This window comes from Humulus lupulus, chromosome 4 (genome assembly GCF_963169125.1).
Source record: "Humulus lupulus chromosome 4, drHumLupu1.1, whole genome shotgun sequence".
Classification (NCBI taxonomy): domain Eukaryota; kingdom Viridiplantae; phylum Streptophyta; class Magnoliopsida; order Rosales; family Cannabaceae; genus Humulus; species Humulus lupulus.
In genome coordinates, this window is record NC_084796.1 from 128,453,573 (window position 1) to 128,525,661 (window position 72,089).

The 72,089-nt window shown below is 39.3% G+C and overlaps 1 long non-coding RNA gene across 1 annotated transcript; it reads left to right on the forward strand.

The window, feature by feature from the left end:
- The first annotated feature begins 12,289 nt into the window (after positions 1 to 12,289).
- Positions 12,290 to 42,365, forward strand: LOC133829167 (uncharacterized). Its single transcript, XR_009891591.1, has 3 exons — positions 12,290 to 12,420; positions 41,725 to 41,916; positions 42,101 to 42,365. It is a non-coding gene; the product is annotated as an uncharacterized LOC133829167 (long non-coding RNA).
- Positions 42,366 to 72,089: the final 29,724 nt, after the last annotated feature.

A 72,089-nucleotide genomic window follows, 5' to 3' on the forward strand; every position in this document is an offset into this window, starting at 1 on the left:
GGGGCAGTTGGTGGAGTATAGCATAGAGCAAATCCCGAGAGAGAGGAATACCCATGCTGATGCCCTCGCGAAGCGGGCTTCCATTAAAGATGGGGATACCCTTGAATCAGTGCCTGTGGAATACTTAGGCGTCCCTCTGGAAAACCGCCTCAGTCAGTTGAATTAAGAAGACATCCTTTGTCGCCTCGGCCACCGATAGGTTCCCAAATGCCTCCTCGAGCTCGCGTTGTAACTGTTGGGTCGATCAGGAGTTTGAGGCGATCAGCCGATGACTCAAGATAGAAGCCTAAGTAAGGGCAAGGACATAGAATAAAGCCTCGAGGGTCAGGTAATATCGAAACAAAAAAAAATATCTATCTGTCATAAATGAATAAACCGAGTATCTCGACAAATACCTACAAGGAGGCTCGCATATAGGCGTCTTATAGCTCAGCGTCAGGGATATTGTGCAAAGTTCCCCACTCGCCTTTGGGAAAGTTTCCCAGATGATGGCTCATGGCTTCCCCATACTAGCTTGCCAGAGGATGATCTTCGAAAGCAGAAACATAAGCTTGACCGGGGGAGATGCGTGTGCTTGTCGAGGCACTCTTTGTCAGGGTTGGGGACCGAGAAGGCCCTGATCCATCCACAGTGGTGCGGGGAGCAGAAGAGTGCAAAGCCATCTCCTTAGGTAAAGAGGCGCCAGAAGACGCCCGCCTAGGACGTCTCCCCGAGGGTAAAGGAGCCCCAGCAAAAGAAGGAATAACGAAATTCCTTTTAGGCACGGAGGGGCGGGGGACAGAGGCATCGAAGTCAAACTCACCGCCAAGCATCAACGGCGACATCCAAGAGGTAACAACGCCAGTATGATCGTCATCGGCCACGCCCCTAGCCCTGCCGGCAACAGAATGCAAGCACGAGTAGTTCTCAGACACCACTGTCTCCTCAACGTCCATATGATTGCCCGAAGGGTAGACATAGTCCCTATCGGCTACCTCGTCATAGTTACCTTCATCGTGGTCGTATAGTCATGAATCCGCAGGTTTAGATGAGGCGGGGCATTGGCCCGCAGATTCAGAGGAAACAGAGCATAGAGTGACGGTCTGGTCTGGGGTCAGCAGCCTGTATAAGTGAAGGTTGCTCTCTGTAAAAAGGGCACTGGCTTGTTCGCATTCACCCAGCAAGGCTAGGATTTTCATCACTCGGTCACGAGTCGACGGTTTCAAGGAGGAGCCAACAACCCCTATGTAACCACCCAAATTAGCTATTAAGGCTTAAGGGCCTTGATTAGCATGCCAGGAGGGCATGATGGGATTTATGTGTGATTTTTATGAATTAAATGCATGGTTATGATTTAAAGCATGTTATATGACTATTTGTTTATCTGAGATGCATGACTATGAATATTAGTATGCATGTAGGCCCGGATCGTGTTAGAAGGCCATAATTGTAATTTTGGCCATGTTGGGCATAACTGTATTGATATGTGATGATTGTTGAGACCATAGTGGTATGTGGGTGTATCAGTGATTTGTGACTCGAGGCGATCCCAGTGAGCAGGCTAGCGGAAAGTCATGACGGGAATTAATACCCGGCTCGGGGCGAGCCTTGGGGTATGAATAGGAATTCAGAGAATAGATTGAGGTTTATTTTGATATCGAGGATTATAATTTGGTGATTTATCAGGTGTTGGAAACCAACGGGAAAATACTAGAGACACTTGAGGATTAGCGGGAATTGGGTAAAATGACTAAAATGGCCCTACATGGATAAAAGGGTTTAGAATTAATAGGAAGGGCATTTTGGTCATTTGGCTTTTAGAGATTTATTTATGAGGCTTTACACTTAGGGGGATGTTTAGAGAGTGTTGGCTGTGGAGAGAAAGAAAGAAAAGAAAGAAAAAGGAAAGAAAGAAAAGAGGGAAAACAGAGGGGTTTTCACAAGGGTCGGTTTGTGCATTTTTGCACCATTCCGCTCCATTTTTCTTGGAGCAAAGCTTAGTGGAGAGCAATGGTAGGCTGAGCATCAAGGATCTTGGGTTAGACTTGAAGATTTGGCAAGAACACATCAACTTTTGAGGTAAGTTTTAGAGATTTCGGTTTTAAGGGTTTTGATGGTTTGAGCTGTGTTTTGAGCTGAGTTGATGGGAATTTTAGCGAATTTCTAAGCAAGCTTTGATGATGAACAAGCTAAGGAGGTCTAGGGTTGAATCAAGGTCGAAATTTGCATCAATGGTAAGAATTCTAAGCCTTTAACTTTGTTGTTGACTGAATTTCTGAGTTAGGGTTGATCATGGTAGATTTTGAGATTTGGGATAAGTGTTCTTGGGATTTGAGGATTTGGGATGCTTGGGATGAATGGAGAGTGTTCGGAAGCTTGATTTTGAGTTTGGTAAAGATTTGGGGAAGTTTGGGTTGAGATTGGTTGGAAGAAATCGCAGAAGTGCGATTTTGGGTTTTCTGGGCTGCAACTAGCGCTACAGCGCTAGTCAGTGGGCGCTGTAGCGCTAGCCCCTGTTCTGGGGGGGTGCATTCTGCTTGTAGCCCTACAGCGCCCTCTTTAGAGCGCTGCACTGTTCATAGAGGTGAATTTTTTGAGTTTTGATGAGGGATTTTGACCTAGGGTTCGGGGCTCGATTCCGCCACTTTGTTTTGGGATTTAGGACTTCCCGGGGGCTCGGGATTGGTCCCAAGGCTAGGTATTCGGACTTGGGGTTCAGTGTTGAATTTGACCTATGTTTGTGCCTAGGTGTGCGCTAAGGCTCGAGTGGGATCGTGCTCAAGGAGTCAGGTGATCTAAGCTATTGATTGGAAAGGTAAGAAAACTATAACACCCGTAGGATAGGGCATGGGCCCATAGTGTGATTGCGGGGAACGGCCCTATATTGCATGTTGCATGATGAGATGATTGCCGGGCATGACCCTATATTGCATGACATGTTAGGATGCAGACTTAAATGAATTATTATTCGTTCGAATGTTGTTGTGTTATACTATATGTGTGATTATAATAAAATGAACGGCAAGGGCCGAGAGCGGCGTAGGCCGGGTGCGGCAGCGGGGCCGGAAGTAACACTTATCACATGGGATGCTATAGTCAGGGCAGGGCCCGTTGGATACATGTGTTATCCTTATGGTGTGAACCGATACCCCAGGCTTCGGTAAGGCTTCTGGGGCGGCATGGCCATGTTTGCTTAGTCTAATGGTTGACTCGTTTATCTGTGGACTATCTAATATGATTAACTGTATATTTGCATATGTTATGTTCTGCATGAGTTTTCTTGCTGGGCTTCGGCTCACGGGTGCTCCGTGTTGCAGGTAAGGGCAAAGACTGAGTCAACCAACCATGAGTACGGAGAGCGTGAAGCGACGCGTACATGTTTGGCCTGCCCGACTGCTTTGGTTGGGGGTTTATTTGAAAATGGCTGTAATAATCTATGATTTTTATAACTGATCAATTGTAAACTTATTTTAAGATGTAAATAGTTTTCAAACCTTATTTTGGGATCCCAAATGTTTAATACTAGAAGTTTTATTGAAACAACGCATTTTTCTAAGATTACAGCCTTAACTTTTAATTAGTCACACTTTTGTTTCAAAACCTCGGTTAGCGAGTTCATTGCACACTGTTTTGTCTTAAAACTCACTTGGTAACGACCCTAAGGTAGTAGGGCGTTACACCCTAAGAGAGCTGCCATCAAAAAAAAAGAAATAACTACGGTTAGAAAAACCATAGAATAAAAGTCGAGTAAAAAGAGAAACCTCTCATGTATGAGATCAAAGTGAGAATAATCTTACTTGGGGTGTTGAAGCTAGTGTGTCGGGTGTCCCCACTCTAAGTGAAGAAGTAGTCTATCTTCCATGAGCCCCTATTTGAAATGGAGCCCTCCACGAGGGAATTCCCTTTATGGGCCACAACTTATTGGAGCTGGTAGAACCCGGGGGCAGATGTATTCGCCCTAAGAGTATTGAAGTAATGAACCTCGCTCATAGAAGGCCCTCTGGAATGCACCTGATGGTACAACACATATAGGCTGCTAAGCGTCACCCAGGAGTTGGGGGACAATTGTAGAGGCGCCGGTTCAAAGTAGTTAAGCACTTTGATGAAAAAAGGGTGAAGCGGTTGAGCCCCACCAGATCGGATTATGGAATCGCTGAAGGCCATGAACCCTTCAGGCTGTTCAGATGCGCGTTCATTACGCTTTGGGATGACGAACTTGAGATTTTATGCTAACTGATGAGCCTTTAGCATGTTAGTGAGTTTAGTCATGGTACGGCTGGACCTGCCCGTTTCTTTAGAAGTGTCAAAGGTTCTCTTCGGCATCTCAGGTACCTGGGCAGAGGTAGGAAGTTTATGAGCCATAGACTTTCTAAGGATCCTGGAAGACCCCCCACGTGTCCTATATCTACCAGCACTTTGCTTGACCCTAGGGCGTAAGACCGGGGCAGGGGTGGAAGCGTTGGTGGGATCATATAAAGGAACTCCGGTTCAACCGATTGACGTCTACCGCCTTCGAAGAAGGGACCCGTATGAGTGGGAGACTCGTCACCACAAAAGGAAAAAGGCTCAGGGGGCAAGTTTTCTTCTAGGCAAGCAAATTCAGAAAGGCAATCCTGAAGGATTGATTGTAGCTGGGAAAGGTATGTCACATGCTGGGGGGAGAAACCTAAACCCTCATCTCTGGTATTGGATTCTAGCTCATTTTCTAGGTCGGATGCTTTCTGTCTGAGGTAGGACAGTCTCCGGAGGTAGAGCATTCACACACACCCACGGTTAAAGGGTCTACGAACGTCAGCCTCTGAGTTGGAGGATGACAACTCAATGAATTCAACAATGGATGGATCTTCTGGACATCGCCTAGACGCCATGGACCAGCTAAGACTTGAGGGCGTATATGCGTAAGGGTAACCCTATATCTACAACATGAGTGTGAGGGGTATAAGAAAAGGGCCTATGCATATGTACTCGAAAGGTCATACGAAAAGAATGACAAACTCTGAAGAATGAGTGTCATACAACTAGTAATTCTACCCCTGCGTAATCAATATAAGACAAAAAAAGAAAAAAGAGGAAGGAGGCATACCTAGAGGTATATGTATGAAGCCGAAGGTGTGCAAGGATAGACTTGTGGAGGCATAGGGTCGGTCGAGCGATAAGCAAGGGAAAGACCGTAGGAGCAAAAGAATGCCTAGCGTCACCGCAATGCTAGCCCAAAAAAAAGAAGAAGCAAAAGAATCAGGAAAAATAATAATAAAAAAAAAGAAAAGAAAAGGAGGATGAATAAATGAAATTGAAGGAAAATTACCTCAAGAATGCTTTAGTGGTGGATGGAACCTTTGAACTCTTGAAAGTGGTTTGGAAGGAATACCACTAGACTAGGCAAGTTTTGGTGTGGAGAAATGACTTCAAGCCTTGGGGTATTTATAAGGAAAGTCAAGGCCCCCTAGCCATTGGATTCAAGGCCATATGAATGGTGGAGATCAAGAGTATGGGTAGCCTTGGGATCCACGATTGAGAATGATTGGCCCTTATGCAATCTTAGGGACATTCATGGATCCCCCAAAAGTTAGATGGTTTTTGAGTTTCTTTAGAAACAATAAAGAAACACAACTTCAAAACTCATTTTGTGTTTCTTCAAGCAACATTGGGTAGTGCTCCAAGGTTGAGTTCACCAAAATTGGCCGTACACATCAAACAAGAGAAGAAGAAAAAAAGTCTACAAGCACTCTTGAAAGTGTGCTTATAGACTTTGGGGCAAGTGTAAATGTTGAGTAATATCCTAAGAAATATTTGAAATGGTGTCCATTCTTGAAGGCTTTACAAGGTCCAATGTGCCCACGCTAGGGTGATAAGCTCAAGTGTCGAGATGCATAGATACATGCATCCAAGCATAAGTCTTCAAGGGCTGTCATGTGAGGGACTCGCCATGCAAGGATACCCTATGTCTCGCTATGCGAGGATGCCTTGTGCCACGACGTGCGAGGCTCCCGCGCGCACCCTAGTACCCGAACATGGGTACCCCGAGGCACCACCCTCGCTATGCGAGGGTCAAGGCCAGCCTCCCATGCGTACCCTAGTACCTAGACATGGGTACCCCAAGGCATCACCCTCGCTCTGCGAGGGTCAAGGTTAGCCTCCCACACGTAGCCTAGTACCCGGACATGGGTACCCCGAGGCACCACCCTCACTATTTGAGGTTGAAGGCGAGTCTCCCATGCGCCGCGTCTACGCGAAGCATCACACCCAGCTGCCGTGTGATCCTCCTAGGCTAGCCTCGCTGCTCCTCACAGGTCCCGCGCCCATAGGCGCACGCGTCCGCATCAATGGCCAGCCTCGCTACTTCTCATGTGCGCACCTTGTTCCGCCACAAACACCCCCCGCGCCTTGGTTTCTCATGACATGTATAGTTTGAAGCCTCCTTGATATATGCACGAGGACCACCTAGAAACACCAAACGGGTATGTCAAATAATCATTAGGCGCCAACACATGAATTGATGAGGACGACTGGGTACAAGATACGTACACTGATATAGGATGTACGATCATGAAGGGGTCAGAGGCGTGGCCCTGTCATCTGCATCTGACGAGTAGTGCTAGTAGGAACTTGTATGGAGAGTGGAGGCACTACCTGAGCACCCCCGACAATAACCCAGAGTCCACAGTTCGATGTCCCGCACCACTACTTGGGCATTGTCAGGGTAGACACCACTATGTACTTAGCCACTACCCTGACCCTGTACCTGCATACGTCCATGTCCCCTGGGACCTACTTGTATCAGGGGGCAAATAGAGCCCACCTATAAATAGGTTTCAACCCCTCAGGTTAAGGGGTTGGAAAGCATATTCTATGGGGAGGCGTTTAAGAAATATATGATCATTGTTCCATTGGAGTTCTAATTTCTCTATTGATTCAAGTTCTCTCCATCTGATTCTTATCCATCCTTAGTATAATAATCTGAGTTTTCTAACCTTAAATCGTTGACGAGTTCCTACCGTCAACAAGTATGATATAAAATGAACCCATAAAGTTTGGATATTACCGAGCTCAAAATAACTATCCCGATCTAAAAATCAATTCCTAAAATCTCGAATGTACAAGTCTACGAAGTCATAAACATGAGCGATAATCAAGGAAAGATGAATAAATTAAAAGTTAGATATATAAATTGAAATTAAATTTGTCCCGAGGAGAAAAACCTCGAATTGCGCCCATGGGAAATTGTTTACAAACAAATAAAGAAAAAACAAAAGACTGTCATTGAGCCCCTCCAGGATGCTCTGAGGACATGACCTCCTCGCCTTCCTGCTCGTTTATGAGGTTCTAGCATGATCCGAGCTTTGAATTTTTCAAGGTACAATAACCACAGCGCAGGAGCCATGAAAGAAAAGTTCCCATACTTGTTAAAAGCCCAGCAATGATACAACATATCTTCCATGGAGGATAGTGAAGTCGCCTTTTCTTCTTTGACTGCAGCCTCGACCTTGAGTAGCTTTGCCTTGGTTTCATCAACCTCGGCCTAGAGGTGGGCAGTTTGGGCTTGGAGAGCAACCAAGGAAATTTTTGCAGCCTGCTCGCTCTCATTGGATGACGCGAGGGTGAAATTTCCATCGTACTTGCTCTTTTGATCAGTCGCGAAAGCAGCTTTTGCGGCCTACTCACCTTCTTGGGCAGCGGTCAGGGCAGTCTTGGCAGCATTGATCTCAGCTTGGAGCTCGTCATTTCTAGCTCTAGCCCGGGCTATGCTGCGATGTTGAGCCAGGGCAGACTACAAAATAACAAGGCATATAGTTACATCCTTTGACATGATAAAAAGAAAGATATCACCAACGAAGGATAACTTATAGTGAGCGTCATCCCCAAGGCTGACTCCAAGACATTCTCCGGGCTCCGCTCCTCGAGCTGGCTCTATAAGTGCACCCCACCATGTGGCTCTCCGTCTCGTAGAGGATTCCCCAAAATGCTTCGGGGATCTTCTCCATCTCCTAAGGATCAACTGGTATGCAGACAGTAGCAGTTCGGGTAGGAGGAGCTGGGGGATCATACTTGAACCCGAGAAGGTGCAAACCGAGGTGGAAGAGGAGGAGGTGGAATCCTCTCAGTGACAGTAGATTTTGGAGCTGCCGAGCTCATGCCTTTCCCCATAGCAGGGGATTTTGAGGCATTTCCTGTTGCTGGAGGGGCTTTCTTTGTATATCGAGGCATCTTCATGACAGGACCCGAGCCGGTTTTCTCGGCCAGGAAAGTCGTACGGAGGTCAGGAGCTCAGGGTGGTTCCATCGCGTCGCCTGAAAAGAACAAAAAGGGAATTAGTTTGCAAGTAAAGTAAAAAACATACAAAAAGAGAATAAATAAATGTCCTACCCTCCGGGCTGGGGGAGGAGTCTATTATTACGACCTCCGGTCTTGGGACTATTGGAGGAGAATGAGAATCTAACTCTAATATTTCTTGGACCCTAGGAGGTTTGGGCTCAGGTTCTACCTCGGGGCTAGACTCGTCTACATACTGCCTAAATCCTAGGGCAAAGGCGCCCTGGAGTAGGGAAGGCCAGGTCCTATGGTTGGTCATGTAATGCTCAAAGATAACAGACTTAAAGTTTAAAGTATTGTCCATAACAACAGTACCCTTGGGGTAACTGTTGTCATGACGCAACACTAAGTGGTCCACACACTGGAGCAGGGTGACATTACGGTCTAGATTGTTAGGGTGATGGTAGACGAGCTGATTTATGTTAAATCTAACTAAACTAAAATCAGCAAAAACCATATCTAATGCCCTATAGGGGTATGGGTTACCTTGGCCGGAGGGGCCAGTTCCTGCCCCCGACGCAACTTGTTCTAAATTGGGTTCCAGACCAGCCTGGGGAACCCGCCTCTTCCGCACAAGAGACACCTCGTCCACTTTTATCTCCACACCTTTGGTGGATGGTGAGTCCTCTTCCTGAGAGGGCAAGACATCATTCAAGAGATGGAGAGTAGCCCGGGTCGTACTTAAGGCCAACGTCTGGCCTTGGCTAATCAAATTGCACGCCATCATCATGACATTATTCACAAGCTGGCGATAATCCTTCTTGCAGGGTGGTAGCCCAAAAATGTTTCATAACCCCCGAGGGTCACTGCCTTCCCTGTCCTCGCAAATATGACGGCACCAAAAAATAAACTCGGTTAGCACATGAGCAAGGAAAATGTCTTGAAAAGAGTAAAATTTTATGAGCTGAGATCATAGAATAAAAAAAAACTTACGAGGACGGTTGATGTATCAGTGCTCACAGTTTCAGAACCCGTTTGACATAGAGAACTGGTCTTTGTAGTCGTTGGGTGGCTTGGGAGCTCGATGACCGGAGCAGAGTTTGAGAATTTTGTTAGGTAGTGGAACCCATCACCTCAACCCTTTTGTTTTGGGCTAGCTTTGAGGAAGAAAAAATATAGTACATTTGCAAGAGTGGGGACCTCCCACTCGTGCTTCAAAAATAAGTATTTCAGTCCCGCCAAATGCCTGTATGAATTTTAGGGGAGCTGAATAGGTGCCAACTTCACATAATTTAGGAAGTCGGCAAAATATTGGTCCAGGGAAAGGAAGGCCCCCGCCTTCAAATGTTCATCACTCCAAGCCGCGAAGTCATCCTGAAGAGGGAAGCATCTCCGTTCCTCTTCGAATGGAGGTTGAGCAATAAGGACTCCAGTCCCGACCTTGATGTTGTGGCTCAGCATAATTTTGTTGACCCTTCCTTGGGTCGTAATCTTGGAAACAATTGTCAACCACAACTTCCTTCTCCACCACTGGGTCGAAGTGAGGAATGGGAGATTCTGGGGCGATCTTTTTCCCTTTGTTTGTTTGCTGGGCAGACGAGCTAAGTGCGTCCTTCTTAGGAGCCATCAGATCGCCTAACGAATAAGAATGACGAGTTACTTAGTAGGTGACCTAAGAGTTTTTATGGCACGGAAGTACGGAGGGGAATTTTGTCTCTGATATACTAGTTGAGTTAGTCTCAGCCTGTTGCATGGTGCCACGCTCAATCCTAGATTATGCACCTCGATTTCTAACAAACCCATGATATTTAGGGATTCGTGTGTCAAAGTGTCAGACCACTACTTCCCTTGGGGGGCGGTTTAGTGCAAAACCACCCAAGAAGCATTAGCCATAAGAAACCTTGTTTTGAACCCTAAACACTTTTCATCTTCTATGTCCTGAATGGGTATTTCCTAAAATTTTCCATAAATTACCCAGAAATTACCCAGTTTTATGAATATCATATTTCTAGAGGTATTTTAATACCTACTCAGTAAACCTAAGTCGAAGCCTATGTGCCAAAAACATTTGGAGAACAACCTAATAAGTACTATGGTGAAGTGCGGATGGGCGTAGAAAAAACAGAGAGACCAGTTAAAGAAAAGTTTCTTCGGAATCAATAGACAAGGTACTTACAATGTATTCTTCAATGGAAGGGAAGTAAGCTTTGCAAGGAAAATTCCCTGGAAGACCTCTGGATAACTGGGTAGACCTTTGGACAACTGAGCACAATGAACAGTTTCTGGGATTTCTGAGAAAGAAGAGGGATCGGAAGTGAAGAAGAAAATATAAGAAAATTTTCAAATGAAAAGTGGTAAAATCTAAAAAGTGTTTCCCCTATTTATACGTAAACAGTGCAAACTAATTTGAACCATCCGATTTAGTTACAACAAGATCCAAGACAATTATGATAGGCCTCGCAACTCGAACATACGCCAATTGTGGCATCCCACGTGTCCAGTACTTGAGTAGTGGGCAGGCATTGTTTAATGTAGCAGAAGTTTAAAAGTCCCTACTGTGTAGGTCAGAAGGTGACATCGTGAACCATGAGCAGGGACTTGGGGGGCAAATGTGTACCCTAGTTTCAGCACGAGTCCTTCACTCAGCTCAGGTACAAGGCGCAAATTTATATGCGAAAAAAATAACCAAGGAATCCGTTTATTATCCACATGGATAGCTCAGCTGTCACGGTGATTATGCGAGCTAGGGATGCATAGGTTGTGAGGTGCGAGCTTATGATATTCATACGACCTCCATAGTACGAGCTTGGAGATATATCTAGCTCGTAGTAACTCAAATATATTGTGTATCCGCGAATCCCGAAAGACTCGGGTACTTTTATACGATTATTTATGGCTAGCCTGTCATATTTAATGTCGCAGATATTAGGAGACCATTTATTTCATGATCAGATCATATCCTAGTATAAATGGGAATAGTTTATATTAAATGTAATAAATATGTAAATCTGTGATTGACTCACGCGGTTACCCAAACCTGTCCATGGAATTTCCATAAATACTGAGAATATCGGATAGGAAAAGGGGACGACGATTCTGTAATACTGAAACTTTGCCAAAATGGAGAGAGAAAAATAGTAATAATATAGACTCGTGGACTAGGTGGATTTTAACCAATGAACCACGTAAAAGATTTGTGTTTTTGAGAGTTCATTTCTTATTTTGGTTTATTATCAAGCACTAATCAACGTTGTTATTTTCTTAATTCGCTGTTGGCAAAAAACCGCGTCAACAATAATATATAATTTTTTTATTAATTAATTAAATTGTAAACGAAATTAATTTCATTTATGGGAATGGAGTATCTTCTATTTATGGAAAATAAATTAAATTATTTAGTTTTTTAAATTATAATCAATCCCTAAAATAGTTTGGATATTTTCATTTGTTGAAATAAAGAGACTATATTAATGTGGCGCAACAAATATTGTATTTTAGATTAATTAATTTTGTGCTTTATTTTATTAATAATTGTTAAGTGTTAGGAATTTTTTTTAATATTGTTGGAATTGTTGGTAGAAAATATGTGAATCTAATTGTTAGTTGTTATATTTGTTTATTAATTTAAATTGTAAACAAAATTAGTTTTGGTTCAATGCACTAATGTGCATGATAGGTAGTGATGCACATGGGCGATTGAGTGTGTGCATGTGCATGGTTGACTGGTGAGTATGCAATAGTTTTCCGTACACATTTTTTTTAATTAAGGAATTATAAGATTTTAAAAGAAAATTAATTAAAAATAAAATAGAAAGGGAAATGGGAAGGCGTCTGAAGCATAGTGGGAAAGTAGTGATTTCTTTTACTGTTTTATTTGGAAATTAAATTGATGACAATAGTTAAAATGGGTAGAAGGAGTTTGTCATCTTTTTATTATATTCATTATTTTTCCTTTATTGCCAATCAAATAAAAACAAATAGATAAAAGGATTTGATTTGGGAAACTTATCCATTCCCACTAGGCTAGATTAATCTCTCTAGGGTTAGATAAAAAGGAAAGGAAGAAAAGAAGAAAGTCATTGTGGCTCTTGGAAACGTCAGCTAGAGAGAAGGAGAGGGTGTGAGATAGAGAGAGAAGAGAAAGGAGGAGGAGAAGAAGAAGAAGAAGAGAAAAGGGATTCAAATCCTAGGGTATGTATTTTGTATTTGTGATTTTCTAGTTCATCTCCTCATTTTTTTCTTGTGATTTGCTATGTTTGCTCTTGGTTGTTGTTTGGTTGTTGTTGGCTTTTATTCTCTTCTTTGTGTGGGTTTCAAAACCCAAGTGTTGAACAAAGTGGTTACCATAGTTGGGTTCTTGAGTGCTATCAAGAGAGGTATTGGATTCCTCCCTCAATCTTTGAATTGTTTTTTATTTCTTGGTGAGATTATGATTTGAATGTGGGTTGTTGAATTGGGAAAATTATAATATTTTGACTTGCTTTGTCATTGATGGTTATTGCAAAAATCAAGTTTTGAATGAAAGCTGATGTGTTGATTATTTTGATCTTGTTGAATAATTTTTGTGTGTGTATGTTTTGCCCTATTGGTACAATGAATGCATGAGTTGTTGTGATGGCTTGTTGAGAAGTATGTTAGGTGGTTGTAATATTTGGATTCAAAAGTATAAACTTCTATGTAGGATTCAGCCAAGGAATGTTATTTGGAAAATAGGAACATGCTATGGTTCATGTGAATGTATATGAGGTTATTGGTATTTTATGTTTATATCATGTGGGTTTCGGCCTATAGGGGTTATTGATGCATGTTAGTCATTTTTATTTGATGTCACATTTACTCATTAGCAACATGATAGGTTATTGTGTTAGATTTGAGAATTTGTTTTAAGCTCCCTACAAATGATGATCTAAGTGGTATATGAAGTTTTGGTCTAAGTAATTCTTTAAACATGATTTAAAAGTCGGTTTTATGTTCATTATGCTTGCTGGTTTTTTTTAATAATTTGTGAGTATAATGGTGAAACAATATTTTAAAATACACATGCGAAGCCTTAAGTGGTATTTTATTTTTAAGTAAATAAAAGGGCACATTTTTTCACATGTTAATGGTGTTTTTGTCAACATAATACATGCATTTTTTTGTGAATTTTATGAAACAAAAAAAAAGTTTTAATTCAAGTTTGTAATTTAATTGAATCAATAGTTGCTGGGATTTTGGATTAAAAATAAGAAAGGTCTCTTAAATGAGATAAATAATGTTAGCGCATCAAGTAAATTAAACCCTAAGCTATGTAAATGATAAATGTGATATTTTTAAAATGTAGTATTTTTCACATTACTATTTAGGTGCAGTTTTTTTTTTATTTAAATGTGAAGAAGATTATGGTTTAAAATCACTTGTGATTTTTAAACAAAATATATGGTTGCTGAAAGTTTGAGTTATTAAGCTAAAATAATTATTTTATTTAAGATTAATGAGTACTTCACCTAAATAATTTATGTCTTAAATAATATGTATGAAAATATAATTTTCCACACTTTATTTATAAATTTTTACATTTGAAAACATGTAGTTTTCTTTTTTAGATTAGTAAAGTTATTTTATAAAAGAGGCAAGAAAATATGAGATTTCTATTTATTACTTTGTAAAACACCCTATTCTATTACTTTGTAAAATGTCTCTCCTCTCATAAATAATTAGAAAATACCATTTAACACATAAAATTCAGTGGGACCTTGATAAACATGCAAGTTAGGCCCAATAGTTTAAAATAAAAATAAAGTGTTCTTATGCAACGTTTAAAGAAAATAAAATTTTAAGTCCCATTTATAAGTTTGAAATTAAAGTCCATAACACGATTCTTTAAAACACGATGCTTATGTTGATTGTTTATTCGTTTATAGGATACCCCCACACCATACACACAAAGACATTTGGAACTCCCCACATCACAATGCGTACAAGAAAGAAACCTTATTTATTACCTGAAAGGGGAAAGTAAGGGGATGAGATAAAAACCCAATAAGGAAGTACAAACCAATACAACAATATTCAAGGAAACACAAGAAGAACATATTCGTATCTTTGAACTCATAGCATATCATACCATAGTCATATCATGTTCCTTTCATAATCATATCATATAACCTTCATAATCATAATCATAAATCATAATCACACATTATAATCACACATCATAATCATACTATTTGTGATCATGGCACCACTATTGTCCATGTCACATCTCCAGGTAACCAGCAAAATCATAAAATTAGAAAGACCTCCTCTTTGAAGTAAACTGGATCTCAGGTCCTTGAATAACCTCAGCGCGTTCGCTCTATGAGTTACGTCATATCCTTAGTAACTCATTTGTTGTGTCGCGTTCACCACGCTATCAACCCTTTATTTTTCATACATCATATAAACACATGTAATCCCTTCCAAATCAAAATAAAGGAAACACATGTTGCATCACACTCATCACAACATTTCAAGATATAACTCCATTTTACATTTTACATGGTCTATCATCATACATAGCACATCATTTTCCTCAATACAAAACAAATCTTACCATTTCATAGCATAAACATAGAAATTATATTTAACTTCCTTACCACAGGTCTGAGCAAAGAAAAAATGAGAAAAACTTCCAAATGAGCCTATAATCATAATCAAACATCGTCTCTTAGAATTACATAACAATACTTATGCCCAACACATATAACCCACGTGTACATGGGCCATGCACACGTGGTACAAGATGACCAATAATTCCAAACATATACATTTTCACATAAAATCATAAAAGAATAATGCTAATTCTACCTATTAACCCTCCATGGTTACAAAGTAAAAACCATATTTTTGAACAATAGGCATATATTTGAACGTTAAAATGCATTTGCATGCGACATGCATACATGGGAGCGTTCTTAACATTTAATGTTTTAAAACAATAATTCCTACATGCTTATTTCTTGTTCTTTCAAATAAAATTCAAAAACATAATTCCAATACTGTTATTTGTTTCTTTAAATCTCAATGTTTTATTAAACAATTCAATATATTATATTTACTTTTTAAAATAATTCATTTAGCCTTATCCTAATTTCTCATAAAATAATAATTCCATTTATTATTTTAACTAGCATAGAAAATAAAAAATTTTGTAGCCATTTGGAAATATTTAATAAATTTCTTGTTTCCTTTAGAAAATAGCCTTTCTAAATCAATAAAAAAATTATATGTTTAAACGTGAAAAAAAATATAATTTAAAGTGTGGAAAAAATATATTCTTACTATATTATTTAAGACATGAATTATTTACGTGTAAGAATCATTAATTTTAAAGAAAATAATTATTTTAGCTTATTAATTCAAAGTTTCAGCATATATTTATTTTGTTTTAAAAATCATAAGTGAATTAAACCATAATCTTTTCTTTTTCTTTTTTTTAAAAACCGCACCTAACTAAAAATGTGAAGAATTCTTATTTACATTTAAAAATATCACATTTGTTTATACATAACTTATGGTAGAATTTATTTAATGCACTGTTGACGCAGTTTTTCGCCAACAGTATATTAACAAATTAAACAGGTAAATTAGTGCTAAATTATAAACCGTAATGAAATAATAAACACCCTCTCGAACACACACAACTTTTATGTGGTTCAGTGGTTAAAATTCACCTAGTCCACGAGTCAATATTATTACTTTTCTCTCTTAATTTTTGCAGAGTTTTAGTACTACAAAAAATGGTTGTCCCCTTCCCTGTCCTTTATTCCTGTTATATATAGAGGAATTTTTTGGAGAGGTTTGGGTAACCGCGTGAATAAATAAGGTATACATTTGATATAGATTATTCCCATCACATTAGGATATGATTTGATAACAGAATAGAATATACTCTCACTATCTCAGATAATAAATGATAAATATACGATACAGCCTGGGCATTAATGAGCACATAAGGAGCCTCCGAATCTCTTGGGATCCTTCACTGTGTGCTTCATCCAAGTTTCCATGAGCTAAATATCTCACCCGAGCTCATGTTCAAAGGCTATCTAAACCCTACCTCGCAGTAAACTCTGAGCGCCCAAAGTTGGATTTGGTCATTATAAGTCTCGAACTCAATTGTCATCTTGACAGGTGGTCTCGAGCTTGCTCACATCATCGTTAACCAAATATCCTACTTGGCTATTTTTCCACATATCCATCTGCCAGCTGTACCCCGAACTGAGTAATTGAACTTGTGCTTATTTTAGGGTACAACATTTGCCCCCCAAGCTCTTGATCGTGCTTGATGTTGTCACTTTCTCACATGCACAGTAGAGGTTTTAGGCTTCTGCCATGTAAAATCATGCCTGCCCAATACTCAAGTACTAGACATGTGACTGCCTACAATTGGCGTCTGTTCGAGTTTCGAGGACTGTGACCACTGTCCTGTCAACTTTTTGTCATTGTATGGTTTATTTAGTCTTGGCCTTTGTATCTTGAGCTAACCAGATCGGATGGCCTGAATTTCCAATTGTTTATGTATAAATAAGGTGATCAAACCTGAAACCTCACAACCTTTGCTTTAAAAAAATTTCCTTTTCAAAAAACAAAGTTTTCCTTTTTCTTCCTTAACTTCTATTTCTTTAGTTTTTTTTTAAACTATTCTTCACTTAATTCTTCTACAGTCTGTCCCGGCCCAATTTTGGGGAATAGCTCGTGTTAAAGCTAGGGATGAGGAACTCCGAGCTGCCCTAGGCAGCGCTTAAGAGAGCGAACAGGCTGCCAAAGCTGCCCAGGTTTCTTCTCAGGAGGGCAAGCGGTCTGAAAAAGCCACCCTGTGCACCTCCCATGATCAGGTCGTGGAGGCAAGTGGTGGTGTGCATCAGCTTTAGGCCGAAAAATGAAGAACTTAAGAAGAAGCTGATCAAGGTCAAGGCTAATGCCAAGGATGAAAGTGTAGAGTCATCGACTCAAATTGAGGAGATGTTTTGCCATTGTTGGGCCTTCAACCAGGACGAGAACTTCTCTTTCATGCAGCCTGAGTTATGATGATCGATTCAAAATTCAGTTCTGAGAGGAACCATCGGAGACTGGCGAAGCTTCTGAAGCTGCTAAGGGGGATGGCGATGAGGTCACTTCTCTAGAGTGAGTTGACGAAGCTCAGTGAGTTTATGTTCACCATTTTTATTATTATTTTTTAAACTTTTGTAACAATCCCTGGGGACCAAAACAATTTCCTTCGAGCTTAGGTTGAGGTTTTTTTCTCCTTGAGATGACAATATACTTTGAATATACATCTAACTTGTGATCTATTTGTGTTTCACTTAGTCTATTATTTTCTCATGTTTATGAATCCTTAGATTCTTGTACATTCAAAATCTTAGGTGTTGGTTTTTAGATCGAGATAGATTTTATTGATATCTAAGTTGTATCCAAGATTTTGCTTGCTTATTTGCGTCATACCTGTTAAGAATCAGGCCTCGGACCTAGTTATGTCTAGGATTTTTAATAGGCTTAATAACTTTATACATGTTAGGAGTCAAGCCTCAAACCTGGTTATATCTAGGGTTTTTTTTTTTTGTAAGCTTAATAGCATTGTACTTGTTAGGAATTAGGCCTCAGACCTGGTTATATCCAGGGTTTTAGAGATTTCTCAAACTTAGTTCGCATTAGGTTTATTGAAAATTTGAGCATTTTTTTTTAAGCTGCTGAATAATCAATTTCTCCAAAATCTAAGTTTTTAATCCTTATCTGAGTAAGATGGACTTTCTAAAAAACTCTTCTCGGTTATGTGCCTGCCAAGGAAGCAAAACGTATAAACGTTCTTTGTTGCATTTACAACCTAAGCTCGTAATAATTAAAAAAGTAGTTATTTAATAATCCAACTATTATTGAATTGAAATAGATTTTATAAATAAGCCTTACATCAGTTGTAATACTATTATTAATAATACTTTTTTAAATGTAGGGAATTCCATGTTCGTGGGACTATTTCCCCACTTAGCCGAGCTAGCTTGAAAGTTCTTTCACGCAGAACCTTTGCAATCTGATACGCTCCTTCCCAATTAGGCCCTAACATACCATCTATGGGATCTTTATTATCCAAAAAGATCCTTCAGAGAACCAGATCACCCAATCCAAGTCTGTGTACCTTAACCTTTGAATTGAAATAATGAGTGTTCTTTTGTTAATAATGGGCGAGCTGTAATTGCGATGCCTTTCATTTTTCATCGATTAGATCAAGGGATGCACTAAGTACCTAATTGTTATGATCTTGATCAAATGTCTTTTTTCTGTGAGTCGTTACCATTGCCTCAATTGGAAGCATAGCCTCGCTTCCAAAGGTTAGGGAAAATGGGGTATGTCCCGTGGAGGTTCTATGCGAGGTCTGGTAGGCCCAGAGTATGTGTGGGGTCTACTCAGACCATAATCCCTTGGCTTCATCTAATCTTTTCTTTAGGCTTGCCTTCAGGGTCTTATTTATAGCCTCCACCTATCCATTGGGTTGTGGGTATGCTATCGACGAGAAACTCTTGGTTATGCCATACTTTTCACAAAAGTCTATGAAGAGATCACTATCGAACTGAGTTCCGTTGCCTGACACGATCTTTTTAGGGAGTCCAAATTGACATATGATATTATTCACAACAAAATCTAGGACTCTCTTCGAGGTGATGGTTGCCAAAGGTTCAGCCTCTATCCACTTCGTGAAATAATCGATCGCCACTACTCCATAACGAATCCCTTCTTTTCCCATTGGTAGGGATCCTATCAATTCAATTCCCCATGCTACAAATGGCGAAGGGGATGAAATCAGGGTTAGCTCGATTGGAGCAGCTCGAGCAACTATGGCGAAACGTTGGCATTTGTCGCACTTTTGCAAGTACGAGATCTAGTCCATTGTTAAAGTGGACCAATGGACTATTTTTGGGCTATTTTTGGTCCATATTTCGCTTCGTTGTTGGATGCTTCAAACCCGGACTTGAGAGCTGTATGGAATCATTGTCCTTTATGTGAGATTAAGATTATCCCAGCTCCCGATCCATTTTCATTTGACGATCCATCAACGATGATTTTCCATAATTCCTTCACTGGCTCGCTTATCAGCTCATCCTGAAAACCAAGGCACTCAGCCACAAAGTAAGTAAGGGCTTGGCTCTTGATTGTTGTTCATAGAATGTTTAATATATTTAACTGGCTAAGTTCGATGGCCCATTTTAATAAACGTCATGACGTTTCAAGCTTTTGCAACACCTTCCTTAAGGGTTGGTCGGTTAAGATGTGGATAGAATGGGACTGGAAGTATGGCTTGAGCTTCCTTGAAGCCAAAATGAGACAGAACGCAATCTTCTCTATCAGTGGGTACCATGATTTAGCTCTGAGAAGCCTCTTACTTACGTAATATACGGGTTTCTGCGCCCGATTTTCTTCTCGAACTAATACAGGACTAACTGCATTTTCTTTCACGGCCAGGTAAAGAAACAAACACTCTCCAGACGCCAATTTTTATAGTGCAGGGGGTTCAGCTAGATGCATTTTCAGATTTTGAAATGCCTGTTTGCATTCTTCGGTCCATTCAAATTTCTTGTTTCCCCTGAGCAAGTTGTAGAATGGTAGACACTTGTCACTGGATTTTGAAACGAAATGGTTTAAAGCCACCACCTTTCGAGTTAGGCTTTGTACTTCCTTACGCGACCAGGGCGAAGGCATTTCTAGTAACGACCTGATTTTTTCTAGATTCGCCTCTATCGCCCTTGTGTTGACTATAAAACCCAGAAACATTGCCGATGCATCTCTGAAAGTTCAGTTCTGGGGATTTAGCTTCATGTCGTACGTTCTCAATATGCCAAAACACTCTTGCATGTCAGATACATGGTTACGAGCATGTCATTGACATACACCTCCATGTTTTTCCTGATCTGGTTAGCCAACATTTCATTGACCAATCATTGGTATGTTGCCCCAGTATTTTTCAGCCCGAATGGCATAACTCTGTAGGAATATACGTTATGCTTGGTCATGAAACTAGAATGCTCTTGGTCTGCAGGCTTCATCGCGATCTGGTTATATCTAGAGTATGCATCCATGAAAGACATGAGCTCGTGACCGGCCGTGGCGTCTACCAACTGATCAATTCCTGGCAATGTGAAACAATCCTTGGAATAAGTCTTGTTGAGGTTGAATAAATCGATACAAGTTCTCTAGTTCTCATTTGTGTTTGGGACCAGCACGGGGTTAGCAACCCAGATCGGGTATTTTGCTTCCCTGATAAACCTGCATTTAAGTAGGCGAGCTACTTCTTCTTCTAACACTTCAGATCATACTATCCCCAAAAGCCTTAATTTTTTGGACTTTGCAGGCACATTCTTGTCCAAGTTTAAAGTATGAATTATTATACTCGGACTGATTCCCACCATATCCTTGTGCAACCAGGCGAAAACGTCCAGGTTCTTCCGTAGAAACTCGATCAGCTCCTTCTTCCTTTTGACTTCAAGATTTTTCCCTATTTTTACAACTCTTGAAGGTTCTTTTGGGTCGATGTTTATTTCCTCAAGCTCTTTTATTGCTTTATGCTTAGACCTGTCTTTAGTCCCACGGGTGACTTCCATTACCCAGGACTCCTCGCCTCCCTTACTTATGACCATGGCTTGTTGCCCGGGTTGTGATTTTCCCTTCACAGCAATGCTATAGCATTCTCTAGCAGCGAGTTGGTCAACACGTACTGTGCATATTCCTGAGTTTGAGGGGAATTTCATTGGCAGGTGTCGGATCAAAGTGCTGGCTTCAAATGCCTCAGTGCAGGTCGAACCAAAATTACATTATATTCGGCCGAACAATTGATTACCACGAACTCAAGTATTTTAGAGACAGTTCGTGACTTTTCTCCCAATATCATCACTAGTCTGATTGTCCCTATGGCCTTTGTTTGTTCACCTGAAAACCTGTATAGAGTCATTGAGGTCACCTTCAAACCATTTATGAATAATCCTATCTTTCCTAGGGTGGATCTGAAAAGTAAATTTACAAAACATCCATTATCCACCAGTATTCTCTATACCCTTCGGTTAGCCAGCTGCACGATTACCACCAGCGGGTCATTGTGTGGGAATTAAACATGGCTAGCATCCTCTTCTGTGAAAATGATTGGTTATTTTTCCAACCGCTATTGTTTCGATAACCGCTGCTCTGGGACAAACTCCACACCGTTATGAGTTTTCAACTCATTAATATACCTCTTTTGGGCCTTGCTGCTTGTGCCCGCCAAATGAGGTCCTCCGACAATAGTGGTTATATCTCCTCCTACTATTGAGGGAGGGTCGACCTGATTCGTGTAAGCTCCTGTCAGAGCTTTTGGAACTGGCTGAGGATTCGGCCCGACAAGTTGATTGGGAACAACCCGATTTTGAGTGTATTGGGCTAATGGTCCAGCCCGAATGTGAGTCTCAATTTCATCCTTCAACTAAAGGTGAATATGCTCTGATATGCTTTTAGTGTTTGACCAGGTTGCTACTTTACATTGGCCAATGAATCAGTTCAACACGAGCTGCCTGTGAAGCATAGAATTAAACTCGGAAGAAAATTTCTTGCACGAGCTTATCGATTGCTTCTTGTATTTTTTAAACCACTGTCTGCCAGGTCCGACAAGAGTTGCAGGGAATAGGATACATCTTTGATCGAGCCTGACATTGTGGGCCATCATCATTTTGTTGAACATCCCAAGGTAATCAGATGAATTTGTGTTTCCATCAAATCTCAGCATGTTCGGCATCCTGAAGCCAATAGGATATGTAGCCGCTGAGTCACAATCATCCATTCCCTTTCCAGATAAGAGTCTTTTCCTTTGTTCCTCTATCAAAGCCATTCTCTCAAGGGTTTGGTTCTTGATCCCTAGGTTATCTGGGGGTTGTTAAATAGCTCCCATCCTATTGTACACGTTTGATGGGTTGTTGTGCCTCCATGTTCGAGCTTGGTTAGGCGAGACATTCCCATTGTCGCGTATGATGGAAAGATCTCCCTAATGTCGAGTATAACTAACATCCTCATTCCAAGCTAGATACCTTCTTTGTGAGTTCAAATAATCGCGCAGGTCGGGCTGTGGATCATATCGTGGACTTTGTGCTGAGCTCAAGTGATTTCTTCGGTCACTATCGTACCTGCCTTCACATTGGCTCTCCGTCCAGTACCTTCCATTTGCAAAACTTAAGGCTCATGGTTGAGATCGAGGACCTAGATTCTTAGCACAAGTCCGTGGGGTGTAAGTATTTGCCCACGAGCTAAAGCATTTCGTTGTGGCTGTGGTGGTGTAGGATGTATTATCGGTGATGGAGGATGCCTTATTGGCGAGGCTATCCTCATTCGTTGTGGTTGAATTAAATTAGCCCGCCATAGCAATGTCCCTAGTTATCTGTGCCTGGGGTTCTGGTCATTGCACAGGAGGATTCGCTGGAGCACTTTGCCTTCGTGAGCACTCTTGTGGTTTGACTCTGAAGGCACAGAATTTGGAGTGGCATTTTTGATAGAACGACTAGGTTTAGACCAGTTATTCCTGTGGGACTTATAAGACCCACTTTGCCTCTTTCCGACATTAATGTCGGTTGCAAGAGGGCGTAACCGAGCCATGACCTCCTCGATCTGCCTGTTTGCCGTAGTGAAATGGCTCCATAACTAGGTGTTTCCCATCTCGACGGCAGTCAAGTATCCTGGATTAGGATTTGGTGAGAGTAACTGTAACGCCCTACTAATTAGGGTCTGTTACCAAGTGTATTTAAAAAAAGTGCGGGGCTTGCTAAACAAGTAATTTGGACTAAATTAAAAGCATTTTCATTAAATTAAAAGCATGTTCTTTATATGGAATCCCAAAAAAAACATCAGTTTAAAAGCTGTTTACAACATTCAGGTTACATAATAAGCCGAACATGGCGGCAAAAGTTGTGTTTAACCCTAGTTTCCTTGAGCATCTCGGCCGTGGTAGTTGAGCGAACTGCATATGTACATGTCACTGCTATCGCCCTCCGACTCATGGCTCGCTGAGCTTCTCCTTATCTTTACCTGCACCATAAAGCCCCTGTGAGCCAAAAGACTCAGCAAGAAAACATAATAAACAGTTCACAGAGTAATACATCTGTCAAACAGTAATAACTAAATCTGGTGTAGCTATTATACAAATCTTCAACCATAGGGTCACGCAAGTGTGTGCTGAACTTCCTTTCAATTTGTTGGCATCCAAGCCAGTCAAGTGCATGTTGCATTCCCAGGGTGGCCCAGCCACGGTAGCCTGCACTCCACGTGCACAATGCCAATCTCGGCTTATAAATTGAGTCATTTAAGTCCTTGACTTATAAGTCAAGCCTTACATGCCCCCGACTTGTAAGTCGAAGATTTATGACCCTCGACTTATAAGACGAGTCTTTCGAAGTCCAATATGCCCTCGACTAATAAGTCAATCCCCATTTAACATCTTAATAACCCTCTGGTTTATAAACCGAGCTTCCCAGTCACAACAGACAATCACATATCTCATATAACATACATATCAACAATTACAATGCAATATATTACATTCAAACAACAATCATAGGCATAATCAAAATTATGCGCAATCCAGTGTAATTAATCAGATATTCACAAACCTAATTATAATCATGTTCATTAACAGGGCCAAAGCTTAATCATGTTTATATTTGACCATTGAACTAAGCCCTAATCACACACTCACATACTAGGTGTAGTTTTCTTACCTTCGATCAGAATGCAAGTTATTAGCGACACTCTTTCAGTACGATCCCTGATTCGAGCCCTTAGCATAGACCTAGTCACAACTATAACAATGAATTCCATCAACCACAGAAGAATAATAGCTTCCAGACCAAATCCTAGCCTCCGAGACATCGAATTCCACTCAACAAGGAAATAGAATCGACCCCAGCCCAAAAGGTTAAGTTCCCTGCCTAAAAACCTCATTTGGGCCAAATTTCCCCTTAAGGGCCCCGACCCTAAGGAGCCATGCCGCGTCCCACCTCTAAATCAGAGGCTCAACCTCCCTGTAAGACCAAACATGCGCCATGGTGCTCCTCTGAAGCGCCACAGCCCGCCTCTGCCTCCGATCCCTCCTGGCTCCTTCTTGCTCCATAGAGTCGTGGCTTACCAAGAACAAGGTCGCGGCCCAACCCTTCAAACCCAGAATTTCTGGGTTTTTCCTTAGCAGAACCAACTAGATTCCACCCAATTATATCCCAATCTTCCAATTAAATCCCCAAAATCAATATACTTCTTTCCAGCAACCAAACCCAGCTAAATACTAGATTAAAAAACCCATCAATAACCCAAAATTCATTCCCCAACTATCAAACATGAAACACTTTAAACTTCAAACAAAACCATAGAAACTTCATAATTGAAATTTGCATTTTTGACCTTACCTCTGATATGATGCCTCCCTTGAGCTATTCTCCTAATTCCCAAAGCTCAACACCTCAATTTCCTAGGCTTTGTTCTTCAATTTCCCCAAACTTCTTCCAAAACTTCAAGAGATAGAGAGAAAACGAGGGAGACAAAAAGAGTGAGCTCTTAAGAATCCCTTTTGATTTTCCTAAACCTTTTGATACGTTCCCAGCCCACCAAGACCTATACTTGGACAGAAATGACTAAATTGCCTCTTGCCCTTAGACTATTCATCATGTGCTCACAAGGGCAATTTTGTCCTTTGTCTCATACCCCGCTATTCACAATTTACGTCCTATAATTCCTGTTACTTCCAATATTCTCACATGATTACCAAATAATTTCCCATTACCCACTAATTCCCGGTAATGTACTAAATTACTAAAATACCCCAAAGCTCACCCTGAGTCAGGTATAAAACCCCGTTGTGACTTTTTCGCGAACTTACTCATCAGGATCGCCTCATGTCGAGTAACCCAAATATATCCACATAATAATGTAGTCTCAATCACACGAACACATATTTGCATTCATACCCTGAACGGGTCAAATTACTAAAATACCCTTCTTAGAAGAAACGAGCCACATACACATATTTAATATTTCTAACATGCAAGCTTAATTATATTATAATATAATTCCCATAATAACTCAGTGATTGCCTCTCAGCCCCCTAATCTAGGCACTAAACCACATTTGGAAATTTGGGATGTTAAAACTATCCCCTCCTTATAGGAATTTCGTCCTCGAAATTTTACCTGAACAACTCAGGATATTGGTCCCGCTTGGTTGATTCCAACTCCCAGGCCGCCTCCTTGACCTTGTTGTTCCTCCATAATACCTTCACTAATGGTATAACTTTATTCCTCAAGACCTTGTCCTTCTTGTCTAATATCTGGATTGGCCGCTCCTCAAAGGATAAATTTGTCTGCAACTCCAGATCTTCGTAACTCAATACGCGAGTTTCATAAGAAACATACTTCCACAGCATCAAAACATGAAACACGTTGTGCATGGCTGGCAACGCCAGAGGTAATGCCAACCTATAGGCCACCTGATCGATTCTTTCCATAATCTCAAATGGTCCTACGAATCTAGGGGTCAACTTTCCCTTCTAGCCGAATGTAACGCCCTACTACCTTAGAGCCGTTACTAAGTGAGTTTAAAACACAACTATGCAACTAACTGACTCTACGAGGTTTTCAAAGACCAAAGTGTGACTAACCGGAAGTTAAGGCTGTAATCTTTGAAAATATTTAGTTTCATTAAAAACTTTAAGTATCAACATCTGGGATCCCAAAAATAAGGTTTACAAAGTATTTACAACTCAAAAATAGATTTACACTTGATTGACTATCAAAAGTACAAGTTAATACAACCATATTCAAAATGCCCCCAACCAAAGCAGTCAGGCAGGCCGAACATGTACGCGCCGCCCCCACGCTCTCCATACTAATGGCTGGTTGACTGACCCCTTGCTTTTACCTGCAACACAGAGCACCCGTGAGCCGAAGCCCAGCAAGAAAACTCAAACAGTACATAACATATGCATATATTATACCAGCATATAATCCATTGATAAACAGGAAAACCATCAGACTGAACAAACACGGCCATGCCGCCCCAGAGGCCTAACCCAAGCCTGGGGTCTCGGTCCTTACCATAAGGATAACTCATGTATCCATTGGGTCCCACCCTGACTATAAGCATCCCATGTGCTAGGTGTTACTTCCGGCCCCACGGCCGTTCTCAGCCTTCGCCGCTCTCGGCCTTAGCCGTTCATTTCATTATAATCACACATGTAGTACATCTCGAAATAATCTTTCAATCATATGATAATTCATTTAAGGTTATACATTAGCACAAAATACAATCTAGGGCCATGCCCTGCAATAACACTATGGGCCCATGCCCTGTTCTCGAGTGCTACAGTTTTCTTACCTGTATCCCAAGCTTTCTTGATGCACCAAGGTCACAAGCACGGTCCTCTAGCACGAGCTTTTCCGAAATCCTAGTCACAACACACATAAAACACTTTTAATACTAACCAAACCCAAAACCACTTCCCGGGACCAATCCCGTACTCTCGGGACCTCTAATTCCTTAAAACAATACATTGGAACCATCCCCCACGTAAAAGCCCTAAAAACCCAACTTTTTGGCTGCCAAAATGGCCTAGGGCCACGACACTCCCCTCAAGGGCCGCGGCGCCCAGCGGCTTGGCCACATCCTGAAGCATCCTTGCGCCGCGGCGCCCAAGAACAGGGCTGCGGCGCTCCTTCGCGAACCCAGATTTCTGGGTTTTCTCTTGCGTTTTTCCTGAGCTACAACCTCCCCAAATCATCCCAAACAAATACCTAAACCCCAAGATCAATTTAAAACTTCATATGAACCATCTAACAACCTATAGACACTAGAATCAAGATCAAAACACCATCACACCCAAAATCCACCCTTTGATTTCTAATTTCAGCAAACTCAAACCAAAACTTCAAAATGCTTAACTCATGCTTTAGATTTCTCAAATCAAAACAGAAACCAAACTTAAATGTGCATAAAATCCTTACCTCAAGTGGAGAATTCACCTAAAAGCTTCCTTGATCTCCTCCTAAACTCCCACTTCAGCCCCTTCTACACTTCTTCTTCTTGCCCTAGCTTTTTTTTCTTTCTTCTAGTTTTTCTTCTCTTCAATTTTTATCAAAAGCATCAAATGACCCAATGCCCAAACCGTGTACCCCAAAAACCCAGCTCAAAATTGTCTAAATCCCTTGCCAAAAGACCATTTTACCCCTTCCTAATACTCCTTCCTAACTAAACCTTCAAGGGCACTCTTGTTCTTTCACTTCTATTTCAATTCTACCATTTTCCATCTAAAACTTGTTACTCAAAGCAATTACAAACGGTTACACAGGTTACTCAATCGCCAATAACTATAACCTTTAGTTCTCAATTCAACTTACAAAATTCCTAAAGTACCCCTAGGCTCCTCCCGAGCCAGGTACAAAAATCCCGTTGTGACTTTTAGACTAATTAGCTCACTAGGACCGTCTCGACGCGTGCATCACAATAAAAACACCACACTCACATGGCACAAATAACATAATACAATTATCACATTTATGCCCTCAACGAGCTAAAATTACCAGTTTTCCTCTAACATACAAACAGGGCTCACATGCATCTGTATACAACCTAATCATGCATTCTAATCACATATTCAATCAAATTCATATAATATCATGTCAATTTACTTCTTGCCCTCCAGGCATGCTTAAACAAGGTCTTAAACCTTATTAGCAACTTGGGGTGTTACACCGAATCTTCTCACTCCCTTGAGTAGCGAGACTCTAAGGAAAACATAGTCTACCACCTGGAACTCCACGTTCCTACGCTTTGCATTCGCATAAATTCTCTGTCTACTCTGCGATGCGAGTATATGAGCTCTGATCTTTTCAATAGCTTCATTGGTCCTCTGAACTGCCTCAGGACCCAAGTATCTATGCTCACCCAACTCATCCCAGTGAATAGGTGATCTGCACTTCCTACCATACATCATCTCATAAGGAGCAACTCCTATGATTGCCTGATAGATGGTTTTGTAGGAAAACTCTATCAGAGGTAGATATTTACTCCAAGAACCCTCAAAATCCAGTACCATGCTCTCAGCATGTCCTCCAGTATCTGGATTGTCCTCTCAGACTGACCATCGATCTGAGGATGATACGTTGTACGAAACTTCAGTTGCATGCCCATTGCCTGCTACAAACTTCCCCAGAACTTGGAAGTAAAAGTGGGGTCTCGATCTGACATGATCGACCTTGAAGCTCCATGAATACATACTATCTCTTTCACATAGAGGTCTACATACTGGTCAATGGTATAAGTCATCCTCATTGGTAGAAAGTGAGCTGATTTAGTATATCTGTCTACAATCACCCATACTGAATCATGCTGACCCACTGTCTTAGGCAATCCCACCACAAAGTCCATTGCAATGTTTTCCCATTTCCACTCTGGAATGTCTAAGGGTTACAATAATCCGTCAGGTCTTTGATGTTCGGCTTTGATCTGCTGACACGTCAAACACTTGGCTACATACTCAGTTACATCAACCTTCATCCCTGGCCACCAATACAAAGTTCTTAAGTCCTGGTACATTTTCGTCGTGCCGAGATGCAAGGAATACCAAGTGGTATGAGATTCATCCAGAATCTCTCTTCTGATAACAGTATCCATTGGAACGCAAATCCGACCCTTATATCTTAGCAGGCCTATATCTGATATAGAATAGTCCCTAGCTGCACCAGCTAGAACATCCTCTCTAATCTTCACCAACTGTGGCTCTTGTAACTGACTCTCCTTTATCCTTTCTAGAAGAGTAGACTGCAAGGTAATGTTGGCTAACTAACCCATTACTAACTCAATCCCTGCCCTGGTCATATCCTTTGCTAACTCCTTGGATATCTGCCTCGCACTATACAACTGTCCTGGACCTCTCCGACTTAGGGCATCAACCACCACGCTGGCTTTCCCTGGATGATAAAGAATATCACAATCATAATCCTTTACTAGTTCCAACCGACGCCTCTGTCTCATGTTCAAATCCTTCTGTGTAAAGAAGTACTTGAGGCTCTTGTGGTCTGTATATATCTCACCCTTCTCTCCATAAAGGTAATGCCTCCATACCTTCAATGCAAAGACCACTGCTGCCAACTCCAAATCATGGATTGGGTATCTCTACTCATAATCCTTCAATTGACATGACGCGTGGGTAATCACCTTCTCTGCCTGCATAAGGACACAACCTAACCCCTGCCTTAAAGCATCGCAATAAACCATAAACTTCTCCTGATCCGTCAGAAGACTCAAGACTGGGGCGGTAATCAAATGCCGCTTTAACTCCTGGAAGATGTTCTCACATCTATCTGACTATGTAAACTTCTGATTCTTACGTGTCAACTCCGTCAGTGTGGATGATATTCTTGAGAATCCTTCTACAAATTTCCTATAATAGCTTGCCAATCCAAGGAAGTTCTAATCTCAGACGCATTCCTTGGCCTCGACCAGTTCCTAATAGCTTCAATCTTAGCTGGGTCTACCTTTATCCCATCTCTACTAATGATATGACCCAAGAATGCCACCTGTGGTAACCAGAATTCACACTTCTTAAACTTCGCAAATAACTTATGCTCCCTCAGTCTTTGCTAGACCAACTTGAGGTGTTGCTCATGCTCCTCCTCTGACTGTGAATAAATCAGGATATCGTCAATGAAGACGATCATGAACTGGTCCAAATAGTCCTTGAACACTCTGTTTATTAAGTCCAGAAAAGTTGTCGGGGCGTTAGTCAAACCAAACGACATAAAGAGAAACTCATAGTGCCCATATCTGGTATGGAAAGCTATCTTGGGTATGTCCTCGTCCTTAATTCTCAACTGTGACAACCAGATCGAAGATCTATCTTTGAAAATACTATTGTACCTTACAGTTGATCAAATAAGTCATCTATCTAGAGGATACTTGTTCTTGATAGTCAACTAATTCAGCTCTCTATAGTCTATGCACATCCTTAGAGAACCGTCCTTCTTCTTCACAAATAACAGTGGCGCACCCCATGGCGAGAAACTGGGTCTAATAAAACCCAAATCCAATAACTCCTGCAACTGTACCTTGAGTTCCCTCAGCTCTTCTGGGGCCATTCTGTAAGGTGCCCTAGATACTGGCTCCGTCCCTAGTGCCAACTCAATAAAAAAACTCAATCTCCTTGCGTGGCGGCAACCTTGGGAAATATTCTAGGAACACATCCAGGAATTCATAGACCAACCTAGTCTCTGATGGTCCCACTGGCATGACCTGAGTGGTATCCACCACATTGGCTAGGAATCATATGCAGCCTCCCTGCAGTAGGTTTCTAGCCCTTAATGCTGAAATCTTAGGTATTCGAGGTCCATGCACAGTGCCAACGAATACAAAAGATTCCTCACCCTCAGGTTCATATGTTACAATCTTCTTCTTACAATCAATGGTTGCTCCATATCTAGTTAACCAGTCCAGCCCCAAAATCATGTCAAAGTCGGACATAGCTAACTCTATCAAATCAATCGATAACTCCCTGCCATCAACCATCACTGGTAAAGACCTAACCCATCTCCTGGATGTAACGACCCAGATTTTCAAGACTCGATAATGCAGAAATACAAATGTTTTCATTTAACAAAATGTCTCAAAAACGTGTATGAAAAAAAAACTTTTCAAAAAGTCGTATGGCCATACTTAACATTTAATTATAAACATATTTTATAAAGAGTAGAGTGAGCCTAGTTTAGGAAAATTACACAACATTTCCAAAAATAAAACGGCTTCCCAAAAGGTCAGTCCACATGTACATTTGCAAGGAAGATTCCAGCGCTCACTGCTCTGCCTTGCCCTTGCTCTTACCTACAACATGAAACAACTAGGTAAGTGAAAACGCTTAGTAAGATCAACTTTCAAACAAAAGCATGTAGAGAATTAGAGTTAAGGACCCATCCAGACCCTACACAATCAATTTCAAGAACACTAAAGCTTCCTGGCAAACTTATGGTCATGCCTGATAACCAATGATAAATTATATTCATAACTAGATAAATTCCTGCACTCAAAAAATCCCAGAATAAGCAGATATATTATATCACAAATATATCTTATCAACAATTATATCCCTGCACTCAGAAATTCCCAGAGCAAGTAGATATATTATATCACAACTATATCTTATCAACATATATATCCGTGCACTCAAAAAATCCCTATCACAATAAAATTCGAGACCAACGCTCGACAATTTCCAACAATTCAAGCGTAACGCGCCCTCCAACATAATTGCTAATCTATAAAAGAGAACCGAGTCTCCACACTAAGATCTAGCCAATAAATATCCTCATCATGGGTAACTGTCATGTTACCTAGGGCATCGCTATTTATCCAAGAGTGTAACCCAATTTACACGGTTTTACAGAGACTTCTATGTTAATCAGTGGTGATGGTGCGCAGTTGCCCTTAGGGTGTTCAGCCTCACTCAATCTTGGCAACCCCTCATATCTCTAGGCACTCTCACTGAATGGCCAATATTCACGGCTGCTATCCGGGAATAACTTATCAGAGCACTTGCTCGAGTTCTAACTGTTCAATTATTAAGTAAGCATGAGGGCCCCTAGGTCCCATTTTTTTTGGCGCCCCTAGGTTTAACCATCTAATCCTCACCTCTTGGCCACTCGTCGCGGTAATGAGCCGGACATAATAAAATCAAGTAGTGTGACGAGGATCAACCATCTAGGATATGAAGGATATCTACCGTTCATATTTTCTAAATCAGCACTCACTAGACTAACATCTCTAAGCAACTTTTGATGACAGTCTATATATGTGCATGTATCCCTATACTAACATACAGGACAATAATCGTTTCATGTTGCAACCATACAATATAAGTTGATTTACTTGGAGTCCTTAGCGCTCAGCAGGTTTTCACTCTCCAACGTTTAGTCCAGTTACACTTAGCCAATACTGTAGTTATGGCACTCATAATTAATCATTATTATTTTGGGCAGTTTGGTCATTTTTATAAAAATCATTTGTAAGGATTTATGATCCTTATTTGGTTTTAAACCTATTAAGGAAATTCATACAAAATATTTGAGACTAAACCCTAAGTCTCGGGGAGACCTATCCTATGGCCTCGATACCTAGGCTCGGGTATCACAATAGTATTTTCCCACAATCTGCTAAAAATCTTATTCTTTAAGGGTATCGCTATTAACCCGCACTTTCAACAAGTCGGTTAAAATATGTAAGATTTTAGCCGGTATTATATCCATAAAATACTAATAAATTCCTTAATTATTTTTAAAGAAAACAAACTCTTAATTCCTCTTTTATTTTTCTTAAGGTTCTAATCTCTAAAACTGTTTTAAGAAAATTGCCTAATTTGTCTTAATTAGGAAAACCGTTAAAAATTTCCCATCTTGACTAGTTAATTTTCTAAAATCAATTAATCAATTTTACTTACTAGAAAAATAATTCATTTAATTATTTTATCAAAATATAGGGTTTTAAACCCTCTTTTAATTTATTAACTATTAATAAATTAAATCTTTTATTTTTATAAAGAATAAAAACTCTTTAATAAAAATAATTCACACTAAACTCAAAGTGGTAATTTTAGTGAAAATATGTTTTCAAGACTTACCAATTTATATCTTGAAAAAAGCAAAATTTTACTTTTTACCTTATGTTCCAAAATCTCATTTATACACTAAGTGTGAAATGCCTATTTTTTCACATTTTTAACTACATTCTTCGTTAATTCATAACTTGAAATTTACTACCCAATTGTTACCAAAATTTCCCAATTCCATTTTTGGTATGCCATGTAGGTCTTTGTAAAATCTTAGGTCAAAATGAGCATTTTTGATAGGTGAAATCATTTTCCAACAATGAGGTAAAAATGACCTTATTTTTAAGTCCTTATTTTTCCAAACTTTGATAGCTAATAACTATCAAACCGTTCAATATATTCTTACTAAATTTTACAGTGGAATACTAGGTTATGCCACAAATATGTCCACAAAATTTTAGAAAACACTGGGTTTATTTTCCCTATACAGTGGCTGTCCAAACTTGGTTCCGAAAATAAGAATATGAAAAAAACTGTTTTTTACCTAAATTTGAAATAGCATAACTTACTCATTTCTAAACATTTTTGAGTGTTTCAAAAGCACAATTTTATGTACTCGATCTCGACAACATCACAGTACAATTTAATTTTACAAAATCAATATACAGTGGGTGCTTGACCCCTTGGAAGTCACAGCTCAAAACATGTTTTGTTTTAGGGTTTCCTACAAAACCCTTGGGGGTTTTGGTTCCTACTTTGAAAAACCAATACACAAGCATCATAAAAATTATAAAACAACTACCATAACCTTATTACATCATCAATAAGAAACTTTAAACATTAAATATACAAAATAATGCTTAAAACTAAAAACCCTACAACAAAAATCATCAAAAGTAAACTTTTTACCTCTTTGGTGTTCTTGCTTATGGTTTGGACCTTCCTATTAGCTTTGGCTCCTTCAAAGCCTTTCAAAAACCCTAACCAACTTCCTCCAATAATATAGTTAATTAGCTATTTGAAACTCTATGATTAAAACTTTACAAAAGTCTAGATTAATTAAACTTTACCTTAGGGAAAACCCTTCCTAGACCAAGACTTAGCTTCCAAGTTTCCTTGGTGTTCTTGAGGTTGAATATTGAGAGAAAACATTGAGAGATTTTTAAAAAAAGATGATAGATGAATGAGGGAGAGTGAGTGGTTGGTTCTATGGGGGAGGTTAGAAGAGTTTATACAACTCTTTAATTAACCTAAAAACACTCAAGTGTTTTACCCACTTGCCTTTATCCCCAACATTTAAATAAATGAGATTTAAACTTAAAAGTTAATCAATTTGGTCCACACCATATCAAAACATCACATGGCCGCCCACCCATTGTTATATATGTGATCATTTCATTTTTTTTATAAAGGTTAATAATTATTTCCTAAGAAGAAAAGTCTAAATTGACTTTCTATACATTTTTCACTCTTTTTAAGTTTTAAACACAAAACTTAACACTAAATAATTAAATTAAATGTCTCTCACATTTAATTTAATTAATCACACAATAAAATTTAACCTAAGGTCTATTCATGGAATAAAATTCCCCATTTCGGTAAAATTAGGCATTTAACACAAAATGCCCTAAAATTTCCATTTTCTCTTAAGTTTATTATTTTTGACCAAACTTTAACTTTTATGAATGTATTTTATGCCCAAAATATATTTGCCAGAGCTTTTCATTTTATTTTCCGAGATTTTTCCCCGATCAGGGTTTAAGTGTCGATCCAGGACCGAAAGTCTTATCTTGACTTTTAAAATCCCAAAATTCATATTTTGGATAGCAATAACTCATGGAATACTTCCAAACAAAATATAATATTATTTAAAATAATATTCTTAACCCGGGGAAAAATCCCGACCCGAGTCGTTTAAAGGTACCCGAAAATGCAGGACGTTACACTGGAAACCACCAATTCCCCAGTGGGCAGTAATGTCCCAAATCCCACAGCATAAAACTCATAGGGCCTACACAAACTATCAATAATGCTACTAGATACATAAGATTGTGTAGCACCAGAATCAATCAGCACAGAATAGGTTATGCTAGCACTAGATTGCTGACTTGTGACCGCTAAGGGCCTAGCCTCAGCCTCAGCTTGTGTCAATGCAAATGCTCGTGCTGGAGTCGAGCTGTCTGTCTTCTTAGGTTCTTCTTTCTTCAATCTTGGGCAGTCTTTCTTGAGATGCCCCACAAGTCCACATACAAAGCAAGCCTTCGCCCGACATTCGCCCAGATGACGTCTCCTACATCTGACACATTCTGGATATGTCTTCCAGTTCTCATTACCGCCCTGGCGGCCAACCTGTACACCCTGTGGCCTTCTATCAGGTCTAGGAGCTGAACTAGTATCTGGAATCTTCCTTTTTTGGTCGCTGGGGCCTCCGCCCCTACTTGATCCTGAGAAGGGAGGTCCTGTCCTCCTCATATCCCTCTTGGTTGCATTCTCGCACCAGATCTTATTCTCAGCTCCCTCTGCAGTAAGGGCTCTCCCCACTACCTGAGCATATGTCGTCACTCCAGGTACAATGGTAATTCTGACATCCTAGGCTATCATAGGTTGTAGCCCCTGAAGGAATCTTTCCTTCCTTGTCCCATCAGTGGGCACCAAGTCTGGAGCGAACTTGACTAATCTGTCAAATTTTAGGGCATATTTGCTCACTGACATATTCCCTTGCAAAAGTTTACTGAATTCGTCGGCATTTGCAGCTTTAACAACCTCATTATAATACTTTTCATTGAAGAGTTTTTTGAACTCTTCCCAACCCATTGTGGTTACATTTCTAGTTTGGGACATCACCTCCCACCAGATTTGGGCATCCTCCCGAGACATGTACGTGGCACAGGCCACTCGTTCATTACCAACAACTCTCATGAAGTCTAAAATGGATGTAATCATGGCCACCCACTGTTCTGCCTTAAGTGGATCTGCGGCACCCTCGAAAATCGGAGGGTGTTGCTTCTTGAACCACTCATATACCAACTCTCAGTGGTTCTCCAACTCTGTCTGCTGCTGTACAGCCAGTACTGGAACAACAGATGGGACCCCTAATGCAGCATTCCCAGCCGGAACCTGTTGTTGCCTCAATTGTCGAATCTCTTCATTCTGTCTCTGCAATTGAGCTTGCAAGTTTGCAAGCACCTGTTGCCAGTTCTCATGGGTTGACGGAGGGTTTTGACCTTTATCATTACTTTCAGCCAGATTCCCAGCGCTGGCTGGTCCATTAGATTGCCCTGGAAGCATACTTCTAAGTCTATCTGCAATCAATGACTCGGCTTATCAGGCAGAAATAACAGTATCTCACATCAACCCACAGTTCAAAATCGATCGAATAAGCATTCACATGCATTTACAATGCTAAAAAGCATCCCAATAATTCACATATTGTAATCATGCTAATAAGCAAAGAAATTCATGATATCACTTAAACAAGATGCTAATAAGTATATTCTTGGCATGCATACACATATCATGATGTTATTAAACATCTCCAACATTCAAGAGAAACCAGATTACTAATAAGCATTTTCCAGCAGGCATAACCATTTAACAATGCTAATAAACATTTTCCTTTAACATGTAACGGTGCTGATAAGCATCCTCTATCTAGCGTATACATACAGCAGTGCTAGTAAGCATTTCTGACATTCATCAAGTTCAATGACCGTAATTAGCAATCCTATAGCAGTTACAATTATCTATCGTGCTAATAAACATGTTCTCAACCTACATACAATACTCATGCTTCTTATTTAAACTAGCAGGTAAAGCACACATAATTCATTTAAGCAAATATACACCTAACTATATTAATAGTTACCCAAACCTTAGTGGAGCTTGTCTCTGGCAGTGAATGTACATGCCCAGTCCAACATCAGGAACCCTTAAACCTTTGCCGCTCTAATACCAAGTTGTAACGCCTGGCTAATTAGGGTCTGTCACCAAGTGTATTTAAAACCAGTGCAGGACTTGCTAAACAAGTCATTTGGACTAAACGTGTGATTAAGCCACTAAAGGTTTAGGTATTAAACCTTTTGTCAACTCATAAGCATTTTCATTAAATTAATAGCATGTTCTTTATATGGGTTCCCTAAAAAAACATCAGTTTAAAAGCTGGTTACAACATTCAGGTTACATAATAAGCCGACCTAGGTGGCACAATTTGGGTATAACCCTAGTTTCCTTGAGCATCTCGGCCGTGGTGGTCGAGCGGACTCCATATGTACATGTCACTGCTATCGCCCTCCGACTCATGGCTGGCTGAGCTTCTCCTTACCTTTACCTACACCACAAACCACCTGTGAGCCAAAAGACTCAGCAAGAAAACATATTAAATAGTTCACAGAGTAATACATCTGTCAAACAGTAATAACTAAATCTTGTATAGCTATTATACAAATCTTCAACCATAGGGTCACGCAAGTGCGTGTCACACTTCCTTTCAATTTTTTGGCATCCGAGCTAGTCAAGTTCATGTTGCACTCCAAGGGTGGCCCAGCCATGGTGGCCTGCACTCGGCTTATAAATTGAGTCATTAAAGTCCTTGACTTATAAGTCAAGCCTCCCATGCTCCCGACTTGTAAGTCGAAGCTTTAGGACCCTCGACTTATAAGACGAGTCTTTCGAAGTCCAAAATGCCCTCAACTAATAAGTCGATCCCCATTTAACATCCTAATAACCCTCTGGTTTATAAACTGAGCTTCCTAGTCACAACAGACAATCACATATCTCATATAACATACATATCAACAATTACAATGCATTATATTACATTCAAACAGTATTCATAGGCATAATCATAATTATGCGCATTCTAGTGTACTTAATCAAATATTCACAAACATAATTATAATCATGTTCATTAACAGGGCCAAAGCCGTAATCATGTTTATATTTGACCATTGAACTAAGCCCTAATCACATACTCACATACTAGGTGTAGTTTTGTTACCTTCGATCTGAATGTAAGTTACTAGTGATGCTCTTTGAGTACGATCCCTGATTTGAGCCTTTAGCGTAGACCTAGTCACAACCATAATAAGGAATTCCATCAACAACAGGAGAATAAAATCTTCTAGACCAAATCCTAGCCTCTGGGACATCGAATTCCACTCAACAAGGAAGTAGAATCGACCCCGAGCCCAAAAGGTTAAGTTCCCGACCTAAAAACCTCATTAAGGCCAAATTTCCCCTTAATGGCCGCGGCCCTAAGGACCCATGCCGCAGCCCGCCTCTAAATTAAAGGCTCACCCTCCCTGGAAAACCAAACACGTGTCGCGGCACTCCCCTGAGGCGCTGCAGCCCGCCTCTGCCTCCGAGCCCTCCTGGCTCCTTCTTGCTCCATAGGGTCGCGACATACCAAGAACAAGGTTGCGGTCCAGCCATTCGAACCCAGAATTTTTGGGTTTTTCCCTTAGCCGAACCCAAGTAGAAACCACCCAATTATATCCCAATCTTCCAATTAAATCCCCAAAATCAATATACTTCTTTCCAGCAACCAAACCCAGCTAAATACTAGATTAAAAACCCATCAATAACCCAAAATTCATTCCCCAACTATCAATCATGCGAAACTTTAAACTTCAATCAAAATCACTGAAACTTCATAATTGAATTTTGAATTTATGTCCTTACCTCTAATATGATGCTTCCCTTGAGCTATTCTCCTAATTCCCAACGTTTAACACCTCAATTTCCTAGGCTTTGTTCTTCAATTTCCCCAAACTTCTTCCAAAACTTCAAGAGATAGAGAGAAAACGAGGGAGACAAAAAGAGTGAGCTGCTGAGAATCCCTTTTACATGGTTCTGTGGTTAAAATCCACCTAGTCCACGAGTCAATATGTTTACTTTTCTCTCTTAAAATCTGCAGTGTTTTAGTAATACAAAAAATGGTCATCCCCTTCCCAGCCCTTTATTTATGATATTTATAGAGGAACTTTCTGGAGAAGTTTGGGTAACCATGTGAATAAATAAGGTATGCATCTAATACAGATTATTCCCATTTACATTTGGATATGTGTTAATAACATAATAGAATATACTCTTGCTATCTCGGATAATAAATAATAAATATACGATACTGCCTGGGCATTAATGAGTGCATAAGAAGCCTTCGAATATCTTAGGATCCTTCAGTGTGCACTTTATCCAGGTTTCCACGAGTTTAAAATCTCACCCAAGCTCGTGTTCAAAGTATAATTGAACCTTAGCTCGTAGTAAACTTAGAGTGCCCAAAGTTTGATCTGGTCATTATAAGTCTCGAACTCAATTGTCATCCTTAGATGAGGTCTGATAAGAACCCATGTATCATGTGCAAACTGAACTGAGTCTTGAGCTTGCTCACTTCATCCTTAACCAAATATCCTACTTGACTATTTTTCCACATATCAATTTTCCAGCTGTACCCCGAGCTAAGTAATTGAACTCTTGCTAAATTTAGGGTGCAACATGTACTAACATTATTTATCTCATTTAAAAGACATTTCTTATTTTTAATCAAAAATTCCAGCAAACATTAATTCATTCAAAATCACAAACTTGGATTAAAAACCATATTTTCTTCCTAAAATGTACACAAAAATGTGCATGTGTTAATTTGATAAGAACACCATCTATATGTGAAATAAAAATTATTTTTTTGTTAACATAAACGCATACATCATCTAAAGCCATTACTTGAGCATATCAAACATTATTTCACCATCATATTCACCAATTACAAAAAATATTAGCAAGCATAATTAACATGAAATTCATCTTTTAAATAATGTATAAACAATTACTCAAACCAAAATTTTCAAGTATCATCAAATCATCATTTATAAGAAACTTAAGACAAATTCCCAATTAACCAAATAACCTAGCATGTTTCTAATGAGTGTAGGTGACATCAAATAAATTAACCAACATGCATCTTTAATCTCCCCTAGGCCGAAACCCACATGAACATAAACATAAAATATCAAAATCATCATTTACATAGACACGAAACCTAGCATGTATCTATCATCATCTTTGCATATTTTCCAATAGATTATAAAATCAAAACACCATGGTAACATAAACATAGGATCCCTACAAGGATCATGCTCCTAATATAAATTCAAAATAATCAACAATAAAATCGACTATGCACACAATCCCTTTTTATCACCCTAGGTCGAAACCCAAAAGACATCAAAACAAAAATCAACCCTCAAAACCCATAATCAAAATCTTTATCATGTTTCCCATGATTTGATAAAACATAACTATATGGGAAACAAACACACACATGTATAAAACATACAAAAATCAAAATAACAAACAATCATCAAAAGAAAACAAGACTAGGGCTCAACTACCTCCTTGATAGAAATCAATTCCACAAAGTTGTTTCTCCCTTTTTAGCACCTATGATTTTTGAATCCTACAAGAACAAGAGAAGAGAATATTGTCACTAAATATTGAGAAGAAGCAGAAATATTTTTCATAAATCAAACACGGAGAACAACCATTACCTATAGAATTCAAACCCCTCATCTTTCCTCCTCCTTCTTCTTCTTCCTTTCTCCTGCTCTTTCTCTCTCTAGCTCTCATGCTCTCTCTCTCTCTCTCTCTATGGTCGACGACACCAAGAGCACAAATGGCTCTCTTCCTTTCTTTCTTTCCTTTTTATCTAACCTAGGAAAATAACTAGCCTAATGGGAATGGGTAAGTTTCCCATTCAAAACCCTATTATCCTCACATAAATCAATTATTACAAATTGCAAAAATAACTAAAAGGAAAGAACATGGTATTTAAAAGGCAAAACCTCTTCTTCCTTTCCCATTCACATGCCTATGCCATCATTTTCTCTTCTTTTATTTTCTTTATAATTATTTTAATTAAATCAAATAAAAGGAAAATAATCTGTAGAAAATCTTTTGCACACACCCAAGTGCTAAGGTGCATCACTACTGACTATGCACCTTGGTGCATTCAACCAAAACTCATTTTCTTACTGATTAAATTAATAAATAAATAAAACAACTAACAATTAAATTCAAATAATTCCTACCAAACAATTAAAATAATTTTTAACACTTAACAATTATCAATGAAACAAAACAAAAAATTAATAAAAAAAATTTGGTGCGCTATAGTAAAGTTATTTTCTAAAAGCGGCAAGAAAATTATTAAGTATTTGTAATAGCTACAAAATTATCACATATTTTTTTACGCTATTTAAATAATAAATGGACTTATTATTTTATGAGAAATTAAAAAAGAATTAATGGATTATTTTATAAAGTAAATTTGATGTATTAAAATTTGTTTAACAATTTTGAGAGTTAGAGAAACAAATAATGGTAATTAAATTATGTTGTTGAATTTTGAATTTTAACAACGCTCCCACGTATGAAGGTTGCATGCAAATGCATTTTTACGTTCAAATATAATCCTATTGTTCAAACCCATGACTTTTACTTTGTAACCATGAGGGGTTAATAAGTAAAATTAGCATTATTCTTTTATGATTTTATGTGAAAATGTGTATGTTTTGGAATTATTGTGCAACTTGTACCACGTGTGCATGGCCCACGGTAAATGTGTTGGGCATGAGTATTTTTATGTGATTCTAAAAGATGACGTTTGATTATGATTATAGGCTCGTTGTGGAGTTTTTTTTTTCATTTTTTCTTTGCTTGGACTTGAGGTAAGGAAGTTAGATAGAATTTCTATGTTTATCCTATGAAATGGTGAGACATGTATGTTACAAGGAATATTGTGCTTTGTTTTGATGATGAAGCATGTGATATGGAATAATGGAATTCTATCTTGAAATGTTATAACAAGTATGATTGCAACATGTATTTCTTTTGTCTTGAAGTGAATTGGATTACATGTGTTGTGTGATGAATGAGAAGGGAAGGTTGCTAGCGTGCTGAACGCAACGCAACAGAGAAGTTACTAAGGATATGACGTAACTCAAAGGGCGGACACGCCGAGGTTATTCAATGACCTGATATCTTGTTGACCTCATAGAGGAGGTTTTCCTTAAGATCTGACATTGACAACAGAGGTACCATGATCACAAAGAGTATGCTTATGTTAAATGAATGTGATGTATGACTATGTTTCATTTTGATTATGAGATATGAACATGATGATGTTATGAATTTTGTTGTTATGTTATACATGTATTTCTTGTCTTTTCTTTGGTTTTGTTGTACTTCCTTACTGGGTTTTAGCTCACCCCCTTTCAGGTAATACATAGGGTTTCTCTCTCGCATCCGTTGTGAAGTTGAGAGTTCCGACCCCTGAGTATGTATGGCGTGGGGGTTTCCTATGAACGAATAAACGATCAACATAAGCATCGAGTTTTAAGGAACTATTTTATGGAGTTTAATTTAAATATGCCAGCGGGCCTTAAATTTTTTTTTCTTTAAACATTGCATATGAACAATTTATTTTAATTTTAAATTATTGGGCCCAAACATGCATGTCATACCTTTTTGCTTTTCTTGTTACGTTTTTCTCAAGGCCAAAAAATAGTATAATTCTTTTTCTTATCTCCAACGGGAAATTCATAATATGATCTTAGATTTAATTAGATTAAATCAAGTAATATCTTATTAAATAGTTAGGAAAGTCGACACCTTAATATGTTTATAGTTTTTAATGAGATTAAAACCTAGGGTAGACATAGTTTAGAAACTAGTTTCTAAATATGGTATCATTAGAATTTTAAAAGTTATAATTTGGAATACATAACAGAATTAGATCTAGTAGTTAAATCTTGGTAACTTCACTTATTAAATTAAAATATTAAAAGTTTTAATAGAAAAAACCTTAAAACCGAAATAGTGCATGGGAGAAGGTTATGTGAAAATATAACCTACGATTTCCACTATTGGTTGAAAAAAGTTGATATTTGGCAACGCCTCGCGACTCTTGATCGTCCCCCTAAGGATGGTGTTTGTCTAGGATCTTAATAGGTAGATTTTGAAGTGATAGGATTTTAGGATGTATTCTACATTTGACCGATCCTAAGGCGAAACTCGTACGTTAAGTCTCAAACCTGATATAGTAGGTGACACTCACGAAAATGTGTCTACCAAAGTTAGATATATTTTGACCACAAAACAGTAATTGGTTATTCTAAATATATGTGATATCTTGATAGAATATAAAATGAGATAATCTGGTATTTGTTAGGATTGGTTAACACATCATGAAAATTGGTCATGCACAAAGAGGTGCAAAAACAATTACAATTCATATAAAGTCAACATGAGTAGGTTGACTTTTGTTGTAGGCATTTAAAATTATCTTTTTGGGTCCAAAGTTTTTCTTTGGAGATATTTTGGGTCAATGTACATGATGGCATTACAGAGGTAGGCGATACATTGAAAACCTCACAAAAGTTACAATAGGCAATGCATCGCTTGCCAGGCGATGCATCACATAGGCCATCCGTACGAGACCTGGCTCCAAAACTTATATCAAAATGCTCCAATCTCAATGGTTAACACTAATGATGGCACCTATACTATTTGATGGGTTCATATAAGACTTTGGTGAATTGATCACTCTAAACTATCTATCTATCTCTAACTCATAAAGATTACTAGTTTTCTCCAAGATCTTCATAAAGAAAGCTTGACTTGTTTGAAGTCCAAGGCTTGTTAATCTCAAATTCATTCCACCATCGTAGTAACTTCAATCAATCTCATAAGGGAGGGTAAGAATAGAGATTTTTGGACAACAATTTTAATTGTGTCAAGCCTTTTTTCCATCTCCATTGTTTTCACATAAAATCGCAACTTTTATGATTTTAAGTAACTAGGGTTTGCACTAAAAAGGTGATTTCTTCATCTTACTCTGATTTGTGTTTTCTTTCATTAAGTCTGTTGTTATATTTTGATTTTGGACACCCAAGGCAGTGGAGAGATGACATGTCACAACCTAGGTGGCGACATGTCGCTACATAACTAAGTATCCACTTGAGACATAGGACAGGAATCATGTTGCTTGTCTCAAGATATATGTTACATTTTTTGGCTCCAAATTAATGTATTTAAAAGCTCCACTCCTTGTGTTATTTTCTATTATTTTCTTTAAACTCTCAGATTAGGTTGGTTGTACCCCAAAATACCTGTGGATTCAACTATTTAGGGCGTACATCTGGCAAATAAACACATGGAGAAAACAGGCGAACACAACATCTAGCTAACTTTGATTTGAGTAGCTCAAGTTAAGACTTTGCAGTGTGCCATGCAGATAGTCTCCAGATTACCTCTTAGGACAATAACGTAGTTCGAGACATGTAATGGTTAGGTCGCCTTCTAGATACTTTGAATTTGATTCGAACTAAAGTCCATTCACTCTTCAATTTACAGCTCGAGGAATGTGTTCAGCTCGTGGAAACCTGGTCATGACACAATAAAGGTTCCCGAAAGACTTGCAGGTTCCTTATACGCTCATTAATGCCCAAACTGTATTACATATTTATTGCCCGAGATAACAGGAGTAATGTCCATAGGCAATCGTATCCCTATGTAAATGGGAATTATCTTGATTGATTGTTTACCGTATTTATCCACGCGGTTACCAAAACCTGTCCAATGATATTCACTATAAATATCAGGGCCAATGGATAGGAAAAGGGACTGATTTTTATGATACAGAAACTCTATTAAAATTGTGCGAGATTAATAATATTGTCTCGTGGACTAGGTGGATTTTAACCACTGAACAACGTAAAATTGTGAGTGTTAGAAGTTGTTCGTATAATTTATTACGGTTTAGAAAAAGAGCACTAATATTTTTGTTATTGGATTTATTAATCTATTGTTGACGAAAAACTGCGTCAACATGGTTGATAGCAAAAAAGGCAATCAACAATAGTCATATAGAATAGTTTAATATAAATAATAAAAAAAACCTTAAATCCTTCATCACGTGTAGCAATATAGAATAGTTTAACAACATTTTTGTATTATTGTAATAGTCATCTCTCTAGGCCAAATAGTCGGTATTAAAATGAATCAGGCACTACATAATATAGGGTATATATATATGGACGCGGATTTTGATTCGCTCGGTCTGGAAGTAGAACATAAATTTCTTTTCAATCATAGCCATTTATTTTCATGTTTTTAATCGGCCGGTTTGTATGGTTACGTTTGGTTTGATCGTTGCAATTTAATTAATCAACAGTGAATGATTTGATAGTTACTGGCTACTCAATAGGGGTAGAGGAATAGGTTAGAGCATGAAAGAGTGGGGATATATCCAATTGCACTTCAAAAAAATTTAGTATTTTTGCATTGTTCTTCGTCATTAAGAAAACACTTCTCCTCACTCAGCTCAAAGGATACCCATTTTTTTTTTGTTTTCTCTCTGGTTCGGTCAACTTCCTCCCATTTTCATTCCATTCAAATGTTAATATGAGCAAACCGGCATGGAAATAGTGAATGAAGAAGTTCAAAAAATAGGCTAAAGTGAAGTAAGAAATTTTGAATCCTTGGATTTGTTTAATTTTTTAGTCATTTAGACAATGGTGATTGTTTTTGTGTTTAGTTTTTTGATAAGTTGAAATTTTATTGGGGATGTCAAAATTTGACTTCAAGCAAATCACTCAAGAGGAGTCCCAAGAGATTGGAAAAGCCTCTAGGATCAAACTCGCACTTTCATGGATCTTGGGGGCGAGCTCAAGCCTCCTTAGGGCTTTGGGGGAGAGCATAAGCCTTCCTAGGGCTTGGGGGGCGAGCGCAAGCCTTCCTAGAGCTTGGGGTGTGAGCTTGAGCCTCCATATAGCTTGGGGGCGAGCTCAAGCTACCTTAGGGCTTTGGGGGAAAGCTCAAGCCTCCCTAGGGCTTGGGGGGCGAGTGCAAGCCTCCCTATAGCTTGGGGGTGAGTGCAAGCCTCCCTAGGGCTTGGAGGGCGAGCTCAAGCCTTCCTAGAGCTTGGGGTGTGAGCTCGAGCCTCCCTATAGCTTGGGGGCGAGCTCAAGCCTCCTTAGGGATTGGGGTGCTCAAACCTCCATGAAGTTTATTGTTAACTAAGCAACAAATGTGAGAATGGATAAATGACAAGAGAAGCTGAGTAAGGCACCAATGCCCAAGAATTACTTTGAAGAGATGGAGAAGACATGAGGACCAAGCTGAAACCCCCTAGGACCCCAAGGTGAGATTGGAGGGCAAGCTCAACTAAGGGGCAACCTAGGGGGACGAGCTCAGCAGAGGTGCGAGCTCAGGGTGCAAGCTCAGGGCCCCCCTAAAGCCCAAGCACAGGTAGTAGAGAGGTCCCCAAAGGAACCCTTTCAAAATAAAGAGGTGCTGATAAGAAGCCCATGTGCATAGTGATAATGTTCTGTCACAAAATAAGCATAAGACATAGGAGGACTTGTTAAAAGTTCCTCATGAAGAGAACAAGGGATCTGGAAAAACCTCTCATGAAAAACAAGTCAAGTACCATTACATAAAAATCAAATTAAAATGAAATAAGCTACCCATACACGGGAGCAAAAGACGGGGTAGGAAAAAACTTCATGGTTTCCCCCTGCGAGCACTCCATTCAACAACCTTAGCCATATTGTGGTCACCAAATGAGGAGAAGTCGGAGCCAGGATTATGTTTCCAACACTATATAAGTACTTTAGCTTCCACCCTTTTCTTACTCTTAGACGAAGAGGAAGTCTTCTCTACAGCTCTTTCTATCTTGTGTGTGGCCATAACAAGCTGCTTCTGAAGTCCCTGAATCTTGATAGTAAGCCAATCATTTTTTGCCCCAACCAAAGATAGATCTTTTATGGACATCACTTATAATTCAAGGGTATCAATAAATGAGCAAGTACTAGTAGACTTCACGATCGAGTCGACATGCTGATAATAAAGAAGAAGCCAACAAGATGAAGGGACTACAAGAAAGCACTCCACTCTGAAATCTGAAAAGCGTTGGATGCATGCAAAGCACGCAGGGCAATGCCTTAGGAGCACCACATGAGGGCTCACCATGCCGAGACAATACTTCTTGGGCCTCTCTGAATAGCCTGCCTCAAGCTCATTTGTGTGGCCCAATATTGTGTACACCAATGGTACAGGTGGGATCTGTACCAAGGAATGATTTGCATTAATTAAACTTTAAAGGAGTCCTGAGGATCACCACTCATTAAGTAAGCCTTTCCATACCTCATAAACAAAGAAACACACTTATACCTTGCACGTCATAAAGATGGCACAAAAAGAGTCTAAAAGAACGCCTAAAGGCCCTCTCATAGACTAGGGGCAAGTGTGGATGTCAAAATTCCACATCAAGTAAAGCACCCAAGAGATAGGAAAATCCATGGGGATCAAACTTGCACTTTCTTGGAACTTGGTGGAGAGCACAAGCCTCCCTAGATCTTGGGGGGCGAGTTCAAGTCTCCCAGAGCTTGGGGGGTGAGCTCAAGCCTCCCTAGGGCATTAAGATAGAACCATTAAGAGCATGACACTTGTCATAATCATGATTATTAAGGAATTAAGTATTTTTCATGAATAGTTTAAATAAAAGAAAGATCTAGATGCTCTAGAACCATCCAAAAACTAATAGGATCATATTATGACTCAGTCAAAGCTATTTACTCAATTTCAAATATGTTGAAAAAGTGAAAATACGTGTTTGATATATCAACGTATGCCGATATATCGCAGCTATAGGGGTCGATATATCGCATACGGAAGATACGGAAAACACGTCGACTTTGCACGAACGTTCGAATGGGGCTTGGGGATTTGGGGGAGGCGATATATTGCCTATAGGGGGTGATATATCGGCTCCAAGGCATGATTTTTTGAATGATGATGATTTTTTAATTTAAAAATACCCCTAACCAATGGGACCTTTGAACGATTTGGACCGAGTTCTACGCGTCTGTTGAACGAAAATTCAAATATTTTTCATTTTATATTCATTTATTTATTCAAATTAAAAGGGGTTAGTTTCACTCCTTGAACTCTATAAATAGGACCTAGTACTCAGCCATTTTCTTCATTCTTCAAGCAGTCTTCAGAGCCTCCAAGTTGCTAGTGTTACTATAGAGAGTTACACTTGTGTTTTGGGTTAAAGCTTTATCATTCTAAGTTTTTTCTAAACACTTGGGAAGTGAGATATAGTGAGATTTCGGTATTGAGGTTTAGATCAATTCATAAGATCATTCAAGGTATTCTTATCCCTAAGTTCAGTTCTTTATGATTCTATAGTTTTCTTTAGTTTTCTTTTATTCAGATCCTAATTTTTGTTTATGATTCTTGATTAGGCATTTAAGTTTCTTGAAACTTAAGGTTCTTTTTGGTAAGTTTCTTCTTGATGGTTTAGTTCTCATTTCCTCTTTATTCTTTAGAGATACTCACCATTTTTACAGTTGGTTTATAGGAGTGTTCTAATCCCGTTCTTGTTCACAAATATCCCGACATTTGGTAAGGAAAATAGGATAGATTATATGTGCTTTTATGTTTATGTTATTATATGTTTTATGTTATGATATGTATATTTATGTATGAATATGTCTTGTAGTCTTTGGGGCTTATAGTTGCTTAGCTAGCAAACACCAATGTTTTTATGTTGCTTGGGGCTTATAGTTGCTTAGCTAGCAAACCCCATTGTTTTTATATCACTTGGGGCTTATAGTTGCTTAGATAGAAAACCCCAAGATTATTTATCATTTTCATGGTTTAGAGTTATGATTTACCCTACCTCGACTAGTAGAGGACCTAGATGGGTTATCATATACTACCATGTGATCTAACCTACCTCGATTAGTAGACAAAGGACCTAGATGGTTTATCACATGCCATGTTAATGAGCTAATGGCTATTAATATTGTAGTCCTATATGATATATGTTTTTATAGTCATATGTTTTGTAGTATATGTTTATGATATAGTGTTATGCTTATGATTTATGATGTATCTTTTTAGTGGATTTTCCTTGCAGGGCATTAGGCTCACTCCTTTATTTTTAGCTTAATGCAGGAAAATAATTTTGGAAGGCGGAAGGATTCTTGGCAGCTTGGCTTGTGTGTTAAGGATGAATGGATTGAATGGACTATGTGTTGATCGAGGATGACTTTATTTATTTTAAGTCTTTTAAATCATGTTTTGAAGTAATTCTGCAAATAGTAGTTAAACAAATTTAAAGTTTATGTTTTATGTTTTATAAACAATGGGATCCCATACCATATCTATCACATTTTATATTTTTACATTATCTTTTATTTAATAAAAAATTTTGGGTTTGCAACAATGATATGTTATTTCTTTTGTAAGTTTCCCAAAATAGTAGCTATGTCTAGTAGTTTTAAGGGTCCATGGTCTTAGAAATAGTTGGGTCATTACAATTACAGTTAATACATAATTACAAGATTGCATATTTGAAGGAAATAACTGAATATATGCGACCAGGCTGGTCGCCCATGATTATGATACTTGATAAGCCAATGATCTCTTGGTCAAGGGTCGAAGAGGATATGCTCATTTAAAACTGCCACGTGTTTTCCACTTATAGATCAATCGTGCCACATCATCAGGTAGTCCATTTTTGGGTAAACATTTGCCCCCCAAGTTTATTTTTATGCGACCAACATAAAGTAAACTTAAATGATCAACCCTTCGTGTGACCTGTCACACCTATCAGAGCCGCCAGTGCCTTTTTGGATAAGGTAACCAATCATGTCATTGTAGTTTCCCAAAAGGCAATTTGACGGCTATCACATTTTTCCATGCCTCGAAAAATCATCCCCCGTCATTAACTTATTAACCGTGCCTCAACCAATATAAATAACCCCTCAGTTTCACTTTTTACTTTTTACTCTCCCTTTTTTCCTCAAGTATACTGAAGAATAAAGCACAAATTGAAGAACGAAATATGAAGAACCCTGAAAACTCAGAGGACTTCGGTGATCCATGGAGTCTTTGTTCAACCACTCGAATTAGTGCTTGTAACTCCCCTTCAACTTTCTATTCAAGTAAGTCCCATGAACTTCTTTGTCTCTGAACTTTCTATTCAACTTTCTATTCAAGCAATAGTTATATTTTGAGTTCTCTGGTGTGTTTCTGAAAAAATGATTGAGGTAATCGGGCTAGTAGGTATTAACATGACAGGATAAGGAAAAACACTAAACGAGGCTTAGGAATTGACTTAGGAATTAGGATTACTTATTTAGGGCGCAAAATCGAAGTAAAAATTCGATTTTTAGGCATTCAGAAAAAACACGGTTTTTCCCTCCCTTTTTCAGAGTTCAAAAGTTTTCTTTGAAAAACTTTTCATTTCTACTTTTTAATCCATTTTCCAGACTGTTCGCATATTATTTAGTGTTTACGTTATAATGTTGTTGGTCGTATAAAAGCCTAACTTTTATACACAAACAACATTATCCCAATGCTTTCACTTCTTTAGTCTATTGGTTGTAGATTCTCATCTCCCCTTCTCTGTTTGCAGATTTTCATATACGACCCATGGGGAGGAAAGAGGCCGATCGACGACGATGACTTGCACATGCTACTGCTCGAAGATCAAGAATAGCAATCATTGCAATTCTCGGAAATTCCCTTTTCTCAACACAACCCCCAAACAGACCACCGACTAGTCCAACAAATATGGGTCGCGTGAAGTCCGTTGCTCAAAGAAAAAAGAATACAACCAAGCCTTCTACTACACAGCCTACTCCTCGGACTGAAACTCCTCGGACCACCTCTCAACCTATAAACACTTCCCCACCAGAAATTCAAACCAAAGCCCAACCTCAAGAAGTACGTGGCGCCTCCTAGTATTATTACAGCTAGGATTGTAGCCAATTATCTCAAGAAGTACGACCTTCCTGGGATAACCCTCATCCATCCTTCGATCAACCAGCGGGCAAACCTGCCTGTGGGCGCCTTCAGTGCCTGGTCGAGATATCACATCAAGGCAGGGGCAACCTTGTCTCTACACCAATTATTTGTTGGCCAATTATTTTGAGGACATTCCTTTTCAGATCACCCCAAACGGGTATAGGGTACTTTCTGCCCTTTATGTCCTCTACAACCATAAGAAGTGGCCCATACCTTCGCCACATGAGATCAACTATTTGTTTGATCTCAAATCTAACCCCAACCACCACAACACGGGGTTCTTTCATTACTACCACCAGGAATCTGCTCACAGCTTCCTAAGTGACACTACCTACAAGTCCAATGTGGGGAAGTACTTCCAAGGGTACTTTTTCACACCAGACTTGGTCGCCCACAACTTGGCCTTCACTGAAGAAGGTAAGTCATTTATTGACTGGTCGTTTGATTTCTTTTAGCTTTCCTATACACATTCTAGAACTTTAGTGTTGTTCAGGTCCAAGGCATCGACCAGTTCCACTCCAAATATGGAGATACGGGTAGCAGCCCTGGCCAGCATGACAGACATTGAAAATAGTGTCAAAGAGCTGGTCACAGAGAATAACCTGAGCTGGGTGGGCCTTCATGCACCTCACCAGGATGTGAGGGAATCGACAGCAGAAAGTGCCACTAGGGGAGCAATTCCCGAGCAGCACCAAGAAGTGTCACAACCCCCGAGGAGGAGGACTGTGGAAGTGACCATCAGGGAACACTCTACCACTCCGCGAGCAGCTACTACTGCTACTTAATATGGAAAAGGCAAGCAAAAGCTTTTTGAACACCCCGAGACCATACTTGAGTCCTCGGATGAGTACGGTACTAACTTCTCACTCTTAGACAGTTTGCCCATTCCTTGTCATTTATTTGACAGGGACGACTTCTTCATGGCAGAGAGTGAGTGTAGCAGTAGTACAATAGATAATGTAATGACCAGTAGTTGTAGCTCGGGTATTTTACTTATAATTTCTTTTCTCTCCATTTCCTTGTCTTATTTGTACGATAACTTTCCATGACTGGTCGTATGCTTCTTTTCTACAGACATGCCTGCCAAGAAGGCGTTCAAATCTATACACCAACCCTACTACCACAACTCCTACGAGCAAGAAGAAATCGAACCGACGCCATCTCGGAGAAGGCTATAGTGACCCATCCGCGAAAAGTGCTCGGACGGAGGACCATCCTGCACCAACTCCTTCGAAAGAGACGACTTCTCCTCCAAGTCTTTTCGACTAGAATCCTCTAGCTCCCACCGACCAGAACCCTCCAGCTGCCGCCAACCCCAACCCTGCTACTCAGCCAGATAAAACTTTGGTCGAGGCTATTCTGAAATCTACCTGGACTTCGGCCAGCGACAGGCTGAAGAAACTGTCCAGACACTGGCGTAGTTTGGAATCCTTCAGCAATGCCCCCACCATGCCGGTCGACTAGCTTCTTAATCGCACCCTGAATGAACTACTCACTGTAAGTCGCCGCTTTTACTGTGGGTTGATTACTTGTCTCTCTGATTGATAATAAAAACTTTTTATTTTTTCTCTGATCGCAGGGGATTTTGACCTTGAGTACCAGTTGGCGCCGCCAAGCACGCTAAAGAAATCAAGGCAGTCGAGGGAAGGCTTGCCGAGCAGCACAAGATGGTCGAGGCCAAGCATGCTTAGGAGTTGTGAATAGCTGAGGCTATGATCGCAAAGCTTCAGGAGGAGCTGAAGAAGAAGGAGGACTCTGTTCTCAAAATTCCTGCCTCCAAGGAGAGGTATAAGGAGGCGTCACTGATAAACTACTGAGAAGCCAACAAACTTCAAGCAGAGTTGGAAATCAGTCGCAAAGAGGTTGCCGACCTCGAGGAGACCAATGCAAGAAACTTGGAGAAGTACGAGGAAGCGGCGTTCCAGTGCTTCTATATGTTCTGGAAGAGCAATCCCAAGGAGGACTTTACCTACTTAACAGACCCTATAAGGGAGGCTGAGCTGACGAAGTGTGTCGCTTGCTTGGAAGAGGAGGAGAGTGCTCAGGGATCCACCGAGATATCTTTGGCAACAGGTATCGAGGGCGTCAATGAAGATGTTGGGACCACAGTTGACCAACAACCACAAGAGCCTCAACAGGATCCTCCTGCTGGATCATAAATTTTTACTTGTATTTATTTTAATTTGTAACTTTGGACACACGAACCTCGGTTTATGATGTCAAGGCAATTTACTTTTTAGCTGCACAGGCAGCTTTTTCTTTTAATTAACAATTTCATCCGAGTAGAAACTGCTCGTGGTGAAAAGGATTTTACTTTTGACATTATAATATTTGCACTTTATTATAACATCTGTTCGCATGACCGAACTTAGTATAGCACTCTGTTTTGATTTAACAAAATTTAAACAAAATTTTGAAAATTATTCTAAGTACTGTAGCATTCTTTCCCTTATTTTGCTCGTGTGTTTACATATACTCATTGATATGCTTTGCTTGGTTGATGCCTTATATGCCCCCAAGTGAATGAGGAGCTTAAGGTCCTCGGTCACTTACCTTGACCAAGACCTGTTTGAACATTTACTGCTCGGAATAAATACTTATAGGAATGATAATAGAGCAAAACAACATACGTAATGAGCAAATACTTGTAATAAATACAATAATTGGCAAGAATAACTTGCTATGAACAGTTCCTTTTAATTCTCGTAATAAATGGACAATCGTGTCTATACGAGTGATCAAAATTTGATCTTACACTTATAAGCGATCAGTCATATGATTGACTAACCCTTGTTCATAAACTTCTAAAATGTGAAATTAATACAAGCCAATTCTATAAAAAGAATTGTTTATTGATAATACTTGTGTAGTTATTATCCATTCCAATAGAGAGGAATGAGATCTCCATTTAAGCGAGCAAGTTTATAAGTGCCTGGATTTAGGACTTCTTCGATTTGGTATGACCCTTCCCAGTTAGGTCCAAGCACTCTAGCAGCTTGATCGCGGGTGTTGAGGAAAACTCTTCTAAGTACCAAATCTCCCACATTAAAATTTATTTCGCGTACTTTAGAGTTGAAATACTGAGCGACCTTTTGTTGGTAAGCTGCTACTTGGAGATGAGATTGCTCACACCTTTCATCGGACAAATCTAGAGATTCCATCTATAATTGACTATTTACGTCTTGATCGTATGCCAACCTTTGGTGCAATGGGGGATCTAATTCAACAGGCACATAGCCTCATACCCATAGGCAAAGGAAAATGGAGTATGGCCTATTGCTGCTCGGTGGGATGTTCTATATAGCCAAAGGACTTCAGGTAAATGTTCTGGCCATGCCCCCTTCGCTTCTTCAAGCCTTTTCTTCAGAGTATCCTTCAATGTCTTGTTGATAGCTTTAACCTGTCCGTTTGCCTGTGGATGAGCTACTGAAGAAAACTCTTAATAATCCCATGCCTTTCACAAAAATCAGTGAAGAGATCACTATCAAACTGTGTGCCATTATCTGAAACAATCTTCCTTGCCAGCCCATAGCGACACACAATGTTCTTAACCACAAAATAAAGAACTTTCTTGGTCGTTATTTTTGCAAGTAGCTCAGCTTCGGTCCACTTCGTGAAGTAGTCAACAGCAACTACAACATACTTGACGTTTCCTTTTCATGTGGTGTAGAGTCCAAGAACTTTACTTAGCTAATTGTTTAGTAGTATTATAGTATGTATAGTATTATCTTTGTTACTGTGGATTTTTGGTTCAGACCGAGAATTATTTGGACACTCATAGTAGTACTTGTAGATTTTCTAAGTTTAATCTATAGTTTAAGAATATTAAGTATAACCTAAGGTTTGATTAATGTGACTGATATTAAGGATTATATTTATTATATTATAAGGTTTAGACATCAACCAATAGGATTTTAAGCACATGTTATGAATGGTGATTAAGGATTATGTATTTTTGAGGATTAAATTTAATAAGGAGTAAAGTTTGAATGTTATAGGGTCAGTCAGCAGCTTTGAATACGTTGAGGGCTTAGTCAAGGCTGTTTACTCCATTCAAACTAAGCTAAAAATGTGTAATTTCGTGTTTAAATATTCAGCGTGTGCCGATATATCGCAGCTATAGGGGGCGATATATCGCAGCACGTAGATACGGAAAACACGAGACGATGCACGGTCGCCTCGGACATTCTGGCCCAGGCGATATATCGTCTACAGGGGGTGATATATCGCCTCCTCCAGCATAAATTCAAATACTTTTGAATTCTTTTCCTTTCAGCCATTCAAACTCCTCCATAAGTCCAGCATCTTTTGAACGAGTCTTCAGCCTCTGCTGAACGATTATTCAAATGATTTTCACCTAAAAAGCCATTATTTTTATTCAAGTAAAATCAAGATACTTTCTTTCCCAAACTCTATAAATAGGACCTAGTACCCAGCCATTATTCACCTTTTGCTCTAAGTTCAGAAGCTGCTAGTGTTAAGTGAGTGTGAGAGTATAAACACCTGGTTTGGGAAAAACATAAGCTTAAACATCATAAGCTTATCAAACACTTTGGGAAGTGAGGTTCTATAGTATTTCGGTTGAGGTGTAGATTGGTCTTTCAAGTCTTTGAGGTAACCAAAACTCTAGTTCATTTCTGTATTATGTTATTTTCTTTCTCATAGTCTTCTACTCAATCTCTAACCTTAATCTTCATTTTGGTTGGGGAATCTAAGTTCTTGAGCACATAAGTTTTGGTAAGCATGATTCTCAAATGGTTTAGTCTTCCCGTTTTCCTTTTCATCTATTTTCTTCTTTCAACTCACTCTTGTTCATTATGGTTATTAGGAGTGTTCCAAAAGTCCCAACTCAGTCCACATTTCCCGGTAACTTTGGTAAGGAAAATAGGCTAGAATCAATATGTTATATGCTTATGTTATCTTATGTTTTATGTTGTTAAATGTGTTATGATATGTATGCATGTATGTTTGTAGGCTTGGGCATATGACCCATATGACTAACAAGACCCCAAATGGGTTATGGGCATATGACCTACTTAGCTAGTAGGACCCCACTAATCCCATGGGCATATGCTTGTTTAGTCTATGGGACCCCAAGTAATAATGGCCATTATAATAAGTGTATGTTATATGTATTATGTTAAGTCTTTATGTTTCTTATGAAGTTATGTTTATGACTATGTGTTAGATTTTCCTTGCTGGGCATTAGGCTCATTCCTTTTTGTTTTATGTGCAGGAAAATAAGCTTTAGAGGCGGTAAGATTCGTGCGCTTAGAGGATGTGTATCGATGGTGAATGGAGTCAAGGGGCCGAGCGTTATTCGATTCGAGGATGTAGTTTCTGTTTTATGTCTTTTTACATGTATTTTCCGCACCACTTATGTAATGTCTTTTATTTTAAATCATGTTTTGTTTTTAAAGACAATGGGATCCCATATCCTTCTTAGTATTCTATTTATTTGTAAGTAACTCCTATTTTACAAGTTACTCAATAAAATTATGGTATTTTCGTAAAAATGTAAGTTTTATGTATAGTTTCGTTAATGGTCCAAATAGTCTAGATTAGTGGGTCATTACATGTGGGCAAAGACCCAATCAAGTCTATTCCCCACACTACGAATGGCCAAGGGCTTTGCATCTTTTTTAGCTCATTAGGGGATGCTTGTTGTATCTTGGAAAATCTTTGGCACTTGTCGCAATTTTAAACAAAATCCGCAGAGTCTTCATTCATTGTTGGCCAGAAGTATCCTTGCCTTAGGATCTTTTTTGATAAACTCTACCCCCCAGCATGATCTCTGCCAAAACCTTCGTGGACTTCTCGCATTAATTCCGTAGCCTTTTCTTTTGAAACACACCTTAGGAGTGCCATTGAGTACCCTATTTTGTATAAAACTTCGTCGATTAGGATAAACCGAGCCGACTGCCTCTGTAGGGCTCTTGCTTTTTTTCTATCCGATCGTAATACTCCATGTTCTAAGTACTCAATGTGTCTGCTGCTTGGATTACCAGGGAGGTTTCTTCTATTTTGATGCTTGGTGCGGATAAACGTTCAACAGGCACTATATTAAAGGTGTCAGGATCCTTTGTACTTGCTAACTTGGCCAAAGCATCAGCGGTTGAGTTCGGGTCATGAGGTACCTACTGGAGAGTATATTTTTCAAATTGTGCCAACAAATCCTTTGCTTTGTTTAAATGAGTAACCATCTTCAGACTTCTTGCTTGATATTCTCCGGTAATTTGATTAACCACTAACTGGGAGTCACTATAGATTTCAAGTGACTTTATGTTCATGGCCTTGGCTAATTTTAATCCTGCGAGCAAAGCTTCATACTCGGCTTCGTTATTGGACGTTGTTAAGACGAATCTGATTGCATAGTGGAAACGATGTCCTTTAGGCGTGACCACAATCACACCCGCTTCAGCATTGTGCTCATTAGAAGAGCCATCTACGCACAACTTCCAAGAGGGAGTTTGGCTTTGAGGTTCAGGCTCTTCTGTCAGCTCAACGTCCTGAAGCCCCGTAAATTCTGTGACCAAATCTACTAGAGCTTGTCCCTTCACTGCTGCTCGTGGCAAGTAAGAAATATCGAACTGTCCAAGTTCAACAGGCCATTTCAATAATCGACTAGTGGCTTCTGGTTTTTATAGGACTTATCGTAGTGGCTGGTCGGTGAGTACTGCAATGGGGTAAGCTTGGAAGTATGGGCGCAACTTTCTAGAGGCTAAGATCAAGCAATAGGCAAATATCTCAATGGGCGGATATTGCAGTTTTGCCCCTATTATCCTTTTGCTTATATAATACATAGCTTTTTTCACATGTTCCACCTCTCTTACAAGGACAGCACTAGCAGCATATTCTGTGATCGTCAAATAGATAAACAAAGTTTCCTTTTCAACCAGCTTAGATAAAATCGGTGGTTGCGACATGTGAGGCTTTATAGCCTGGAAAGCCCATTCATTCTCCTCCTTCCATTCAAATTTCTTATTGCCCCTAAGTAGATTAAAAAATGGGACGCACTTGTCTATAGATTTGGAAATAAATCTACTTAAGGCAGCAATCCTCCCGGTTAAACTTTGAACATCTTTTATCTTTGTTGGTGACTTCATCTGGATCAGGGCCTTGATCTTTTCAGGATTAGCTTCAATGCCTCATGAGTTCACTATAAATTCCAAGAATTTCTCTGATCCAACTCCAAAGGAACACTTAAGGGGATTCAGCTTCATCTGATACTTGTTTAAGACGTTGAAGCACTCTTGCAGGTCCCTGATGTGTTCTTCTGCTTTCTTTTACTTAACTAGCATGTCATCAACATATACTTCCATGTTTACACCGATCAACTCTTTGAACATGTGATTGACTAATCGCTGGTAAGTCGAATCAACGTTTTTCAAACTGAAAGGCATTACTTTGTAACAGTAAAGCCCAGTATCGATCCAAAAGCTAGTGTGAACCTCATCAGGTGGGTGCATACTGATCTGATTATACCCAGAATATGCATCCATGAATGATAGGATCTCGTGCCTTAAAGTGGCATCGATCAGCTGGTCGATCCTTGGGAGTGGGAAACAATCCTTCGGGCAGGCTTTATTAAGGTCTGTGAAATCCACGCATGTTCTCCACTTGTTATTTGGTTTGGGAACCAGTACGGGATTAGAGACCCATGATGGATAAAACGCTACCCTTATGAATCTGTTCTCCTTCAGCTTCTCGACTTCTTCTTTTAGTGCTTTCGATCTATGTTTGTAGAGCAGCCTTCTTTTCTGTTGTACTAGTGGAATTTTTTTCTCTATGTTCAAGACATGGCTGATAACTGCTGGGTCAATCCCAACAATATCTTTGTGCGACCAGGCAAAGACCTCCTAGTTCTTCTTCAAAAATTCCACCAGTTTTTGTTTTGTTGTTGTCTCTAAGTTTTTTACCAACTTTCACAACCCTGGTCGGATCTGACTCATTGAGTTGGACCTCCTCGAGGTCCTTGACTGGTCCTACATCTTCCTTAAATCCCCAAAGTGAGTATCTAAATCCCTATCCTCACTTTGGGCAACACCCTATTTGGCGACATGCTCACCTGATTGGGCTTGTATCTCATTGGCCAATTGTAACCCTTTTTTGGTTCCTTCCCTCAATCCACCCATTTCGCCTTGGTAATCAAGGAATTATAGCATTCTCGTGCTTCTCGTTGGTTTCCCAACACGCATCCTATCCCTGCGTTAGTCGCAAACTTCATGGTGAGGTGCCAGACCGAGGTTACGTCTCGTAGGTCGACTATAATAAGCCTTCCAATCACAGCATTATATGCAGAAGGACAATCAACTACTATAAAAGTAGTGACTAATGTCCTGTACGCAGGTGTAGTTCCTGCTGTGACCGGAAGCCTGATCGACCCTGTTGGCGCGATCCTTTCGCCAGAAAAACTATAAATGGTTTGGTTGCATGGCTCCAAATCCTTCACGGACAACTTCATCCTTTCTAGTGAAGACCTGTATAAAATATTTACTAAGCTCCCTGTGTCCACTAACACCCGCTTAACCATCATATTGGAGATTTTGACATCCATGACCAGAGGGTCCGAATGGGGGAACTAGACGTGCTGAGCGTTAAGCTCAGAGAAAGTTATTAGTTCTTCCTCTGTTCGATCTTTCTTGGGAGTTTTCTCCTCCACACTCAGCATTTCAATATCTTGGTCGTGGCATAAGGTTCGGGCGTATCGCTCCCTTGCCTTCCCACTAAATCCTGCTAGGTGTGGTCTGCCACAGATGGTTAGCAACGTACCCGCCACAGGAGCTGGCTGTAAAGGGGGCGAGCGTTGGCGTACAGGTGCCTGCACGTTGTCTCCTTAAGCCTCTCGCTGAGAACCTCCAGTGGATCGTATGTATCTCCTCAGATGTCATTGTCTGATAAGGAACTCAATTTTATCTTTCAGTTGGTTGCACTCATTGGTGTCATGACCATAGTCGTTGTGAAAACAAAAAAACTTGGTTGTATCTCTCATGGAGATATCTTTCCTTATCGGAGTTGGTCGCTTGTAAGGGACATTGATGCTTGTTGCTTGGTACACCTCTTCTCTTCTTCGACTAGGGCCGTGTAATTGGTGAATCTTGGCTCGTATCTGTTACCCTTAGGGTGCTTATTCTTAGATGTTGATGTCTCGTTGTTTGCCCTTTTTCCAGTTGTTTTTGCCGTTGTCGTTGGGTTTATCTGACCCATTGATGGCTTTGGTGGGATCTTCCTTTGGCCCCTTGTCTCCTGTAGGTAACTTCCCTTCATTAGCAATCGCCTCTTCGAGCTTGATGTAACGGTTTGCTCGATCCAGGAATTCTTTGGTACTCTTCACCCCATTCTTCCTTAAACTATTCCAGAGGGGTGAGTGGCATCATTTTCCCCTCACTGCCAACCGTCTTAGCTCCAGCTACCACTTGCATAAAACGCTAGACATATTATTTTAAGGATTCTCCCTCCTTCTTGTGTATCTTGACAAGTTGGTTGGCTTTAGTCGGATGTACTCGGCTAGTGTAGAATTGCCCGTAGAGCTCCTTTCCAAACATCTCCCATGATACTATGCTAGCAGGAGGGAATTTCAAAAACCATTCCTAAGCAGTATCAGATAAAGTGGCCAAAAAGATTCTACAGCGAGCATCATCCGACACCTTCTGGATGTCCATCCATATCTCAAATTTATTCACATGAGATACCAGGTTCCCATATCCTGGCATCTTAAATTTGCTCGGGGTTTCTACCATTGATATTCTTTGTATGAATGGAGTGCCTCTTTTCCGATCATACTCGATGTGGGATGTTCGGCTCCCCACTAGCTTCTGTACGGCCTGATTTAGCACATTAATCTGGGCCTGTACTGCGTTTGGTATTGGTGGGGCATCCGGTGCTAGAGGAGCGTACTCATCGTGCCTTTCCCGCCTATCATTGAGCACATCCCTCAAGTCGTCATCTCTATGCCTTTTCTCGCTAGCGCCCAACTGATCAAAGACGTTAGGTTGCCTAGGCTGCCCTCCAACATTTTGGCTCGCAGGCCTATTTTCTCTTGGTGGGGGATTCTGTTCTCCACCCTTCTCTCCTTGTCTTCGACCAACATTTCCTCTTCCAGATCAGCTTCATTGTAGTCCTGTCCTCTAAAATGCACCTGCTGATCGCATTGTCACCTCCTCTTGCAGGCATGTCCCAAGCGTCAGGGGGAGGCCTGCGCTGGTCGGTGGGACCCCGGGCATTATTATGCCATGGGGGGCCCCTGACTGCAGAGCCTGACTCGACTAGTCTTCTGCTAGCACAAGGACGCTGTCCCCTGTTCGGTGGGTTCGATTCTTCAGCCGTTTGGTGTCTAGGGCTTCAGGGAGGCTATCTGACCCTATTCTACCTTTGATGCTAGGGATTATCTTGACCATAACGAGAAGGTGGTTGCTGCTAAGGATTTTGAAATGAAATATCCTGTTGAGCCGCAAGAGGTTGTTCTGGCCTCTGAGGGCTTGCCGGCTGAGGTGGAGGACTTGGGTTTGTGCCTTGTTGTGGTGGTACATTTGGTGGAAGATCTGGTTGAGAAGTTGGTGTAGGTTGTCCCTGAGCCAACTGAATGGCTTCTTCTAGGGCGGTAGTGGCATCTCTCTATCGGCGATCCATGTCAACCTGCCTTTCATTCAATTCTTGACGTTGACAGTCAATTTCTTTCTGTTGCAGCGCCATTGTCTCAGCCACATTCTCTTGATTAAACCTCAGATTGGCTAACTCCTCCTGCAACACACTCAGTTTTGTCCTCAAGGTCTCAGAATTCATCTCCTCCTCTTTGAAATCCAACTGTGGTTCATCTTCAGCCACATTTGGTGGAGGCTGGGTGGATGCAACACCAGAAGTTTGTCCCGTCTTTCTGGATGTTTTCGCCATTTGATTTTTCTGGAAGTCTTGAGTTCAGCTCTCAATGAAAGCACCAAAATGTTTACCCTCTATTTGGTCAAAGACGCAGAGTTAGATAAACGATATAAAGTAAGATGAAAATGAGAAGAACTCCAGACAAAAAGATAAACGACACAAACAATTTATAATGGTTCGGCCCCAATAGAATGGTAACAACCTATGTCCACTTAGTCTTCTTATTGATGTAGTATTCCAAGAACAGTGATCAATGAACTAGGGTTCATGAGTTTCACTCTTCTTAGACAAATACAATTATGATGGATAACAACACTCTTTTTCTCTCTTAGAATCTCTCAGCTCAAACGTCTGAAGCCAAATGTTGGAAAAGCAAAAAGTCCCCTCTCTTGAGCGCTTTGATTCTTATTTATAGGCTCAAGGAGGTTTTACATGGGCCAACGAGCCTAAATTATACTTAATAAATGCTTATCTAAATAATAATGAAAACTAAAATCAATACGTAATTACGAGATTGCATATTTGAAGGAAATAATTGAATATATGCGACCAGACTGGTCGGCCATGATTATAATACTTAATAAACCATTGATCTCCTGGTCGAGGGTCGAAGATGATATACTCACTTAAAACTGCCATGTGTAGATCAATCCTACCACGTCATCAGGTAGTCTCTTTTTGGGTAAACGAAACCCAACCTCACCAGGCACCTAGCCATGTGCAAAATAGGTGCCTAGCCTCAACAGACACCAAGCCATGTGCAAAATAGGTGCCTTGCCTTGCAAGCCTCAACAGGCATCTAGCCATGTGCGAAATAGGAGCCTAACCTTGCGAGCGTCAACATGCACCTAGCCATGTGCAAAATAGGTGCCTAGCCTCGCGAGCCTCAATAGACGCATTGCCAAGTGCGAAACAGGGGCCTGGCCTTGTGAGATATATATATATATAAATACTTATAATATATATGTAAGAGCAGTGAACCGTATAAGACAACAATTGAATCTATGAGAACTAACTACCCTTATAGAATATAAGAAAGTTAAAAGGTCCCTCAAAAGTGACCTCCTCACAAACACACCCACCCTACTAACGGACCATATCACAAAAAACATAAGGGGAGCCCAAAGAGATCCCAAAGTGTAGATCGGCCAAGTTTCCTTACCAAGGGAAAAAGGGCCTTCAAGGAGGTCTTGTCAACAAAAAAAAGCTTCCTTGAAAATAATAAAAGGGCCTTGAAAATAGGTGCTTTCGAGGTTTCACAAGTACCAAATCCCTGTATAGGTCCCAACCCAAGGGGAGATCACCTCAAGGATCAAAAAGGGTTCTCATAATAATCCTAGGTTGACTAAATTCACCTATCCCAAAAAGGGTCTCAAAGAAGACGCTTGTGAGAAGGGTCTCAATGAAGACGCTTGCAAAAAGGGTCTCGAAGAAGACGCTTGCAAAAAGGGTCTCGAAGAAGACGCTTGCAAACATAGTACTATACATAATGACGAAAAGAAATCTATTTTTTTAGCTTGAATACTGGGAGCATTTGGTTTTGCGGCATAACTTGGATGTGATGCACATTGAGAAAAACGTGTCGGGTGTCTTAATTAGTACATTGCTGAATATTCCTGGTCCAAGTAAAGATGGAATTAAAGCTCGTTTGGATTTAAAAGTAATGGGTATACGCAAAAAGTTACAAGCAAAGGTTCATGAGAGATGAACCTATTCACCACTTGAGTGTTATACCCTATCTAAAGAAGAGAAACAAATGGTATGTCACTCTTTGTCGAATGTGACAGTACCAGAAGTTTAATCTCAAATATTTATGCATTGTAGATATGAAAATTTTGAATTTAGTTGGAATGAAGTCTCATGATCACCATACACTACTTGAACATCTTTTACCGGTAGCTATCCGCTCTATGTTGCCCAAAAAGGTTTGATATGCAATTACCAAACTATGCTTCTTCTTTAAATATATTTGTTGTAAAGTGGTAGATGTATCAAAGTTGGACGATCTCCACTCAAATCTCATGATAGCTTTGTGTGAGTTGGAGCAGTATTTCCCATCTTTATTTTTTGATGTAATGATTCATTTAATAGTTCATTTAGTGAGAGAGGTAAAATTTTTTGGACCATTATACTTGAGATGGATGTACTCATTTGAATATTATATGAAGATTTTAAAAGGTTATGTTAGAAATAGAAGTAGAACTAAGGGTTGCATAGTTGAATCCTACATGGTTGAAGATGAAATGGAATTCTGCTCGGAATACTTATCAGGTGTTATGAGAATTGGACTGTGTTCTCCTAAAATTATGTTTGAAATAAGTAAAGGTGGTAGAGGTGGTGTTATTTCTGAAGTAAATAAATCTGATAGAGATGAAGCACATCGCCTAGTCTTACAAAATATTGATGACGTTCAACCATACATCGAGTATGTTTCTATACATATCAATGGTCAATCTTATTTTTCTATTTCATTATATTGTTAATTAATGTAGTTAATTTGTTGACATAAATGGTTTTTCTTGAAGAGAACATTTCAATTGGATCAAACTACTTATCCTAATAAGTCTCAGAATAAAAAATGCGTACAAGATGAACATTATCGAAATTTCAGTACTTGGTTAGAGAATGAGGTAAAATACTTGTGTTGTTCTTGTTTGAGTTTTATTGTATTTTAAATTGTTATATTTCGATAGACTTGTTTTACATTGTCTATTGTAGGTTTTGAATAACAACACAAACAAAGTGTCTGAAACACTAAAATGGATAGCACGAGGTTCTTCAGTCAGTGTAATTAAGTATCAATGTTATTATATTATCGGTACACAATTTAACACCATGGACCGTGATAATATTAAAAAAGCACAAAATAGTGGAGTTACTATTATCGCCCAGACTTTTCTAATATCTAGTTCCAAAGATAAAAATCCTATGCAATGTGATATGAAATTTTATAGGGTGATCAAAAAAATTTGGGAACTATATTATGTGACTTTTCATAATCCTATCTTCTTGTGTGATTGGGTGAAAAGTGACAACAGAGTCAAAACAGATGAGTTAGGATTCACACATGTGGACTTAAACCGAATAGGACATAAATCTGACCACTTTATAATCGCGTCACAAGCCAAGCAAGTATTTTATGTGAGTGATCCAATAGAAGCTCGATGGTCAGTTGTCTTAAGAAGTCAACCAAAAGATTATCTACTCAAAGAGTCTGGGAGCGATGATATTTTACTTGAATAAGAAACATTTACAATTGCTTCACCGCCTATTAATGTCACCATTGATGACGATGATGACTATATACGCGAGAATCATGAAGGGTTGTGGGTATATAAATAAAGGTATATATATTAAATTTGATATTTTACTTTTATGCATTTTGTGAGTTTTATACCATATACTATATACTTAAGCATAGTGAAGATTTAAGTACACTAACATATACGATTTTTGTTCATTTAATTGCAAATTTATTGATTATGGATCCACCATATGATTATTAGGGAGATTAATTTGTTGGTGATGATGGTAATGGTCCGGAGGGGGTCGTCCTACTGCACCAACAAATACACAAGATAAGAAGAATAGGGGCAAAACGATTTGTAGTGATGTATTCAAAGAAAGAAGTCAAGGTTTAAATTATGAGGCCAAGTACAATCGTTTTGGTCGAGTACACCATTGGTCTTCTATCACGTACAACCCCGCCATTAAATGTTGATAATTGGAAATGAATACTGAAGGACAAAAAGGAAACTATATGGGGTCAAATCTAGGTAAACTTTAATATTAACTATTAAATTTATCAAAAAAATTAATCTATTGAAAAAAGTTTAAAATTTTATTATTAATTTTGTGCAGTTTATGTTCAAACTACCAAATTTTGCTAATACAGATGTTCTCAAAGAAGCAAGAAAGACATGGAGAAATTGGAAAACAAGATTTACAAAAGATAATGTTTATGTATATAAGAAGGTATCTCCTATGATTCTTGCTAAACCATCATCAGACTACACCGAGTATTACGATCTTGAAGATTGGAAATTTTTGTTGCAAAAAGACTAACCCCATAGTGGGAAGAGACGGGGAAAATAAAACAAGAGGCTTGAGCTCAGAACTAGTATCCACATCACTCAGGATGTGGTGGTTATTGTAATGTCCTCCTAATCTAAGACAGTTACACTATGTAATTTAAATGGTGTCAGATTTGCTAATCAAGTAATTTGGTTATAAACGTGTAACTAAGGTTAATGTCAAGGGTTTGGGTTAAAAATTTTGTCAAAGGAATTGTTGACTTTTCATTTAAAAGTTTAATACATACATAGGATCCCAAAATGTTACAAACAGATGTTTAAAAGGATATATACAAATCAAAAGATACAACCAGCCAGCCTAAGCTGAAAAGTAAGGGATACAACCCTAGTTCCAAACATGTGCATGCCCAGCAGTAATAACCTACTCATGCATGCATATAATTACAAATAAACAATCATTGGATCATTCTAGGGTCCACTGCCCTGAATAGATGACCATAGAGTCAATCTGAGGCCTTGTGCCTTAGCTATGTGACCATAGAGTCACCTGGGGCTCTTGCCCTTAACTCTTAGTAACTAACCATAGAGCTAGCCAAGCACTTAGTTTTCCAATGACCATAGGGTCGGTCAACGTAATAGTACGTCCCTAATTGGGCCTAGGTCTCATGACAAGCGCGCAGTGCACTATTGCTGCCCTTGACTTATTAGTCAAGGCTTTAATCAGTCATTCAGAAAACCAGACAAAACAAATACAAATACAAATAAGCATACTTCAGACTATACAAGTATGCATGCATATAAATCATGGTATCTTTACCAATCAAACACAAACACAGTAACAACCATGTTCCTTAACGTGGTTAAGCCTTACCTATGTGAACAAGGCAAGCATTCATTAAACAATTATCTAGACACAGAGCATTCAAGCATAACATAAATCACGTTCATTCTCAAGGCCCAAGCCCTATTCATAGTTATAATCAACAACTGGGCCAAGCCCTAATCACATATATCATGTATTAGGTGCAGTTTTCTTACCTCAGGTCCAAGTACAACGTAATAATAATAATGTTTCTCGAGCATGATCCTTTTCTGAGCCCTAGCAGTACCCTAGTCATAACAAAATAAATTATATTCATCAATATCGAGTAAATAAAGGCTTCCAAACCAAGTCCTACCCTCCGGGACCTCGAATTCTACTAAAGCAAGTAGTAGAATCGATCTTGAGCCCTTAGGTTTGAGTTCCCGTTCCTCAAAACCTAACCTGGCCAAAGTTGCCTGGGCGGGCCACGACATGAACATAAGGGTGATGCCACGCCTCCCAGAACAGAAATCCCCCTTTCTGGAATTCAAGCCAAAGGCTGCGACTTGCCCCTGAGAGTTGTGGCAGGCCTCTGAAACAGAAACCCCTATTGGGCCTTGGGTTCACACAGGTCGACGCGAGCCTTCGAACCTAGATATCCCTATTTTTTTCATCAGCCGAAACTATCCAAAAATCACCCCAACTCATACCCAAAGCCATAATTAAATCCCAGTACAACCTCAACATCAAACCAACAACAAAACCCCAGCTCAAAACTCACTCAAAACTACGCTAAAACTCAAATTCATAACCTTGAACCTCAAAGCTCAGGAACGCCATACAGCCTAAATAGAATTGAATTAAAAATAGTGTTTATAGGTTACCTCAACTATGGATTAAATCCTCCTAGCTATAGGCAACCCAACTTTTGACCTCAAGCCTTATCTTCTAATATTTGAATTTCACTAGCTTTGGCCCAAACCCAAGCTCACAATAGAGAGAGAACTGAGTGAAAGAGAGAGAGAGAGAGAGAGAGAGAGCTAATTTCTTTTGTTTTCTCTGTTTCTGGTTCCCTTCAGCTAAAGAAAAAAGTGACTAAGTCACTAACTTTGGTACAAAATGACCTAAATGCGCCTAAGGCCAAATATCTCTCTCAACGCCCCTCAAAGGCAATTTTGTCCTTGCCCACATATCCCTTTAATCATAATTAATGACATATAGTTCCTATTAATTCCAATATCCTCAAATTGTTACCAAATAATTTCCCATTACCCATTCAATCCGGGTAATGTACTAAATTATTAAACTACCCCTAGGCTCACCCCGAGCCGGGTATTTGACCCCGTTATGAATAAACTGCTAACTCGCTATCTAGGATCACCTCGTTCCGAATAGCTCAAATATGTCCACATATATTCCTGGAAAACTTTGTTAACCTATCAAATTTCAAGGTGTAATCGGTCACTAAAATATTTCCCTGAAGTAGCTTACTGAACTCTTCGGCCTTCGCTGCTTTAACAATGTCATTATAGTATTTCTCATTGAACAGAGTTCTAAATTCCTCCCATTCGATAATATTTACTGCCTTGATCTGGGATACCACCGCCCACCATATTCAGGCATCCTCCCGAAACATGTAAGTGGCACAGGCCACTCTCCCATTACCACCTATCCTTATGAAATCCAGGATGGTGGTTATCATAGTCATCCATTGCTTCACCTTCAGTGGGTCTGAGCTGCCCTAAAAAACTGGAGGGTGCTGTTTTCTGAACCTCCCGTACAGGGGTTCCGATCTATCCCCCTTGCCTGGGGCTGTTCTACCCTTAGTACATCTGCAAATAACATTACCGATATTGTGGCCTATATGTTCCCTACTAGAACCTGTTACTGTCTCAAGTGGCGAATCTTATCTTCCTGCCTCTATAACCTGGCTTGCATATCAGCAAGCACATGTTGCCAGTTTTCTGGAGCTGGTGGTGGGGTCTGGCCCAGGTCATTCTCTTCCCTGGCTTGTATCTCTTGGCCAACCAACCTCTCTGACCTTCAAGGAAACATATTGATAACTATCCCACTCTGTAGTGATCCAATCGGTCGTTAGGTAAGTAATAACTATACGTCTTGCCGCCTGACGATCCAAGACCGAACAAACCAACATATATAATGCTAATAAGCATGCCCACACGTAATACATTCAATCATGGTGCTAATAAGCACTTCCTGACATTCATCAGTAAATAACAATTCTAATAAGCATTTCTAGCATTCATAAGCAATTAACAATGCAAATAAGCATGTTCAAGCATTTATACACATATAGCAATGCTAATAAGCATGTGTTTTAATCCCTGCTAGTATTAACTGTGCTAATAAGTATTTCCTGGCCTATGTATAGTAGTGTGTCCTAACCTACATGTGTTAGGGTTTATGCCCTAAAAGTAGGTTAAAAGATAATATATTATGAAATATATGAAATACAAATATATTATAAACGAATAAGTTAATTATTATTTATAGTAATAAATAAATATAAAAAAATTCTTTAATTATATTATCGTATATGAACTTGTAAGAGTACATGAGAATTAAGATCATAAAATATGAATTAAATAAGTCAACAACATATTAAAGTATGGAATCTTTAATTAAGGGTTGCTAGTATAGTTTACTAAGAACTACTTAGTAGTGCATGTGATTTTGATTAAAATCACTAATGTGGATAGACATTTTAGTAAAGGTACTATGTATAATAGCGATTATACATGATTGGACCGATGTAAATTAATATCTTTTATTAACGTGTCGTTTATCATAAAAGACTTAATTTATATCACAAAGATGATCATTAGTAGATTAGTCTAAATCCTAAGTATTCATGAACTCCTGTTTGTGTTTATTACGTTCGTTGATTCACTCGTTCAGGTATCTTATATATAATGATATCGAATAACTTTTGTTTTGGGAACTTAATAGCATGAATGGCTAGGAAGATGTTATACAATAGTGGAATCCAAGATTTCCGTAAAGGATCGAATATTAGTTCCCTTGAGGGTTAATTTTGGGAGTGAATTTAGTTATTGAGCTCAAATCTATAATTGGAATATAGATTAACTATTCATTATGAATTAATGGTACGCAAGGAATCAAGAGGTAATTATAGGGTAAAATGGTAATTTTGACTAGCTCTAACTATGAACTAATAAATTGGAGGACAGAACTACTTATATTGATTATATCATGGACTACTAGTTAGAACTAATAAAATGTAATTCTATATTTTCTAAGAGTGCAATGGAATTGATAAATTATATTAATACATTGATGAGTTCAATCAATAATATGATTTATTGGAGCTTAGAATTATAGGTCCATGGTCCCCAAGTCACCTCTGTACTACATTGTCCAGGGTAAGATTGACAAAGGAAATATTGGTGAGAGAAACAACTATTTTGTGAGAGATTTTATTCTCGAGGGAAAAATGGTAATTATGAGATAATTATTATTATAATTTAATTAATTAATTTTAACTATTTATTTTCATTTATTAAAACTATGTATTAGTTAAAAGAGTATTATTTAATTATTTAAATAATATTATAAAAGGAGAGATAAAATAAATAACTTATCTAAAGACATTATTTTAATCCAATAGAGAATAAAATAAGGTTACTTTTTGATTAAATGATATTTATTTAACTATAAATATATTATTTTATTTGAAGACAGATTAAGAATTTTTTTTAGCATTAAAATAATGCCACACACTTATGACTGTACAGTCATAGGCGTGTAGCACTACAGGAGTGACATGTGGATTTATCTTGAATATTTTATTAGATATAATATTCAAATTATATTTCTTTAATAAGATATTTTGATTAGTTTAAGATATTGGATATTAAACAAAAAGGTAATAAATATATTTTACTATTTAAAATAAGTTTAAATAAAAAATATTATTTATCTTTATTGGATTAAGTAAAACCCTACAAATACATCATTATAGGTTTCACCTAATATGATGATGATCAATCTAGTTTTCTGAAAACCTAGACACTCTCAGAAAAGTCTTTCTTCCTTTTTCTCTTCACTATCACTAAGTCTCATGAGTTGAGAACACTTAGTGATCATTAGAAATCAATCATATAGTAATCTACGTGCTCACATATGTCCTGGTGTGTTAGAGGCTGATTTGGAAGATCAAGGCGTGAGATATGAATTGTTGGAATTGCGAGGATTGGATGATCGTAAATATACCAAAGGATACGAGGAATCTTTGTAGGCATCAAGATGTAACTTTCTCTATCTTTTATATGGTTAATTTAATGCAATGCATGTATGTTGAGATTCAGGGCTTATGGTTTTAATTGAATTTTAATAAATTGCTTCCGATGTTCTCTGATTTAGACCATAAAATCCAACAATTGGTATGAGAGCTATCTCCATATATGCTTGCATTGAATGCTGCGTGGGTTTCTTGAATTTAATATTTATGTGATATATGTGTTAATGGATGGTTGAGTTTATGAATATGTGCTTGAATGTGAATCGTTAATGTTGTCCACATTTTTAACCGCCGATACGTGGCAATCCCCAGTGGCTGGCTAGGATGTTTGTGGACATCCTTGGAGCATGTTACTACCTGAGGCCTGTAGTCGGAGAAAAGGTCTTCCTAGATTAGGTTTTATCCAAAGGGGGCAGTAGGTGTCTTTGTGAGTTATTCGCCGATGTTCGGTCTCGGAGATGGAGGTTCTCCAGCTCGGACAGTTGAGGCAAGGGGTCTCATATCTTAATAGCCTCCCATTCCAAGGTTCTAGTTATCGGACCTAAGACGAAGAGCAACGTGTCAGTAGGTGCGGGTTTTGAGCGTTAGAGGATCGTCTGACAACCTTTATAGGCGATCCGTCAATAGTGTTGTCGAGTGTACAACTTGACAATTCACACACCCACTACGCCGCCTGACACGAAAGTATGTACATCAAGCCCTCATAGTTCCAAGGGCATGATCCCCGTAAAGTGGCTACCTTTCTGCAGTTGGCCCCGCAAATCTCTCCTGGTTCGTGGTCTCTATTCAATGCAGCCTAATGCATTGAAGTGTATTAATACCCCAATTATGGAAAGAATTTGAATTAATTGTTTATGATTAACATTAATGACCTAAGGCTCTATAAATAAGGTTGAGAGTCTCACTGTAAAGGGTTCATATTTTTAGAGAGAGAAAACTACTTGTACCCAGAGCAATTTAAATGCCGCCTGAGAAGACACTAAAAAAGCTTGCAATCACAAGATTGCAATATCCCTAATACTAAAGACTAGTGGACTAGGGTTCTTTTATAACCTAAACGACATAAAAATGTTTGTGCTCTTACAGTTATTTCTTTAACCTCTCTCATAAAAGTTGATAGCGAAAAAGGCAGTCAATAAATTGGTGCTTTCATTGAGAGCTTGAAGGAAGCATTTGAAATTCACGATCATGGTGACTACATGAAGAAACGCTACAGATGAAGGGCCCCCTCCTACCAGAGTTGAAAGAAAAGAACCCAGTAGGCAACCACCTCATGACGTACCTGAAATGATGGAGGATTACGATGAGCATGCTGAGTATGATGGCAAAGATAATGATGCTGACCAAGGGTACTATGACGATGAAGATCCTCAATCCATGGAGGTGGAA